Consider the following 72,089-nt stretch of genomic DNA (forward strand, 5'->3'; position numbering starts at 1 on the left):
TTATCATCTAAAAATCATAGCAATTGAAATCATGATAACTAATAAAGGTGTAACACTAATCAGAAATCAAAGGGCTATCTTGATCGAGATGGGAGGACTTCGAATGATGGGACAGCCGTCAAACAAAAGAGAGAAGAGGAGAGCTAGGGTTTTACGTGTGTTGTGTGATTTGCAAATAATGAGAAGTGTATAACCTCCTCATGAGGTTATGCGTATGAGAGGTGGGCCGAACCCATAATGGGCTGCCCTTGGGATTCAAATGCGGATGTGGGCCGAGAGAGATGTGACGAGAAGAGGTGCATGGCCCAACTTGGGCTTGTGCGATTGGGTTAGGTTGTGTGACTAGGTTTGCATATTCACATTTTAATATAACAAAACATAAACACATAACATAACATTCGATTAAATCAATGCATCACATAATCGCGTAGCGTTCAAACATGTTACACTAAGCACAAGGATGGGTTCTGAAATACGAGTTGTCACATTAGATTGGTATCAGAGCCATTGGTTATAGCGAACTTGGTTTTAAAAAGGGGGAAAAGCTTTTTGATAAAACCAGACTATAACCTGTACAGTGCTCAACGATCCACAAAGACGCTTCGCTCCACGTGCAAGACTCAACATTCTAGGAGATATGGTTTATGATTATATTACCTACTTGTTAGATTCATAGTGCATTGTTCATGGTATGCTTTTGTTAACGTAGCAACTATTGTTAGACACTCATTGTGTGCTTACCCTCTTCTGTCACTCCACACTTACGTATTGTCACGACACTTTTCTCACCCATGCTTTCTTTATTGTGAAGATCATGAGTGGACGTATCAACCTAACTCAAGCCCAGCTAATGGCTTTGATCAATGAACAAGTTGTTGCGGCACTTGCAGCCGCTCAGGCAGGAGGTCAACCTGCACAACCTCCTGTGTGCACTTTCAAAACTTTCATGGACTGTCGACCTAGTACCTTCAGTGGTACGGAAGGAGCTGTGGGCCTCCTTCACTGGTTCGAGAAACTCGAATCTGTTTTCGAGATGTGTGAATGCCATGAAGCCCGTAGGGTAAAGTATGCTACTGGTACTCTCGAAGGTGTAGTGCTCACGTGGTGGAACGCTCAGGTCCAAATGCTGGGAATGGTTGCTGCTAATGCCACCCCATGGAACGACTTCAAAGATTTGATCAAGGAAGAGTATTGTAGCCGTGACGACATTCATAAGCTTGAGGTGGAATTTTACAACCTGAAGATGACAGGGTCAGAGATTGAGGCGTACACGAAGCGATCAAATGTGTTGGCCGTGTTGTGTCCTACTATGGTGGACCCTCCTATCAAGCGTATCAAGTTGTACCTCAAGGGTTTAGTGCCAGAAATTCAAAGCCATGTGACTTCAGCTAACCTCGCCACTATCCAGCAAGTGGTTCGTTGGGCTCATCGTCTTACTGATCAGGCAGTCGAGCAGAACAGGCTGCCCAAGTGCATTGGTACTACTATTATTATCTCTGATGCCCCCAGCGATAGCAAGCGCAAATGGGATGGAGTCTCAAGCAAGGGTTCAACTTCAGTTCAGTCTCAGTCTCAGCAACGAAGGACTGATGACTACAAGAGCCCTAGTCAATCATCTGGTAACCAAAGTCAAGGTGGGTACAAGGGAATCCACCCCAAATGCAATCGCTGTAACCTACACCACAGCGGGCCATGCACCAGGGGTAACTGTCATCGGTGCAACAAGTCAGACCATGCCGCAAAGGATTGCAGGATTTTACGCCCTGCAAATCAGAATCATCAGCAACAACAAGCTCCATCGAATCAACGCCAGCAGCAGCAACAGCAAGGTAACAACAAGGGATGCTTTCAGTGTGGTGCTGAAGGCCACTTCAAGAGAGACTGTCCCCAATTGAACCAGAATTAGAACAACAACAACCAAGGGAATGGAAACAACGGAGGTAACAACAACGGCAATGTTGCCAGGGGACGTGCCTTCGTGATTGGTCAGGGTGATGCAAGGAACGATCCCAACGTCATGACGGGTAAGTTCCTACTAGACGACTTTTATGTTTCTGTTTTATTTGATTCGGGAGCCGATACTAGTTATGTGTCCTTAAAAGTTAGTCAGATGCTTAAGCGTGCCCCAATCTCCTTAAACACCAAGCACATTGTAGAACTAGCAAATGGTAAAGGTCTCGAGGCCACACACATAGTTAAGGGTTGTAATCTCGTTTTATCTGGTCAGACCTTCTCTATCGACCTCATTCCTATCGTTCTGGGTAGTTTCGACGTTGTTATTGGGATGGATTGGTTATCGCATCATCAAGCAGAAATCTTTTGCAATGAGAAGATTGTCTGTATCCCTTGTTATAGAGAAGAACCTCTTATTATTCGTGGCGACAAGAGTGGTATTGTCGTGAGCATCATCTCTTTCCTCAAGGCCCAGAAGTGTTTACGTAAAGGCCACGCAGCTATCTTTGTGACACCTGTGCCTCTGCGACCATCAAACAAAAACCAAATCAATGAAATATTGGGTTTCATACTTGGGATTTGTGTAAACATGTGTATCGTTTGCACATGTCAATTCTTGTTCGATTTCGAGCCTTAAATCGCTTTCTGGAAGGTTATACGCGATCTGATGCGTAAATATAACCAGTTTAATGCAATAAACACTCCGGAATAGTGACATAGGCTTAACATACCTTAAATAACCTTTACATAACTTAGAAATAAGTTTTGGATGGTTTGGTATGACGAAATCAAGTTTGTTCGCTTACAGGGACTAAAATTGACAAACTGCGAAAGTATGCCGATTTGAACTGTAACGAACAATCCGGAACTTGATCATAAGTTAAATATGCCCTAAATATCCTTTACATGGCTTAGAAATAGCCTTTGAGGTGTTTTATGCGCAAAAATAAACTTTATGTTCATTCAGGGACTAAAAGCGTCAAAAAGTGCATAAGTTTGCATTTTCGCGCATATCTTACGTTCTGAATACATCCGGACATCCAAAAATTTATGTAAGCATTAAAATATTTTATTTTAGTGTTTGGCATAAGAAAATTCCATTCGTCGCTTGATTTGGATCGTTTTTGCGTTCGTTACGACTTCCGTCGTAATTAACCGAACAACGCAACCGTACGACCAAACGAACCGACATCGGACATATTTTTGAACATGTTTTGAGTTCCCTATACATTAACTTCATTTAAGAGCCTTGAAATGAGGTTAACGGGGCTTAAACGTGTAAAAAATGAGCTGAAATGCAAGATTCTGAAGTTCAGGGAGCAAAATTGACATTCTGCCATAGTTATCTTAGGAAGGGACCAAAATGAAAAATCTAATTTCTAGCTTGTTCCAGATGTTCCCCTCATTTGCACACGGTTTTAATGAAACTATGGGCTCCCATGGTTTCACAAAACCATGGGCACATATGTACGGATGAGATCGAAGCTCGTTTTACGATGAACGATCCTAACGGTTCTAGATTTCCTATATATACCCACATCCTTTCACTTGCAAAACCCACAATAATCTGATTTTGGCTCTCTAAGTTGAAGTTTATGCTTCATACCTGAGAGTAAATCGGATCATAGCTTGCGGGGACCTTTTGTAAGTATTCTTTCGTTCTTTTCATTTGTTTTTATCGTTAAAGTCAAACTGCGTTTGACTTTCTACTTTGACCAGTTTATGGTCAACGGGAAGTTCATTTGAACTTCATATCGTGAGCATAATCACGATGGTTATGGTCCCTAGTGATTATACCTACTGATTACCACGTTGTCTAGGCTCAGTGACGAGTCGTAGTTTCGGCTAAAATGCGTTTTCTCGCGTATTTTGTAACCAAGCTACTTATAGGTATCAAAACTGTTTGTTTTGATACTAAACCTGTTTTCCAACTTAACTAAACATGTTTTAGCATGTTTAGCTCGTCACTTTTTAGTTTAGTGCTTGTGTAGAGTCGTAAGCCAAGCGGACTAAACACCCGCTTAGACTTTCGAACACGACCCGTTTGGTCGATCATTAGGATCCGACCAAACATGTTTAGTGACCATAGTAGCATAGGGAATAACCTTCCGAGTTTATACCTTATGGTCACCTAGGTTTAATTAATCGTATGATAGGTAGTTTATATGCCTTAGGAAAATTACCAAAATACCCTTTTTACGCATAAATTCATTTTAAGCATATGTAACCTAAATTTTGACATCTAAACTGATTAGACAATAATATTAGACATGTTAAGGCATATATTACTTGTCATAGGACTAGTTAGGCATTCCGAACGCGCTTTACGCGAACGGCGCGTTAAAGTAGCGTAAGCTACCTAAACGGGTCATATCGGGTTGTAAGCACTTAGGTTAGGTTTCATTTTAGTATGTAGGCTTTGTTAGACCATATCATATGAGTTCCAATACTCATTTGGTTTACGAAACCTCATACTATCCGATCTTCCGAGTTAGGTCCGGTTATTAATGTAGTTACCTATATTAGGTGCCGTTTGATTTCCGTGATCCCTCTAGCTTTGCTTGGTTGTTGTTCAAGACTTCTAAGCACCCTCAAGTGAGTACATAGACCCCTCTTTTACTTTTTTTCAAACGTTTTGGGGTGAAACACATGTGCCTACTTGTTACTTTCATGTTTTCATGTTTTTATATCATATACTTGCTATGTTAATTAGTACACTATTAGTACATGATTTCATTATGTTTTTATGCTATGTATGTCCATTGTGTGCATACTTAGTACATTGTTTTACATTACATTTTGTTGCATATGCTAATCCAGCATATGGACACACTGAATTACATTTTGAACCGTTCTAACTATTTGACTATGTAAACCGTTGTAACCATTTGATTATGTGAATCGTTTGTAACCATTGAATTATGTGAACCGTTTGTAGCTGTTGAACTGTGTGAACCATTTGTATCTGTTGATTGACATGAACTGACATGAATCGTTTGAAATCTGTTTGAACCGTTGGGTTAGGGAAGTGATTAGGTAACGGGGCGGGTGTAATGTGCTAAAAGCATGGTGGATACGCCGCTGGTACTTCCTATATATAAGTGCTTTTAACACATTATATATCGTTGCATTATCTGGATCACTTGGGCAAGGTTATCAAAAACAAAGTTATACTACAAGGTTTTTCTAACAATATATATATATATATATATACTATTCGAGTTTTTATTTCAAAAATGATTTCCAATCTGGGTTTAATTAAACAAATGTTTTTGGAGTTAAGAAGCATGGCTACGAGATTTTATAAATTATAATCAACTTGATTTGAGTTGGTTAATTATGTCGCAATGCTATACTTTTCAAAATAAGGTTTTTAAATAAGCATTGCAACATGTAAAATGAGCCATGAATCTGACACACACATAAAACCTATGTACTCGCCGGCATTTTTATGCTGACGTATTTTCACATGTGTTTCAGGTACAATAGTTGATGATATTTAATGATGATATTGGTGTATGCTCACATAGGAATGGACGAGGCCTTAGTGACTTAATAACAACGAAAGACTATTTGTTTATGTTTTGTTTCAATTTCTAATGAAATGTAATACATTTAATTTAATAAAACGAAACTATTTATTCCATGGTTGTGAAACAATGATTCTGTTACAACACTCCCCGACATTTCCGCCACGTTTGTTGATTTACGTGGTCGGGGTGTGACAGAAAAGTTGGTATCAGAGCCAATGGTTATAGGGAATTAGGTTATTAGTAATGCTTTGACCTAGACTATAACCTTCCTAGGACCCTAACGCGAATTTACTTGCGTTTAGTCATAAAACAATACCGTTGCCTATTTTAGGCAACAACCACAATAAGAACACATAATTCGAATCTGCTTTGAAAACTAATCATCTGTTCTACGATGATTTATTATAAGGTTTTGAACCTTCAAAATTTTCAACATCCCGTCAAAGTTTGGGTCTCATTAATGTGAACACGTGCAAACTGGAAGGGTGGGTGCCTGTACCCTGGGTTTTCTGTCTAAGGCTAGAGTGTTCGTACAAATCCGCAGTATCGGACCAGTCACTCTTACCTGGGAACTCTTGGGGTGAGTGTCCACTTACAGGCGAGCATGTCTTCGCGATACATTATGAGGACCTATTTACTTTGATTCAGCCTTTGAGTGTCGTTTGTTTGCTTCGTGGTTCAAACAAATGACCATCACCCATGCTTTTGGTCGGTAATTGTAACATCCTATTCTTACCCAATGCCATTTCACGTGTTTCCTCTCTTGTTTCCCCTTTTAGAATGCCTCCACGACGCGAAAATCAGATACCTATTGAAGATCTGGCAGCTGTCATTACGCAGCAAATGACTGCTGCAATACCGAACATCGTTGCTCAATGTAACCAAGCTCTCAACAACAACAATGCCCCCTGCAACTTCAAGACGTTCAACTCAGCTAAGCCTTCAAAGTTTTCTAGATCTCAAGGAGCGACTGCACTTCTACAGTGGTTCAAGAGTCTAGAGAGCACCTTCAGACATGTTCAATGCCCAAATGAGCGAAAGGTAGACTTCACTTCTAATGTCTTTGAGAAGCGAGCTTTGACGTGGTGGAACGGTGTGATGAGAGATAGGGGTGCCGATGTGGCACTGGCCCAAATGTGGGAAGAGCTTCGAGCTCTGATGATGAAGGAATTCTATCCTCGTCACGAGATCAGGGCCTTGGAAAGGGAATTTGATGATCTTAAGCAAGATAGCGGTGAGCATCGAGCCTACACGGATCGTTATGAGGAGTTAAGTCTGTTATGCCCAAACATGGTCACGCCTATGGATAAGGCAATCGAAAAGTATATTGATGGCATCCCTGACTCGGTACAAGACATTGTGACTGGTAGTAATCCCACTACAGTTAGACAGGCCATTGAGCTATCCGCTACCTTGACTGAATCTCAGATCAGGAAAGGTAAACTTTTTCGAAAAAGTGACAAGAAACCGATCGAGGAATCGAAACCCAAGGAGGAACAGACGGGATCCCCTAAGAAGTCAAAGAAGCGAATGGCTTCTCAGAACTTCGCCGTGGTCACTCACAATGATCAAGCCATTCCCAACCAACCAGCTTAACCCCCTGCTAGAAAGCCCTACTACAGAACTGCACCCTTGTGCAACCAATGTAGCCTCCATCATCATGCCAATGTAAAGTGCCGCAAATGCCAAACTTGTGGACTCATAGGCCATACAGCAAGAGTTTGCCCAGCTGCAGCTGCACCAAATCAAGCTGGCAACAATCCCACTCAAGGTCGTTTTCCACCAGGTTCTTGCTTCCATTGTGGCGAGATGGGCCATTTCCGAAGAAATTGCCCAAATCTTGCTAATGCGAATCCAGCGCAGGGATGAGCATCTGACTAATTGGAAGACAACACTGTTTGGAAATAATCAAGCCTTATGTATTATTTTCTTTTGTGGTCATGGTCCATGAAATAGTTGTAATTGTTGTTTATAAATAGATCTTTTATTTTACATCGCAATATATATATTGATGTGGTTGCATGTATAAACAACATATCCCCTACAATACCGACAATCAAGGAATCGTATTCCTTGAAGAACAGACTACCCCCCAAAAAAAAAATTCTCCCACCTTATGATCTCTTGCTTTTTCCACGAAAATCATAAGTACCTGTTTCCTCCAAGGAAAAGAAGTACAAGGCGCAAGTTACAACTCTGGACGAATACCCAATCCTTGATAGGATACCTAAGGGTATTTCCGTAAGTCCTAAATTGTTGTATACCTTAATTCGAATTTTATGATTCCTTGTAATCAAAAAATCGAATTTTGGAAGATTATCCTATCTTTCAGATAGATGCTTGAGGACGTTAAAGTCCATCGACTGGGTTCCTGGTATACCTCGAATACCCATGTTCAAATCGTTATCAAGTTAATACCAATCAATGACAAGACAATAACAAGTTAAAGGTCAAGTTAAACAATTATGTGATTATGTGCTTATGTATGTTTTTGTGTGGTCCAAATTTTTGTTATCCAAATCCTCGTAGAATCTTCCATATCTTCATATAAGGAAATGCATAGTAGGATACCCAAAGACACTACCTTAAATCCTTAATGGGCTTCTACGTTGTAGTTAAGTCCCTTGGATTATAAAGTACTATTCCATAATTAGAACCCTTGAGTGGTCTAGTTAAACAGATTGATCCAAAAATCTGGTTAGGAATATCATGTGATGATATAGCTGAAAGGACTCCAAAGGTGGTCTAATTAAAGAGATCATTTATCGATCTAATTAAAAGGACCCTATGGTGGTTTAGTCACACTCATCACAGGTTTGATTTTATTCCCCTACACATTATGAAACGCACTGTGCGGACTATGCAAGGAATCATGTAATTATGGACGCGTACATAATTGTGGAATTTAGTGCACATAAACCACAACAAGTTTTGTCATGTGTCTAGAGTTAACCCTATTCATTTCCATTTCTGATAAAGCAACCAATTGCAAATGACTCCGTCCGTTCATTTCGTTTCTGAAGATTGTCCGTTGAGGAAATGAATATCCGTTTGTTTATCCTTTTCATTTCCGTTTCTGAGGAAGCAACCATTGAAAATGACTCCGTCCGTTCATTTTCGTTTCTGAAGATTGTCCGTTGAGGAAATGAATATCCGTTTGTTTATTCCTTCATTTCCGTTTCTGAGGAAACAACCGTTGAAAATGACTTCGTCCGTTCATATTCGTTTCTGAAGATTGTCCGTTGAGGAAATGAATATCTGTTTGTTTATTCCTTTATTTCTGTTTCTAAGGAAGCAACCGTTGAAAATGACTCCATCCGTTCATTTTCGTTTCTGAAGATTGTCCGTTGAGGAAATGAATATCCGTCTGTTTATCCTTTTCATTTTCGTTTCTGAGGAAGCAACCGTTGAAAATGACTTCGTCCGTTCATTTTCGTTTCTGAAGATTGTCCGTTGAGGAAATGAATATCCATTTGTTTATTCCTTCATTTCCGTTTATGAGGAAGCAACCGTTGAAAATGACTCCGTCCGTTCATTTTCGTTTCTGAAGATTGTCCGTCGAGGAAATGAATATCCATTTGTTTATTCCTTCATTTCCATTTCTGAGGAAGCAACCGTTGAAAATGACCCCATCCGTTCATTTTCGTTTCAGAAGTTTGTCCGTTAAGGAAATGAATATCCGTTTGTTCATCCTTTTCATTTCCGTTTCTGATGAAGCACCCGTTGAAAATGACTCCGTCTGTTCATTTTCGTTTCTGAAGATTGTCCGTTGAGGAAATGAATCTCTGTTTGTTTATTCCTTCATTTCCACTTCTGAAGAATACTCGTTGAGGAAAATGACCCCGTCCGTTCATTTTCGTTTCTGAAGAATGTCTGTTAAGGAAATGACAGGATTATGCCTTCACATCTCTGGTGGTTATTTAACACAAAGTCACAGACAGACTCCTACGAATAAATTTTGGGACGAAATTTCCTAAAGTAGGGGAGGCTGTGACACCTGTGCCTCTGCGACCATCAAACAAAAACCAAATCAATGAAATATTGGGTTTCATACTTGGGATTTGTGTAAACATGTGTATCGTTTGCATATGTCAATTCTTGTTCGATGCGTAAATATAACCAGTTTAATGCAACAAACACTCCGGAATAGTGACATAGGCTTAACATACCTTAAATAACCTTTACATAACTTAGAAATAAGTTTTGGATGGTTTGGTATGCCGAAATCAAGTTTGTTCGCTAACAGGGACTAAAATTGACAAACTGCGAAAGTTTGCCGATTTGAACTGTAACGAACAATTCAGAACTTGATCATAAGTTAAATATTCCCTAAATATCCTTTACATAGCTTAGAAATAGGCTTTGAGGTGTTTTGTGCGCAAAAATAAACTTTATGTTCATTCAGGGACTAAAAGCGTCAAAAATTGCATAAGTTTGCATTTTCGCGCATATCTTACGTTCTGAATATATCCGGACATCCAAAAATTTATGTAAGCATTAAAATATTTTATTTTAGTGTTTGGCGTAAGAAAATTCCATTCGTCGCTTGATTTGGATCATTTTTGCGTTCGTTACGACTTCCGTCGTAATTAACCGAACAACGCAACCGTACGACCAAACGAACTGACATCCGACATATTTTTGAACATGTTTTGAGTTCCCTATACTTTAACTTCATTTTAGAGCCATGAAATGTGGTTAACGGGGCTTAAACGTGTCAAAAAACGAGCCGAAATGCAAGATTCTAAAGTTCAAGGACCAAAATTGACATTCTGCCATAGTTATCTTAGGAAGGGACCAAAATGAAAAATCTAATTTCCAGCTTGTTCCAGCTGTTCCTCTCATATGCACATGGTTTTAATGAAACTATGGGCTCCCATGGTTTCACAAAACCATGGGCACATGTGTACGGATGAGATCGAAGCTCGTTTTACGATGAACGATCCTAACGGTTCTAGATTTCCTATATATACCCACCTCCTTTCACCTGCAAAACCCACAATGATCTGATTTTGACTCTCTAATTTGAATTTTATGCTTCATACCTGAGAGTAAATCGGATCATAGCTTGCGGGGACCTTTTGTAAGTATTCTTTCGTTCTTTTCATTAGTTTTTATCGTTAAAGTCAAACTGCGTTTGACTTTCTGCTTTGACAAGTTTATGGTCAACGCGAAGTTCGTTTGAACTTCATAACGTGAGCGTAATCACGATGGTTATGGTCCCTAGTGACTATACCTACTGATTACCACGTTATCTAGGCTCAGTGACGAGTCGTAGTTTCGGCCAAAATGCCTTTTCTCGCGTATTTTGTAACCAAGCTACTTATAGGTATCAAAACTGTTTGTTTTGATACCAAACCTGTTTTCCAACTTAACTAAACATGTTTTAGCATGTTTAGCTCGTCACTTTTTAGTTTAGTGCTTGTGTAGAGTCGTAAGTCAAGCGGACTAAACACCCGCTTAGACTTTCGAACACGACCCGTTTGGTCGATCATTAGGATCTGACCAAACATGTTTAGTGACCATAGTAGCATAGGGAATAACCTTCCGAGGTTATACCTTATGGTCACCTAGGTTTAATTAATCGTATGATAGGTAGTTTATATGCCTTAGGAAAATTACCAAAATACCCTTTTTACGCATAAATTCATTTTAGGCATATGTAACCTAACTTTTGACATCTAAACTAATTAGAGAATAATATTAGACATGTTAAGGCATATATTACTTGTCATAGGACTAGTTAGGCGTTCCGAATGCGTTTTACGCGAACGACGCGTTAAAGTAGCGTAAGCTACCTAAACGGGTCATATCGGGTCATAAGCACTTAGGTTTGGTTTCATTTTAGTATGTAGGCTTTGTTAGACCATATAATATGAGTTCCAATACTCATTTGGTTTACGAAACCTCATACTATCCGATCTTCCGAGTTAGGTCCGGTTATTAATGTAGTTACCTATATTAGGTACCGTCTGATTTCTGTGATCCCTTTAGCTTTGCTTGGTTGTTGTTCAAGAATTCTAAGCACCCTCAAGTGAGTGCATAGACCCCTCTTTTACTGTGTTTCAAACGTTTTGGGGTGAAACACATGTGCCTACTTGTTACTTTCATGTTTTCATGTTTTTATATCATATACTTGCTATGTTAATTAGTACACTATTAGTACATGATTTCATTATGTTTTTATGCTATGTATGTCCATTGTGTACATACTTAGTACATTGTTTTACATTACATTTTACTGCATATGCTCATCCAGCATATGGACACATTGAATTACATTTTTAACCGTTGTAACTATTTGACTATGTGAACCGTTGTAACCATTTGATTATGTGAACCGTTTGTAACCATTGAATTATGTGAACCGTTTGTAACTGTTGAACCGTGTGAACCATTTGTATCTGTTGATTGACATGAACTGTTTGAAATCTGTTTGAACCGTTGGGTTAGGGAAGTGATTAGGTAACGGGGCGGGTGTAATGTGCTAAAAGCATGGTGGATACGCCGCTGGTACTTCCTATATATAAGTGCTTTTAACACATTATATATCGTTGCGTTATCTGGATCACTTGGGCAAGGTTATCAAAAACAAAGTTATACTACAAGGTTTTTCTAACAATATATATATACTATTCGAGTTTTTATTTCAAAAATGATTTCCAATCTGGGTTTAATTAAACAAATGTTTTTGGAGTTAAGAAGCATGGCTACGAGATTTTATAAATTATAATCAACTTGATTTGGGTTGGTTAATTATGTCGCAATGCTATACTTTTCAAAATAAGGTTTTTAAATAAGCATTGCAACATGTAAAACGAGCCGGTATTTTTATGCTGACGTATTTTCACATGTGTTTCAGGTACAATAGTTGATGATATTTGATGATGATATTGGTGTATGCTCACATAGGAATGGACGAGGCCTTGGTGACTTAATAACAACGAAAGACTATTTGTTTATGTTTTGTTTTGTTTCAATTTCTAATGTAATGTAATACATTTGATTTAATAAAACGAAACTATTTATTCCATGGTTGTGAAACAATGATTCTGTTACAACACTCCCCGACGTTTCCGCTACGTTTGTTGTTTTACGTGGTCGGGGTGTGACAATCTTAGCCCTCGTTACGGATGCATCAACAAAAGAGAAGAGAATAGAAGACATTCCTATTGTACGCGACTTTCCAGAGGTATTTCCTGAGGAGTTACCTGGTCTTCCGCTTCATCGTCAGGTGGAATTTCAAATCGAGCTAGCTCCTGGAGCAGCGCCTATAGCTCGTGCACCGTATCGTTTAGCTCCATCAGAATTGGAAGAACTATCTACGCAACTACAAGAACTCTTGGATAAGGGTTTCATTCATCCTAGCTCTTCGCCCTGAGGAGCTTCAGTTCTGTTTGTAAAGAAGAAGGACGGTACTTTCCAAATGTGTATAGACTATTGCGAACTCAACAAAGTGACCGTAAAGAACCACTATCCTCTTCCACGCATTGATGACTTATTTGACCAGCCGCAAGGGTCGAGCTACTACTCGAAGATTGACTTGAGGTCAGGCTACCACCAGCTGAGAGTCCGAGATGAGGACGTCTCCAAAACAGCATTTAGAACTCTTTATGGACACTATGAGTTTTTGGTCATGCCTTTCGTGACAAACGCACCTGCAGTCTTCATTATGAACCGAGTGTGCAAACCTTACCTGGACAAGTTCGTCATTGTTTTCATAGACGACATCCTGATCTATTCCAAGAGTCAGGATGAGCACGAGCAACATCTGCAACTTATTTTGAAACTTCTTCGAGTAGAGCAGCTTTATGCCAAGTTTTCAAAATGTGACTTTTGGCTTCGTGAAGTCTATTTCCTAGGCCATGTGGTAAACAAGGATGGGATTCATGTTGATCCATCCAAGGTAGACTCGATCAAGAACTGGCCTGCACCCCGTACACCAACAGAAATTCGCCAATTCTTGGGTTTGGCGGGTTACCACAAAAGGTTCATCAAGGATTTGTCCAAGATGGCGCAAACTCTCACTTCTTTAACTCAGAAAGGGTGTCACCTATCGTTGGGGTGTGCACAGGAATCTGCATTTCAGCACTTGAAGGATAGGCTCTGTAGCGCACCTATCCTCTCGTTGCCCGAGGGCACAGACGATTTCGTGGTTTATTGTGACGCGTCAATTCAAGGTCTTGGTTGTGTGTTGATGCAACGTGAAAAGGTCATTGCTTATGCATCACGACAACTTAAAGTTCACGAAAGGAACTACACTACTCACAATCTGGAGCTGGGAGCTGTTGTTTTCGCACTTAAGATATGGAGACATTACCTGTACGATACCAAGTGCACCATTTACACCGATCACAGGAGTCTCGAGCTTATCTTCAAGCAAAAGGAGTTAAACATGCGACAACGTCGATGGGTCGAGCTCTTGAATGATTACGAATGGGCAATCAAGTACCATCCGGGCAAAGCCAATGTTGTGGCCGACGCCCTCAGTCGAAAGGATACTACCCCTAAACGAGTGCGCGCATTACAACTTACCATCCAATCTAGTCTTCCTACGCAAATACGAGATGCTCAGGTTGAAGCATTGAAAGCAGAGAATGTCAGGGCCGAGTCCCTGCGAGGATCGAGGAAACGGTTAGAACAAAAGGAAGACGGCGCCTACTACGTAACAGGGCGTATCTGGGTCCCACTTTATGGAAACTTACGCGAGCTTGTGATGGATGAAGCGCATAAGTCTCGCTACTCAGTACATCCTGGTTCGGATAATATGTACCACGACTTAAAAACTACATACTGGTGGCTTAGCATGAAAGCCCACATAGCAACCTATGTTGGTAAATGTTTGACTTGTGCGAGAGTCAAAACCGAATATCAGAAACCATCAGGCCTACTTCAACAACTAGAGATACCAAAATGGAAATGGGAGCAAATTTCCATGGATTTCGTAACTGGCCTGCCTAGATCCCAGCGCGAAAATGACACTATTTGGGTGATAGTGGATCGGTTAACCAAGTCTGCACACTTTTTGGCTATCAAAGAAACAGACAAGTTCTCCACTTTAGCAGACGTTTATTTAAAGGCAGTAGTTTTGAGGCAAGGGGTGCCAACCTCTATCATTTCTGATCGTGACACACGTTTCACTTCTGAACTATGGCAAGCAATGCACAAGTCCTTTGGCTCACGCATAGACATGAGCACAGCATATCACTCGCAAATGGATGGGCAGTCTGAACGCACCATCCAAACCCTTGAAGACATGCTTAGGGCATGTGTAATCGACTTTGGTAACGGCTGGGAAAAGCATCTCCCGTTAGTGGAGTTTTCGTATAATAACAGTTACCACACCAGTATCCAGGCCGCTCCATTTGAGGCATTGTACGGACGTAAATGCCGATCACCCCTTTGTTGGGCAGAAGTTGGCGACAGCCAGATTACTGGCCCAGAACTTGTGGTAGACACAACTGAGAAGATTGCTCAGATACGACAACGAATGGCGGCAGCTCGTGACCGTCAGAAAAGCTACGTTGATATGCGCAGGAAACCACTCGAGTTCCAGGTTGGGGATCGAGTGCTACTCAAAGTCTCACCCTGGAAGGGTGTTGTTCGTTTTGGCAAACGAGGCAAACTCAACCCGCGATACATTGGACCTTTCGAAATCATAGAGAAAATAGGCAAAGTGGCCTACAAACTGAACCTACCCGCAGAACTCATTGGAGTTCACAACGTATTTCACGTGTCAAATCTGAAGAAGTGTCTGTCAGATGAGACCGTCATAGTTCCTTTGAAGGAGCTCACCATCGACGATCAGCTGCGATTCGTCGAGGAACCAGTAGAGATTACTGACCGAGATGTGAAGATTATCAAACGTACCAGAATACCTCTTGTTCGAGTTCGTTGGAACTCCCGTCGTGGCCCATAGTTCACCTGGGAACGCGAAGATCAAATGAAACACAGGTATCCCCAGTTGTTCGTGAACAGTGAAACCACTACTGAGGCTGAAGCTACTGCGGAATTTCAGGACGAAATTCCAAACCAATGGGGGAAGGATATGACACCCAAGGAGAACCAGGAAAACCATGCAACTTAACTAGCTTCCTCAGTGAGTATGTGCTAAATTTCGGGACGGAATTTCTTTCAACTTGGGGATAATGTGACAACTCGTATTTCAGAACCCATCCTTGTGCTTAGGGTAACATGTTTGAACGCTACACGATTATGTGATGCATTGATTTAATCGAATGTTATGTTATGTGTTTATGTTTTGTTATATTAAAATGTGAATATGCAAACCTGGTCACACAACCCAACCCAATCGCACAAGCCCAAGTTGGGCCATGCACCTCTTCTCGTCACATCTCTCTTGGCCCACATCCGCATTTGAATCCCAAGGGCAGCCCATGATGGGTTCGGCCCACCTATCATATGCATAACCTCATGAGGAGGTTATACACTTCTCATTATTTGCAAATCACACAACACACGTAAAACCCTAGTTCTCCTCTTCTCTCTTTTGTTCGAAGGCTGTCCCATCATTCGATGTCCTCCCATCTCGATCAAGATAGCCCTTTGATTTCTGGTTAGTGTTACACCTTTATTAGTTATCATGATTTCGATTGCTATGATTTTTAGATGATAACTAGGATTCATGTTAGTAGTAATATTGATAGTTATTGAGATCATGAAGTTGAAATATGTGTTCAATTTATATATGTAAGTGATGATGGGAACTGTTTTTGGTTGATGGATCAAATGATGATATATGTTAACCTAGAGCCGATTGCATGTAAAAGGATTTGATTTTGATTGGGTGTTAATTGATTAACTTGATTAGGGCATGAGAAATTGTATGGTGAATTAGGTTGCATATTGGTACTCGAATTCTATAATCTGATAATCTGATTATATTCCTTGCATGATGATTTAGTGTTCATGATTTGGATGTATTAGGGTTTATAAGAATTAATGGACAAATGTTTAATTTGATCAAGATATGTATGTTTGAAACTGTTAGTGTTGTTAATTGATAAATTTCATAATTGGAAACCATTGAATGATTGTAACTGAATCGAATAATGGAAACAATGTAACTGATTAGCATAATATTCGGATAATAAAACGAAACGCACAAGTCACACGAAACATGATTCACACAAGTTTGCATGAACCATACGAAACCTGTTTCGTGTAAAGGATTGATCGCACAAGGTACATCGCACAAGATAGGGTACAACTGTTCAAAGCACATTGTACAACCTAGGATTGCATGATCGCACAAGACTTGTGGATCGCACAAGATAGTGCCGATCTCACAAGGCTTGGGCCACACACATCTGTTGAACATTACTATGTTGTTGGGCCTCAAAGCCCAAACCCAGTCGCACAAGAACTTTCAACCGCACAAGTCCATCCGGACCGCACAAGACCAATATTTGTTATTATTTAGGCCGTGTATATGTTTGGGACTTTTATTGTTTGGGCCGGGTTATGCTGATCGCACAACCCATTGTGGATCGCACAAGTTGTGTTGATCGCATAATAGGTTGGGCCGGCTATTCATATTGGGCTTTTTCATAAACTTGTCTGATATTGCTCAACGTGTATGTCGTGTATACTATGTGTTCGTAACCTGCTAGTTCTATGTAAACATACGTGCACTACTTGAACCTAGACCTGACTTGTATGGTAACCATGTTAGGACGTGGTTAGCCTCAACCAGCTCGATTGACCTTCTGTTTATCTGCCGAGCTAACCTAAGGTGAGTTCACACTTTCTACAAAGCATGGTAATTCCCGGTGGGTTTGGGAATGGGTTAAGGAATATGGGTTCTTGGTCCTTCTTGGGTAGGACAGTACGGGTTAAGGAATGTAATTCCTCGTCCTCGTCCTCTTGGACAGTTTAAAATTCACTAGACCAAAACTCTATCACGAAGTCCCTCCTTTTATATCGACTTAATCGCCAGGCCAATGGCGAGCGGGTCATTAGTTAGATAGCGCTATTTAGGTCTGATAAGCCTCACACCGTGCCGCAGAGGACGAGCGTGAACTAATGAATCTGGGCACGTCAATGATGATAGACATTGACGCAAAAGGGCACATAAACATGACTAACGTCAGTGGTCGATATGGTAACGAGTCTAGTAGTATAAAAACGGGGTAGACCCCATGGCTGGATTGCCAGAGTAAATGGGATAAACAAATCATGTTTTCAACTACGGGGTAACCCCCACGGCAAGGACGCCAGTTAAAGGAAACTATGTTTTTGGAATAACTTAACAAACACCCAACTGTGAACTCGCTCAACTTTGTTGTTGACTCGTTACTACATGCTTTGCAGGTCACTAGGTTTTGAAGGAGCTTGCATGGGGAATAGTCGTTGTGGAGCACGGACATTGAGTGTTCATGATGAACATAAACACTTTTAATTTATGATTTGGGTTTTGAACTAATTGCTTCCGCTGAACTTAGATTTGTTAAACCATTATTGGACACCAATTGTATTGTGTTGTTGAACTTTTAATTACTTTACTATGTTGTTCAATATGATTGGTGGCTTGATCCTAGACATGCCACGCCTCCATGCGGTGATACTCCGCGAGTGGATTTTGGGGGTGTGACAGTGATCTCTAGTTTGATCCTTGAACTGAGCGGGTTTTACCTCACCTCCTCGTCGTGCCTTCGGGTGAGTGTTCACATGCGAAAATGGTTTGGGTTATTTATTGTAACATGCGATTTGGGTTATTTATCAACATGCGATTTATATAAATGTTTGACCATGCGAACTTCTGAGTTTATCAACATATGATTTCTTGTTATAACGTGCGACTTGCCATAACGTACGCAATGTACGTTAAGGCATATTGTACGATATATATATATATATATATATATATATATATATATATATATAGAGAGAGAGAGAGAGAGAGAGAAATGATGGGATCTGTTAGGAACCACTATTTCTTGTGAGAACCACGGGAACCAATGTGAATAAAAACAAAACTACTTAAAAAAGCTTAAAAAACACACATTTTTTTGGAGCTTTTGGATATAAATACATGTAGAAGCCTTTCTAATTAACAAAATAAAAAACTAAAAAAAATCTTATAAAATAGCAAGGTTGGAGAACTCGCTAGTCGCTAGTCGGCCGGTGAGGTGGGGACCAACGACTACTCGGAATTAATCAGATCTGGTTTTTTATATGTGTTTTTCAGTTTTATATATACATATACGTATTTTTATAGGTACATATTTTAATTAGATAGGTTTTAACTCTTACTCAACTCATTTTTTTAAGTATACAAGATTAATTGTTGGAAATCACATTGTTTGGTTGGAAAATTGCCGGAATTTAGAGGTTTTGGCTGGAATCTACAGGTTTTTTGCCGGAATCGTCGATTTTTGGTTGGCCGATTAGGACCGATTATGCCCGACTAGCGATTAATAGATTGATTAACGAAAAATTACTCGGTTACTGTCCGACTAGCGATTAATCGCCGACTAGTCACCGCCTAATCGCGATTTTTACAACACTAAAACAGTAATACATGTAAAACAAATTATAAAAATCATTTTTCATTGGAAAAGCTTTTAGAGATCTTTATATATAAAAGCACCGAAAACAATTTGAAAAAAGTAGCTAAATAATATATGTTATATTATTTACAAACTTATAATTTTTTTTGAACAACAAATTTGGATCACTAACAGAACACTGAAGTATCATCATATCACTAGCGGAACCACCCGATCATATCTATCTCTACTAGGCATAATGCCTAATTTTAAATACAAGTACATAAAATTTTAAATACAAATACTTATAATTTTAAATGTATATAAAAAATACAAATACATAAAAATTAATTAACAAATAATAATTGAGCTTAACTAAAGGTTAGGCTCGGCTGATTTACACCCCTATCTAAATAAATATTATCGGATCATGTTAATTGAAAACTTTATCATAAACACGTCTACAATGAAACGCCAAGGGATAAACGCTTGTCCACAATGAATTGTCATGCTAAATGGCGTTATAATTTTTCAAGTCAAAGTTATTCTCTACCCTTTTGATGTTCTAAAATGCTCCAATCTCGTGACAAGTATACTATCCACAATACTAGCATCTTTCAAATTCTTTGTGTTACACAAGTTATAATTGTTCTATGGTACATTCTACTTCATTATGCTTTTTGTGAATAACATGTTTTGCTGCAATTCATTATTACCTCCTTTAACAAATTGTCAAACCATAGGGACTAAGAGTGTAATTTTGAAACATTGGGTACTAAAGGTGAAATTTCACCAAACCACAGGGACTATCCGTGCATTGTACTCTGAAAAAAAAAATTAGGTATATACTTTTAGGTTCGGTGCTTTCCGACCCCAGTGAAAATTTTCAAGCTTCGCCACTAGGAGTACACTAATTACTTTAACCCCTAGGCTTTCATTCAGAGCATCCACAATATAGACATATTTTTTGGTGTTTTTAAAGATAGAGAAAGTGAGGTGGAGGAGAGAGTATGTGAGGTGGAGGAGAGAGAGTTATGTATGTAGGGAAAATGAGAAAAAATGGAGGAAATAAAGTTATGTGAGTGTGATGTAGGAGAGAGGAGAGAGAAGAGAGAAATAGTGTTTTTGTTGTATGTGAGTGGGTCAAGAGAGAGAAATGCTCTCATTGGTTGGGCAGGTGCCACATTAGCACCAAAAAATACCACCAAGAATCACCTCTATTGGTGATGCTCTGAGGAGAGTATAAGTGTTTTTTATCAACTTGCCTTGTGCTCCTTGTAATAGAAGTGTCATTAGAAATCTTAAACTCTCTGTGTGTGTATCTAAAATGGCTCTAACAGAAGCAGAAGCCAAGGACCTGCGCACTAGTTCCGAACTATATGAAGCTTTGATAAATGGGGAAGATGATAAAGTTATAGAGACATGTCTAGGGATTCCAGAAGGTCCTTTGCATACACCAACAATACATGAAGACACCGTCCTTGCTCTGGCTACGAACCTGAAGAAAAACGACCTTGTGTTAGAGCTCCTTGATATGGTGCCTATGCATGAATCTCACAAACTCACTTGCCAAAACATAGGTGGAAATACAATCCTTCACGAGGCTAGCTATAATAACAAGACAGTTGAGGCGGCTACAGTGATGCTAGCCAGGGCTCCTATGCTGCTTGGCATGACCAACAGGCTTGGAGAAACTGCTTTATTCACTGCAGCTGCAAGTGGCAAGACCGAAATCTTCAAGTTACTTCATCGGGAAGTCTGTAGAACAATACACGGTCCGGCTTTGAAAAGCTTTCTTCAAAGGGACCATGATAAATCTACCATACTCCACAAAGCAATTCTCAGTAGAAACTACTGTAAGCATATCGAATTTTTCGCTCAGTAGTGTTATATATGTAGCCTCGTATAGAAATTTTTGGGTACATAACAGAGATTGTTTTTGCAGGGCTAGCGCATGAGATAGCAGTGAAGCACCCGCATTTAATAAATGAGAACGACGTTGATGAGATGACACCTCTTCAACTTCTTTCTTGCAGCCCCCCGGTGTTTGGTCCGAAAAGTTTCCTCATGCGCATGATATACAAGCGTATGTATGATGATGCTAACAATATATATCTACTTCACTGCTCTTGATTAGTTTAACAAGTTTTGCTCCATTAAACATTCAGGCAACAAATAAAACTTTACATATGAAAGTCTGGTTTAAGATTCAGCTTACTACTTTTATGCAATTTTTTTTTTGGATTTTGAACTTACAGGCAGTTCAATTCACTGTTCCTGCCGACTAATTCATGCAAGTTTTGAAAAAGAATTTTATTTACAATGTTGTGGCTAATGAACTCAGCAAGTTCACTTGGGTGACAAGAAAACTTCAGAGGTTTCTCACCAAACTTAACCCCTCGCTTACAGTTTTTGACCAAACTATATCGAGTTGGCTTGCATAGAAGAAAAAAAAATCCTAGAAATACATAGCTGAATCCTAAACCACCTACTAATCCAAAAAATTCTAACATATAGCCACTCTCACATGACTTGTAAGCATGGTTGTAAAGCAAGGTTTCCAAGGCCGAGTATTCCCTGAGTAATCGCTACAAGGTAAACTGCCGAGGCGACTTTCTTCAACTCCGCCTAATTACTCGAAATCGATCAAACGCGATCAACCTCAGCCAAAATCGGATCTAGTAAGTCAACTCGGGGCGTGTTTGACTTAAAAAAGTAATAAAACATAATTTCTATGCCTATCAAATTAAAGAATTAATATAATTTTCACGTATTTTGTTATAAATATTAGTAAATTTATTTTATTTGACATATATTTAAATTCTGAAAACTAATTTCTTTATAAGTAATCCTGCATGTTTTGAGGTACTCTCAACTCCCCGATCGATCGACTAGGGAGTGCCTAGCGAATTTTGCAACCATGCTTGTAAGTAATCCTGCATGTTTTGATGGTTGACACTAGTAGTTTAATTATATAGAGATTACAAAATTTTCTACCTTTTGGTCTCAGTAATTGATGCTGATATTGAAGATGCCAACACAATGTTTCCCTGGTTAAGGAAGATAAAAAAAGAAAAGTATCAATGTGAGTGGGCAATGAAGCTTGTTAAGGTGTTGGTGAAAGCTGACACGTCATGGCGAATGACTGAATCATATATAAAGAAAGGTAGATCTAAGGTTCACTTATATGGTAAGAGTCAATCCATTGATATAGCTGAACAGGACTTAAAGCCCCTCACTCCATTGTTATTAGCAACCATAAACGGTTGCATAGAGATTGTTGAGGAAATCCTTAGAGTTTATCCTCAGGCAATTGATCATATTGATCATGATGGGCGCAACATTTTAAGTTTGGCTATCTTGCATCGGCGTATTGAGATTATTGATCTTGTGGACAAGTTGAAGACTCAAAAGCTGAGAGTGAGAAGAAAGATTGATAATTATGGAAACACATTGCTCCATTTAGTTGCTGAAAGAGAAGATGAAGTTACTGAGGATCTTAAAGGTCCTGCTCTTGTACTACAAGAGGATACGCTTCTTTTTAAGGTAAGTTTTCAACACCTACCCATCTCATTTGTGTTATTGTATATGTCATTCCCCGTTCTCTATATATCATATCGCCTGGCCCAATCTTCACAATTGATATTGATAAACAAAGAAACAGAGGAAAGTTCCTGTACAAATAAAGTTAACGTACTAAACGTACGAATAGCATGAAAAAGCAAAAAGCACACAGTGGCATTTTTGTAATTACACACAAAGGTGACCGTCGAAGATGGTCGTGTAGTTATTATATACTAAATGTCATTAGTTTCTATAAGTGTAGCTTCGACTTGTAAATTTGTCCGTAGTTACCGATGGACTTAAGTGGCTACTAACGAGCCTTGTAATTCTTATTAGGCGCTGTAGCATCTCAATTGGGCATTGATTGGGCTTACTTGGGTTGTTTTTGTTACACAAATAGGTCAAAACAAGTTATTTTTTTTATTTAACACATCTTGGTATAACAACAAAATGGTGATTGTAATATGTTAAGGAGCTATTTGTTTACAGAAAGCCATAATAAAAAGTAAAAACAAGAAACCAGATATATTAAACTCAGGCCATATTTCGTTAACTGATATGGTAAATCACCATTACAATTATTTAGATTTTCGTATGGGTTTTTTTGCAGAGAATAAAAGAGATGTGCAAACCTGTTGACGCCATGAAGTTGAACTCCAAAGGGAAGACTGCAGAACAATTATTTTTCGACAATAATAATAAACTTCGCTCGGATGCTAAAGAATGGATGAGTGAGAATGCAAAAAACTGCTCCATTGTTGCTGTGCTCATAGCTACCGTTGCCTTTGCTGCAGCATACACTGTGCCAGGAGGTCCAGATTCAAAAACGGGTTACCCAGTTCTCAAAAACAAACCTTTGTTTCTCATATTTACCATAGCTGATGCAATCTCACTCTCCTCAAGTTTAACTTCAGTTATCATATTCCTCAATATTGTCACATCATCGTTCCGGTTTAAGGATTTCGAGACATCTATGTTTCAAAAGTTACATTTAGGACTCACCTTGTTGATTGTAGCGGTGACAATGATGATGGTGGCGTTTGCTGCAACACTTATACTAACCATCAGTAGCGGGAGGAAATGGACCGACATCACTTTGTACACTGTTTCATTCTTCCCTGTGCTCATTTTTGTGTTCACATATATTCGATTTTACAAGCAACTTGGTGGAGCTATTTACCGGGCATTCAAGCAGATGATAGATGAAGCACTCGAGCATTACCGTAGTCCCAAACCTATAGTATGGCAGTATAATCGTCATTCTAGACATCAAACCGTTGATGGTTCTCGGATCCTTGTTTAGTTGGTATTTGGTAACTCGCCTATAGGTACTATTTATTATTGTGTGATCTACATGTTGCCCAGAATCTTCTTAACGAACAATGAATATCACAATGAACGAAATAAACACAAACTAACCTTTATTTCTGAATGAATACAAATCTTGAATGTATTTACAAGTGAATGAATAAGAGAGTGTAAGTTACAAATGAATCAATCTATTCTATTTATAGTTTCCTACGGGTACAAGTGAATAGACGTGTCTCTTCGTGAAAAGTCATGTCTCTTGGATGTGTGGTTGTGATTGGAACTTGAAAAGGTGTGTTGATTCTCGTCCGCATGATCAACAGTCGCGTCCTTTCCTTGTTGCCTTGATACTGGTTCGAAAATGGTGTGTGTAGGAGACACACCCATTCGGTTATTGAGGGAAGTTTCAAACTTCCATCTTGTCAACTTTGGTCCTTCAACTTTGTAACCGCCACTTACTAATAAATCTAAACTATCTATCTAACTATTAACTAATTACATAATAAACCCTAATACTTATAGGATGTGAAGAGATTATGATTTCATTCACCCCCCTAATCTCGAACATCCTTAAGTTGCACCTTGATCTTTCTCCATGTCTTGCTTGCCATCCTGCACTTCTCCATTTTTATCATGAGCATGTTGTAGTAGATCGCTGCAGTCTTCTTTGATTGCCATTAGGAGAGTTGGTTCATCGTCTTCCTGCACCAGATTTGTTTCTTCTTCTCTTTGATTTGATTCAGGACAATCTGAGGCATAATGACCAAACTTTTGGCAATTGTAGCATTTAATCTTGCTTAAATCCTTCCCAAACTTCCTTTGGTTGCTTCTACCCTTGTAAGCATCATGTGATGAGTCTTCATCATCATCTTCTTGTTTGAACTTTCCATCACGCCATTTGTCTTGCGATGAGTTGAACCTTCCTTGTCCATTCTTCCCAAAACGCCTTCCACGACCATAGTTCTTGTCACGTCGCGTATACATAAGTTTCTCTTGATTATATACCGGGTCTTCATCCACCAAACCGGTCCTTTCTTCATAGGCTTTCAACCTTCCAATTGTCTCGTCTAGCGTCGTTGTTTCTAAATCAGCGAATTGTTCAATGGTTGCAACAATTTGAACGAACCTTTTTGGTACAGAACTCAGAAGTTTCCGTACTAAAGTCGGTTGATCAAAAGTTGATCCAAGACCACTTGCCCTCGTGACAATACTATTTAGTCTTGCAGTGAACGAATCGATAGTGTCTTCCTCCTTCATCTTTAACATCTCAAACTCTGTTTTGAGCGTTTGAAGACGTGCCTTTTGCACTCGATCTGCACCGACGTGTCTAGTCTTTAATGCATCCCAAATTTCTTTTGCACTCTTGCAACTTGCAACTTGTATTATCATATCTTCCGGTAGTGCTTGAAATAAATAAGCGGTCGCCATCATATCCTTCTTTTCATCCGCTTGCGTATTTTCTTTTGGTTCTATCATTTCCCATAATCCGTTTGCCCTCAAAATGGTTTTTATACGGATTGCCCATACCGTATAATTTGTAGACTTTAAAATAGGACACTGAAACTGGGAGAACGAACTACCCTCTCTAATTACTACCGCGTTTGACGGAGAGGCTCCTCCTGAATCCGCCATAATTTCTTTTCCAACAATTTTCACTTTCTATACTTTGGTTTTCTCCTAAAACCGAAGTCTATGATTCCAAAAAAAATTCACACTAACTTTCTAACGGAATCAAACCAATTTCTAAATCTTATATAAATTCCAGAAAAAATAGAACGTAGAACCTGGAATTTGCGAACCGACCGACTTCTCTTATCGTGATTCACCGCACGTTTTCTGACTTTTCTTAACAACCCTCTTGGCTGCGTTTTTTTTTCTTCTTCCTTCTTGATTCGCGACTCTCTAAATACAAACCAAAAATCAGCCCCAAACCCGCTTGATTTGCGACTAACCTTCTCAACCGAACACCCTCTTGATGCTTTGATATCACAAAACTTCTCAGATTTTGTGTCTTTTGCAAATTTCAAACAACCCAAACTTCTCAGATTTGCGATTGCTTCTTCAAACCTTAAACCGGAATACAAACTTCTCAGATTTGCTTCCGTCTTCTTAACCCGAATCGTGGCCTCTTGCCGTGATTTGAATTAAAAAAAAAACCCAGAATCTGAACACCCTCAGTGATGATCAGATAAAAATCGAACACCCTCCTGATGAACGATTAATGAACGAACAACAATCGTACCCGCTTGATGCGATTGGTGTTAAAACTTAACAAAAAAACAACCTAATCGACGCCTCCTTGCGTGATCAGAATTGTTAGAAAAATTCAACCACCCGCCTGATGATTGTTTTTCGAAACGAAATTTGAGCCCTAGGCTCTGATACCACTGTTGCCCAGAATCTTCTTAACGAACAATGAATATCACAATGAACGAAATAAACACAAACTAACCTTTATTTCTGAATGAATACAAATCTTGAATGTATTTACAAGTGAATGAATAAGAGAGTGTAAGTTACAAATGAATCAATCTATTCTATTTATAGTTTCCTACGGGTACAAGTGAATAGACGTGTCTCTTCGTGAAAAGTCATGTCTCTTGGATGTGTGGTTGTGATTGGAACTTGAAAAGGTGTGTTGATTCTCGTCCGCATGATCAACAGTCGCGTCCTTTCCTTGTTGCCTTGATACTGGTTCGAAAGTGGTGTGTGTAGGAGACACACCCATTCGGTTATTGAGGGAAGTTTCAAACTTCCATCTTGTCAACTTTGGTCCTTCAACTTTGTAACCGCCACTTACTAATAAATCTAAACTATCTATCTAACTATTAACTAATTACATAATAAACCCTAATACTTATAGGATGTGAAGAGATTATGATTTCACTACATATTGGTTTATAAATACGCATAGGTTGGTTTGTGTGAATAATTTGCCAACGATCAAAGGCAAAACGTGTTTGTATTGTGTGATAAACACATTCTATTCTGAATATTGGTATAGTTAATGTAAGATGTTTGGAAATGAACATTTTCCATTATATTTCTAATATATCCATACAAATGTTTATGACTAGATTGACATAAGCTACTAAAATCGAAGTTATGTATCTAAGATAATCATATCCCACTTGTTCTTCATACCGCTAAATTTGTTTCACATGTGATATTGGAGAGAATACCAACAACCTGATAATCATTTGGCACGCAGGTCAGTTCCCGAGTTTATATCTGATAGGGTAAATAGTAGTTGGTTGTCCGTAAGGGGACATCTCGAGCGTTAAGTGGTGTGCTCCTTAACCAAAAGGTTAAATCAGAATCGTAAATTATGATTTGCTGAAGAACGAAGAACTACATTTTTTAGGCAACCCACCGAGAGAAAAGAAAGGACAACATCAAACTGCATTTTTTTGCTAGCCGTAATCTAAGAAATCAGTTTCGATTTAATCAAAAGGTAAAACTGGTTCAGAATCAAATCAATTCAGAACCAAAATACAACCCACATAAGATGTTGTTTCATAACAAACGCACGCAAAATTGCTGCGTATATACCCAAATATATATCGCATTCAAAAGCTGCAAAAGATAAGTTTTTTTTTTTTTTTTGAATAGCCACTTCAATAAAAACCAGTGCGACGCTGAAAGGGGACAAGTACAGCAAGAAAAAGAACAAAACAGAACAACAACTTAAGCAAAAACAAGACTTTGGGCTGGTGATCCAAGTGTCCCAGCAAAGATCTTTGTATCTGGATCTGTTGGCTATCCAGCAAAATAGTTGCGCCTTCATGTCTTCAACTAAAGTCTCAATAGTGCATCTCCGTTTATTAAAAGCCAAATCATTCCGCGCTTTCCATAAGAACCAACAAGTTGAGTACAAAACCGCTTTACCCAACTTAGATCTGTCAACTTCAAATAATCCGTTAACATCCGAAGCTGAGTGGCTCTCCTGATCAGATTTGCACAAACCGGAATTTTGTGTAACTGCAGCCTCCAGCTAAAACACTGCACTTTAATTGGGACCCAATTCATCCAAAGAAAATCTTTGGTTAGCTGAACTGCAGATTGATGAGAATGCAACGTTTTCCTAACTCGCCCCACAACAAAAGGCTCATTTGGCTCAGGTCTCCATCTCCATGTATCACTCTTGTTGAGAAAAACCTAACAATCCACCATCTCCTGCAGATCCAAGATATCCAACTCCGCATCTGAACCAATATTTCTCCTATTCCAACTCCACGAATACGTTTTGCAGCCATTGATGTCTAATGAAACCCAGTTCGACACTAGGCAGTTTTTATTCACTTCTAAGTTGAACGATCGAGGGAATTGAACAGGTCTTAGAAGCAAACTCTACCAAGCCAGAAATCTTTCCAAAAGAGCGTACCATTGCCGTCTCCCACTCCTTTAGAGAATAAGTCCCAGATGGAGACCCCAAAATCTGCAAAGCCTTGCCCAATTCTGGAGATGTTGGCCCACGGACCCGAAAACGAGTATCTGGCTAACCTGTTAGGAGCAGGATTGATGATGTTGTGAATAGTATTTATACCCCTCGCCCATAATGCATGTTCTTCCTTGAAAAGCCTCCACCACCACTTTGAAAGAAGGGCAAGGTTTTGCACCCTCAGATTACAAACCCCAAGACCTCCCAACTGTTTCGGTTTTACTAACAATCTCCCAAGAAGTCCAACTATAATTTTTTGGTTCGTATCATTGCCGCCCCATAAGAACCTTCACCGAATCTTATCCAAGCTTTTCACCACCGCCCGGTGACCTTGAACATAGAAAGGTAGTATAACGGAAGACTACTTAAAACCGAATTCACCAAGGTGAGTCTTCCACCGAATGATAAGTGATTTGCTTTCCACGAACTGAGTTTAGCATTGAATTTCTCTAGAATTGGGCTCCAAGACCTGCATCGATTCATATTTTCTCCAAGTGGTAGACCAAGATGTGTTACAGGAAGCGAACCACTTTCACAAGTCATCACATTTGCCATTCTTACGACTTCCCTTTCATCTACACCGACACCAAAACGTCGGCTTTTGTGAAAGTTAACTTTAAGGCCCGAAATTAAGTGGAAGCATCTTAGGATACGTTTAAGACCAAAAAGGTTGTTTAAGGACCACTCTCCCAAGAACACAACGTCGTCGGCGTACATCACATGAGACAATCTTGGGCCATCATTCGGAAGCGCAACCCCATTAAAAATCTTATTAGAACAGGTTGATTTCATGAGGGCGTTGGGGCCTTCCATAGCAATTATAAAAATAAATGGAGAGATGGGATCACCTTGTCTCACTCCTTCTTTTATAGGAAAATCCAAGGTAGGAGAGTCATTCACCAATACCGAGGCTTTACCCGATTTAAAGAAACTAGAAAACCACTTAGTCCATTTTGCGCCAAATCCCATAATTAACAATAAATAATTCCAGTTTATGGAATCCAATACCTTGTCAAAATCAACTTTGAACACAAGGCATTTTTTTTTTTTTTTGATCTTTTCAACCACGCCAACGTTTCGTTTACCACTAAGTGACCATCAAGGATATTCCTTCCCGGGACATAGGTAGATTGTTCCACTCTAACCTGTTAGAACTATTAAACTTTGTTATGTTTATATTTATTTGGATTTATAAGTAGTTAATATATGTATGATATGAACTCCAATGGTAGACGATAATTTTATGTATTTACCGGTGTGATAAGCGGGTGAACAATTCAAATAACTGCCGGAGGCAGTTACCCGCCAAATTCAACCGCCAAAACCTTTATGTATTTATTTTGATTGCCGGCAATATGGTCGGATATCAAGACATTCTTATTTCTACAAGAATTGTCCACTACCCTTTGTTCTCGATATTCTTTGTTTCATTTATCATCCTGTATCATGCAAATCCAATTCGGTTCACTCACTAACAATAACCCAAACTCAAATCTTAATTCCGCTGCATATGCTTCTTCTGATCCCCAACATAGTGGTATCAGAGCGGCAACGGGGAAGAAGAAGAGTGGAATTAAATCCACTTCCACTTTGTTGCCTTGTCAACACTGCACGGATGAGATGAATGGCAAGAACAAGAGGATTCATCGAGAGAAGACATGTTTCTACTATCACCAACCAGGGCACCAAATTTATTCGTGTCAAAAGAAAGAAACAAATGAGGCAACCCAATTAATTCGGCAAGCGGTGAATATGGGAATACAGAAACAAGAAGGAGAAATCAGTAATCATCAGGAGATGATTGTCGTCGGTACCGAAGAGGGCTATGGAGCGATATTGGTACGTTAGTTCTGTATTTAAACATCACATGGCCAGAAATTTAAATGTGTTTAAACATATAAAACATGTTGTTGGGGTTGATACACAGTCTGGGGGAAACAACTTCTTGTTTACACGGGGGGTTGGATCGGTTGAAATAAAAACATCCTTTATAATATCCCAGTAATGTTTAAAAAATTCCATGATGAAGATTAACAATAATGCGTCCTGATTTCCTCAGCTGGGAAGGGCCTAACCAAGTGAGAATAATCATAGCTAGTTAATACTAGAAGGAATTCAAACCTGAAGCTCGACCTCTTTTCAACAACTTCATCAAATTTATTCTTGAAGAAACAGAAAATCTCCTCCTTTAGCAGGGTAGGATCCGTCTTCCACACCCCATTTATAGATACGCCATTGATTCTATTCACCTTCCTGTTAATAATAATGGTGTTGTGAAAAAACTGAGTATTTTCATCCCCTTCTATTCCCCATTTAATCTTTGCCCGTTGTTTCAGGTTGTCAGACCCCGACCGCGTTAAAACAACAAAACTGCGGCGAAAACGTCGGGGAGTGTCGTAACAGAATCATTGTTTCACAACACATGGATTGAAGTTTCATTTTATTGAATTAAGTTTATTACATTGTCTCGAAAATTAAATACAAAACATGAACATATTGTCCTTCATTGTTATTAAGTCACTAAGGCCTCGTCCATTTCTATGTGAGCATGCATCATAACCATCGTCAAACATCATCAATTATGGTACCTGAAACATATGTGAAAGTACGTCAGCATAAAAATGTCGGCGAGTACATAGGTTTTGTGAGTGTGTTAGATTCATGGCCTTGAGTTCATATTGCAATACCTCGTCCAACTACGAGAGTTGTCGAGTGTATACCTTGAAAAGAAAAGAGTTTGATATTGCAGTATGTTTCTATCAACTTTTACAAGTTGATATGTGTATAAACAAAACCATTGTAGCCATAAATCTTAACTGAAAACATTTGTCTTTGTAAACCAAGTTGTAAATCGTTCTTGTATTAAAAACTCGTATGGTTTATATCGTTAGGAAAACCTTGTATTGTAACTTCGTTTTGAAAACATTCGTCCAAGTGATCTAGATAACGCAACGACATGTAATGTGTTAAAAAGCACTTATATATAGGAAGTACCAGCGGCGTATCCACCATGCCTTATCACATTACACCCGCCCCGTTACCTAATCAGTTACCATAACCCAATCGTTCAATAGTTCAAATAGTTCTAATCGTTCAAATAGTTCAATAGATCAAATAGTTCCAATGGTTCAATAGTTCAAATAGTTCACATAGTTCAGGTAGTTCCAGTGGTTCAAATAGTTCAACTAGTTCACATGGTTCAAATAGTTCCATTGGTTCAAATAGTTCAACTAGTTCACATAGTTCAAATAGTTCCAGTGGTTCAAATAGTTCAACTAGTTCACATAGTTCCAGTGGTTCGGGTCTAAATTGTGAAAACTAACTTTTGGTCGTTTTATTGAATACATTCAAACCTGTGTGACTCGTCCTACTCTTTTAACTCGTATTAACAAACCATCAAAGGGTAAGTTAACAATCATCAGGTTCTGTCGTTACCCACATTACCCCCATAACCATGGTGAAAGTCCGATAACGGGATTTGTCAGACCCTATGGTATCATAATATCCTATGGTACCATAACGTACTACTGGTCGGCTTAAATAGTTAATGAATGTCATTCAATTGTCTTTCGACCAACGCCCCAACAAGTTTGTTCATATAATTGAAGTCGTTGTGTTCAATATAAACCATAGTACATGTTTTAGAAAACTCGAAATCGTTTAGCACATATGAATCACCCAAAAACAATTGAAAGCGGTAAAAGAGGGGAACTATGTACTCACATTGAATTGCAAGTATCCTCGATCTAATGAACTTAACAAAGCTCGGGCAAATCAATGAAATCAAGTGGTACCTAGTAATCGGCTTGCTAAGTTAATAAATCGACACCTAAATCAGAAGATCGGATAGAATGAGGTTTTGTAAACCAAATGAGTATTGGAACTCATGTGATATGGTTTAACAAAGCCCACATTCTAAATCGGAACCTATCCTAAGTGCTTACGACCCGTTACGGCCCATTAAGGTAGCTTATGCTACTTTAACGCGTCGTTCGCGCAAAAGCGCGTTCGAGATGCCTAACTAGTCCTAGGACAAGTATTATATGCCCTAACATGTTTAAATATGTTGCATAATCAGTTTAAGTGACAAAAATTAAGTTACATATGCTTAAAATCCAATTATGCATGAAAAGGGCATTTTGGTCATTTACCTAAGGCATATTGTGACCTAAATTTGAAATTATCCAATTATGCATGAAAAGGACATTTTGACGTCCTAAGCAAGATATAAACTACCTATCATAACAACTAATTAAACTAAGTAACCATAAGTTATAACCTTGGACGGTTATTCCCTATACAACTATGGTCACAAAACATGCTTGGTCGGATCCTAACGATCGACCAAACGGGTCGGGTTCGAAAGTCTAAGTGGTTGTTTAGACCGCTTATCTTACGACCCTATATAAGCACTAGATTAAAAGTGACGAGTTAAACATGTTAAAACATGTTTAACTAAGTTAGAAAACAAGTTTGATATCAAAACAAAGTGTTTTGATACCCAAAAATTGCTTCGTCTCAAAATACGCATAAACACGTATTTTGACTGAAACTTTGACTCGTCACTTCGACTAATCGACGTGGTAATCAGTAGGTATAGTCACATGGGACTATAACCATCGTGATTACACTCACGTTGCAAAGTTCAAACGAACTTTGTGTTGACCAAAACGTGGTCAAAGCAGAAAGTCAAACATTGTTTGACTTTCATGTTTGAATAGCATAAAAAGACATGAAAGAAATTTACAAAAGGTCCAAGCAATGAAGATTTGAACTCAAATTACTCAGGTATGAAGCTTCACAAAGGAGAGCTTCAACTTAGAGCAGAAATGAGATCAAGTGTGAGGAATGATTGAAAATCAAGTGGGTATTTATAGATTTTCAAGAACCGTTAAGATCGTTTCTCGTAATTTGAGCTTCAATTTGAACCATCGAAGTGTTACTCACTGATTTACAATACTAGGGGTGTCCAAAACCAGCTCAAGGTTTGATTAAACCATGTCCAAAAACCAGAAAACCAGCTATTGTTGCTGAAAAACTGTTTTGCTGATCTGGGCATCAGTCGCGCCCCGCGTAGACAGGCTCTTCAGCCTATGTGGCCCGCGAGGGACGAGTTTGGCAAAATGGCAGAAATGGTCCCTGTATGTTAAAAACTCAGTTTTTGACACGTTTAAGCCCCGTTAACCCCATTTCAAGGCTCCACAATGAAGTTAAAGCATAGGGAACAAGATATATGCTCAAAAACATCTCGGATGTCGGTTCGTTTGGTCATACAGTTGCGTTATTCGGTTAATTGCAACGAAAACTCGAACGGATGCAAAAACGAACCAAATTTCACGACGGATGGTATTTTTGCATTCCAATCATTAAAATAAAATATTTTAATGATTACAAAAATTTTTGGATGTCCGGATATGTTCAGAACGTAAGATATGCGCGTAAATGCAAACTTATGCACTTTTTGACGCTTTTAGTCCCTGTTTGATCAAATAAGCATATTTTTGCATAACGAACCCCTCAAAGCCTATTTCTAAGCTATGTGAAGGATATTTAGGGTATGTTTAGCTTATGATCAAGTTTCAGAATGTTCGTTACTATATGAATCGGTATACTTTCATAGTTTGACACAAATAGTCCCTGTGATCGAATAAACTTGTTTTCGACACACCAAACCCTCCGAAACTTATTTCTAAGTTATGTAAAGGTTATTTAAGGTATGTTAAGCCTATGTCATTGTTCCGGAGTGTTTTTTGCGTTAAACTGATTACGTTTACGCATCAGTTCGCGTATAACTTTCTAGAAAGCGATTTAAAGCTCGAAATTGAACAAGAATTGATATGTGCAAATGATACACATATTTATACAAATCCCAAGTATGAAACACAAGATTTCATTGGTTTTGTATGCGTATGATGGTCGTAGAGGCACAGATGTCACACAAGTCAGCCTTATAAAGAGCTTCAGCGTCATGAAGTTTCTTTTTTAAGTCCCGTCTGAGGTCAATTTCAGCATCAGAGAGGGTTCTACATTCAACCACCTGTTCGAGCAAAGAAATAACAGACTTTAATTCTTCCTGACCACCGAATTTCAAGATTTTCCTGTCTTTGTTCTAGTTAATGATGTCTCGTTTTAATCTTTTTAGTTTCTAAGCAAGGTTTTTATCCGCCGGGCCCCTCCTCGTTTTTCTTTGTTATGATTTTGGTTTAAAGTTAAAATGAGTATTAACTTCTGATTAGGCTTATCGAATGTTTATGAAAAATGATTAATCGGCCAAATGAGAGAATGTAAGAATACATATAAGGGGAAAGTGAGTATGGGGCTGTTTCACATCTAAGGTTAGATGTAAAACCATCCAAAACTACGTAGTTTTGATAAAAAAAATAAATAAATCCCCACTTTATGCTTTTTAAACAAGAAAAAAAAAACCAAACTCCTCATCTTCTCATAGAACCAAACAAAACCTCCTCTTCTTCTCACAGATCCAAACCCATGGCTTCTCCCGATTGGGATATCTCCATCTACACTGCTAACCTCGCCGAGCAAACTGAATGTTATGATGGTAAGTCAAACTTCTTCACTACCTATCGATGTCGTTCTTTTTCCTTCGATTTCTCCGATCATCGTACTCGGAGCAACAACTTTTTCATATAACTTTTGCGTTTTAAGTGGTTTTCTTTAATTCTAGTTGGTATACTTAAATTTATTAACATTTACATCACAAAAGCTTGATCTTGTCAATTGTTACCTCCTAATTGTTGCGTAATTTGGTTGATTAGCTAATAGTGTTAGTCGATTCCGAGTTTTAACTGAATAATCTAGATTCCTACTTGTTGTAGATTCTTATCTTATTTGAGGAGTTTGATTAACATTTTTTTTTGTTTTTTTTCTAGAGACAAATGACCATAACAGCTTCCATGTATGTTGAAAAGTGAAGAGTTATATTTGTAATTGACCCGGTAAGGTTCTTACATATATTAAACTTAAAAGATAGAAAAAAAAAAGATTAATGTTTCTTTCCAAATTGTCTGAAATGGTCTAGATCTTCTAAACTTTTTTTTGCAGATCCTTATATGGCATTATCAGATCCATAACCACCACAAGTGGCCTAGTGGTGGAGTGACTTGGGTTCTCCAATGGAGACCCAAGTTCAATTCCCATTAGTGCCACTTTGGTGGCCACCGACACCCGCTTTAAAGCCGGACCGAGGACACTCGAGGTCTCGGGTTCGAAACATGTTTCTTACCCCTCTTTGATGGCTATGGGTATTTTCCGCCAGGGATCCTTGTCGGGTGGTGAACTGGGAAGGGAGATCCCTTCCGCGGTCAGGGGTACCGTGCAACTACCCTTTTTTATATGGCATTATCAGAAGGCAGCACTTGCTGTTCAGAACTGTTTGAATGGGCTCCCCTATAGTGAATTTTTTTGCCCAGTATTCTAGTGCCTCTTGAGTATGAATATTTTCAATTAGATGGGGAAAAAATTTAGACGCAGCTCTGGACTATATATCAACATACACCTATTGTAGGGCTGCTGATATGAATGGTTGCTCACTTTTCAAGATAATATACCTTGTGTACTTAATTTAGTTAGGTGATTTTCATGTAATTAGTATCGTTGACCAATGTAGATAGTAATTTGTAATGTGATAAGGCTATTTAATATAAATTTATTCATGACATTGCAGTTTCACTAAATTTTTTGTCTAATAATTGTTCCTGTTGTGATCTAGCAGAGCCGACCTTCCTCTCGATATTTGGCGTGTTTGAGTCGTTTTATTTTACCTTTCTATATTTTGACCCGTTTAACTTCAATTCACCACTTATTGGCACTTTTGACCGGTGTCATTTTATATGAGAATTATAATGACCAAAAAAAACAAAGTCTTTGTATCTACTCAACTTTTAATGAAACCAAAATCTTAGTATATGCTATTCTACTGGACTTCAAGCTGATGCACACCTCATCCTTCTTTCTAGTTTAGACTCTGCTGCACTAATCATCATTCTCTCTCTAGTTTAGACTCAAGTTCCTGAAGAAAAAAAGGTAAATATGAGAATTATAATGACCAAAAAGATGGTCATCGTATATTAATAAATACAAATCTTACCTTCTTTTCTGGACATCCGTTGATGTAATGACCAACTTTTTTGCAGAAAGAACAACTTCTCTTTTTTGGTGCTTCTAGGGAAGATTTGATTCTGCTTGCACTTTTGGGACGACCTTTAGTATTCGTATGAACTAGTGGATCACGAATAGAAATTTGAGGAATCATGTTTACTTTCGAACTTCCCACGTTAGCATCTTGTGAAGCAATCTCAAACGGTTTTGATTTTGTTCGAATACTTTGCTCTTCTAAAAATTTCAACAAGATTGTATCTAGTCTCTTTATCTCAGATGGAGAGTCTCTTGCTTGTTCGATCGCTTTACTAAAATTAGATTGAACACACCATAATCTTAACGCACTAACTTCATTTCCTTTATATATGTCTTCGAGCCCAATAGTGCAATTATCCGATTTATACCTAACATCAAGTGTCCACCTAGGTAAAATATAATGATCAGGAAGAGTTTCAACATGTCTCTTCTTCAAGACATATAAGATATGCTTGCATAACATCCCATATGTTTCAAACTTTGCACATGAGCATGTGACATCTATCTTATCGGAAATACGAAAGTTAACATTTCTCTGATATATTTTATCAATACCCAATTGTCCAACCTTATATTTGATTTCTTCTAAAGTCTTGCTGATGGTCTCATGAGTTAAATTGAAGGTAGCCTCTGTCCATTCTTTTTTGAATTCATCAAAGAGATTTCTAGTGTAACGTGAACCTGCTTTTGCCTCTATCATATTAACAGAAGAAAGAACTGGCTTGGAATTCTTGGTCTTGAAGTCTTCATCTTCTTCGGCATCCCTTCGAGCCGCAACAACTTTATCATATTGTATTACAAACTCATTTAACATGGTCTTTGATTTTACATATCCGTCAAAAGAAGAATGAATACTCTCGCTTCTTCCGCTTGATGTCATGCCAGCAAAAAAAAACAATCTTTCAATAAGGCTCATTTGTTGTCTTATTTTTAAATGCCGAAGAAATACGTATTCCGAATCCATGTAAAAATGCATAGCGATTGTAAAAGTCATATGCATCACTGGGGGTATCAAAAACCTTTCCTATTACATCATTAGCTGCTTCTTTCTCCAACTCAAAATCCATGTCTTCATCATTTCTTTTCTCTAATTCTGTATCATTTATTTGCTCTGTTTCTACATAATTACTTGACTCTGTTCCTGCATCATTTACTTTCTCTTTCTCAGCACAATTTCTTTTCTCTATTGTTGCATCATTTATTTTATCTTATTCTGATTCAATTCTCTCCTCTATTTCAACATCTGAGCCACTATTGTTGACCAAATATCCGTTTGCATCAATTCCTCAATTAAATGTGTTTTGAAATCCATTGGGTTAAACGATTCCTGTATGAAAAGAATTAAAACTCAATATTTCAAATCAACCAGTTGAATTGCAAGCGACTAGAAAATATGAATAAGAACAATTTGTTTAGAGATTCAAGTAATACCTCCATGATTGACCAATCAGATGAAGAATTTAAAACTAATGGGTTCGTATTAAAATACTCAATGGATATTAGTTTTAGGTCGACTGGATTTGGGGGAGAAGAACGAACGAACAGATGAATTTGCTAGAGATGAAGATAGCATTCCAAATATAAAAGATTTTAGAATATTTCATGTATATATTTTTTAAGAATAAGTGGGGATTTATTTTTTTTATCAAAACTACATAGTTTTGGATGGTTTTACATCTAACCTTAGATGTGAAACAGCCCCATACTCACTTTCCCTTATTATATATTAGTTGTTAATTGTTAATGGACTATATTACCCTTATTAACTAATAAAGGGCTTCCCTTTAATTGTAAATAAGAAGATAATTATAAAGATTAAAATGGTACACAACATTATATCAGAATAATAATTTTGTCTCCATCTCTCTCCACATTCACGAGTTCATCAAAGAACTCATAACAAATCATCGTTAACTATACACACTAAACGTGAACTCGACCAATCTGGCAATCATGTCGACTACTTCTCTCTCTATTGCGCTTGTCCTCTAATAGCATAGCAGATAGCTTCCATGCCCACCTGTCAAGAGTATTCTCACTGAACTCCGCTCTTCAAGCTCAGCTTCGGCAACAGCAACTCAAGAAAGCTATTGAGAAAGCCAACAATTCTATCCAGATCTTGATTCCGAATATCTTAGATCGAACATCACAAGCCTTATCACCAGAATTCACAACTCACTCTCGACCGAGAAGAGGCCAATCCAAAATATAGCCTTGGTTTTGCCCTGTCCCGATAGTACATTTATGCTCCTAAAGCACTGAATTCAAACTCTCTATCGGATGAAAGGAGCGAGCGAGTGTAGGTTACTCCTAGAATGTTGGGTCTTAGAGCCAGTAGAGCGCAGTACAATCGAATGGAGTGGAATCTACCATTAAAGAAATCTATTTGCTTAACACAGGCCTTCAGATCGCACACTTAAAGATGTTTCCCATTACATACATACAAAATTGATTACAATTTCATATATGAAGCTACAATTCATTTATAATCAAATTATTGTGAGTGTATAAACAAGAAACATTAAAAAATAAATACATTTTTAAGTAGCATAAAGATGAAAATGATGAATGAGATCTCATAAAGATAATTTTAAAACTATAATTTCTAAGTAAACCATATAGTAAAAAAGACGGGGGATACTCTAAGCCAGTTCGCCTCAAAGCATCCCATGTTGAATCCACACCCGACAATCTAAAGTGGATTTAGTAGTTAATATGTATAATAATTTACCTTTCAATTTGGACACCCGATAATCTAAAGTGGATTTAGTAGTACTAAGGGCATGTTTGGCTAAGCTTTTTGAAACAACTTACTTTTTGGAAAGTCATAAGCTTCAAAATGATGTTTGGCAATGAGGGTGTATGTGAGGAGAAAAAGCCAATAAGTCAATAAGTCATTCCATAGTGACTTTTCGAAAAAGCCAATAAGTCAATAAGTCGTTTAAAAAACTTAGCCAAACATGCCCTAAGGCTATGCGGTATAGGGATCGACCTATGGCCGGCAGGCTTACGTGGACGTCTACATGGCGAATCATTCTTTATGGTTTTTTTCATATTTTCAATCTCTTTCTTTCGTACTAGTGAAGGACACATATAAGTAGTAAAGAGATGTGTATTTAGATGAAGCCTTAAAGGGTTATGCTATTCACACACCCAAACCTTATTTCCACACCCTTTCAAAGCGCCCCGCTTTGGCCAAAGCGGGGCGTTTTGGCCTAAACGGTGATGTGATGGTGTACGATGTCAGTTTCGCTTTGGCCAAAGCGGGGCGTTTCGACCCTGATTTTTGGAAGTTGGTGTCTTCTGTCGAATGCGAACCTGAGAAACGGAATGGAATTCGAGCAGTTGGTCGATGACATGATAGATAAAGATCTTGACACGATCATATCCATTTTCAAGTATTAGACTAGATAGTCCAAGATGAAATATATTAAAACCATTCAAGCCCACCAATCTACGATGTGGAACATAGTCCTAGATTGTCTAAAGAAGCGCTTTTATCATGTGTCATGTGGTAACAACTATAAAGGGGATATTCAGATCTCTATTCGGTCATCTTTCCGAGCTTTTACATGAAAGAGATCGAAGATTTGGGTACATCTTCAAGTCACGAAGATCACTCTACAGTAGTTGATCATGACGACCGTAATAAAACGGAACATACTCCCAGATTGTCTTGAGAAGCGCTTTTATCATGTGTCATATGTTGGATGATGTGCGTGTAGTGTAATATATTTTTGGTGTATATTTTAAGCCCTTTTACACTTTTTAGCCAAGTTTTAAATTTATAAAACACGATATTTACTAACACTAAACACACATATGGGCAAGTGCACCATCGTGGGCGTAGTATAGTGTTGGTAAGATACCGAGGTCATCCAAGGACACAAGAGCTTTTAGTACCGGTTTATCCTCAACGTCTAATCAAATCAAAAGTTAGAAAAAGGTTTTTAACTAGAAAAATAAAACTAACTAAGATGCTGAAAAATAAAATAAAAGTAAAAACAGATAGACAAGATGAATCACTTGGATCCGACTCATGTGTAGTGTAACCTTTGATTCTTTCCGCACTTTTCCACTTTTTAAGAGATTATCTTAGTTATTGTAATAGGCCCCTCTTTTGAAAGTGGCGTAACCCTCAACCCAGTAGTTTGAGTCAGCAAGGATACAATCCTAAAGGGTCGGATTATTGAAAGATAATTAATTAAGTTATTAATGCATAATGTAGTAGGCCCCTCTTTTGAAGGTGACGTTACCCTCGGCTAAGTAGTCTGAGTCAGCAGGGATACAGTCCTAAGTAGTCGGGTTAAAGTTTTAATAGTAGCTTACATATGAGGGAATCAAAGAGTTTGGACCCCCGCCATCCAATACCGGTGGGTATTGAAGAAGGTCCTACTAAATTTGACCCAGGTCCTTGCAGGATCTATACACTGAATAAGGCAAAACTCTTACCAAACTGTTCCCTTAACCCCCGACCAGGTAGCCAACATATCTCCATATAGACCGTGGAAATATGAATGGTGAAAATCTTTTATTTTATATAGACAGTAAAATAATGCCAAGAGACCACGGACAAACGATAAGGAAGAATCACCTTCAACATAAGAAACTAGTTATTAAAGTCATTAATACATAATCAAATAAAAAGTATTACACTAAACACTTGTCTTCACCAAGTGATGTAAGAGACTTAGGCAAACATAGCCTTTGATTGTCAAGAACTCTTACGATCAATCTTGGATCCCGAGACGACTCACACACTCTATGATGGATGATGGATGATGGTGGTGGTGGGTGGGTGAAGTGAGAGAGGTGGTGTGCCAAGGGATACCTTTGAAGTGAACCAAGCTCCCCTATTTATAGCCTGCACTGAAGCCTGGACACGGCCCTGTGTCCACCCTTTTTCTCTTTCTTCATTAATTACAATTTGTCTTTATTAGCTCCACACGTCCCCGTGTGCAGAAGCGTATCTGTACTATCAAGATTTGTAAGATTCTGCGAATCTTGGCGTTGACCACGGCCCCGTGTTGAGCTGGGCACGCCCCCGTGTCGGGAATAGAAGCTTCTATAGCTTTGTCTTTTCTGCAGAAGCCTGGACACGCCCCGTGTCCGCTGGACACGGCCCCGTGGCCACTGGGCACGCCCCGTGTTCAGCTGGGCACAGCCCCATGCTCAGCTTTCTTCTTTTTTTTTTGCTTTGAGAGATGTTGTCGAGGGGTCGGGCATGCCACGTTTCTTCCTTTTCTTTGTATTTATGTTGGTTTTGGCTGTATATTTGTTCCTTTTGTTCGTTTAAGCTCATTAGACCCTGTAAATTCAAAAGGAAGACAAAAACACACTTTTTCCAACATTAGTACTAAAAAAGGGTTAGTTTTATGCCTTATTTGATGTAATTTATATGTTGCATTTTACACACATCAAATACCCCCACACTTGAATCTTTGCTTGTCCTCAAGCAAAACTCTTTATTATGTGGCTTACACACCCAAATAGAATGGGTAGAAGAGAAGGTTTGGGCTTGTCTTGAGTGTCGGGAATCCAAGATCTTTATTGGGTTTTATTTTATATTATTTACAATCCTATTCGTCATGATTTATTTAGAACATTACATAAGAGAAATTATTTATTTGGGCATAACATGCCTTTTTAAAATTCCATTTATATACAAATTCACATACCTCACGGGAGATCACTCAACACTCGGCCGAAGATGTATTTTTGTGAAATACTCGAGAGCGGCATGGAACTTACTTCTACCATATGTTTGCCAAGCAATCAATCCACCTCCTTTTTAACTATAAACCTTTGTAAATATCAAGAGGACTTGGGGAAGGGTTAGGCTTGGGTTAAAGGTAGGTGGTTTTGGGTTAGTGGTTAGTAAAAAGGGCTAAAAGCGTAAAAACCGTCGGTTGTCGTGAATTTTTTTTTTTTTTTGACATTTATTCAAAGTAAGCATATTCAAACAAGATTTTGAGGGACTTGTTTGGTTATTGCAAAATTCGCTCTCTCTCTCTCTCTCTCTCTCTCTCTCTTTTTTGCACAAGATAACCGAGCTTTTTACTAAAACAAAAGGGGTTTGAAAAGAAAAAGGTTTTGGTGGGTAAAAGGTATTTGTTTTGTGGGTTTTGAAACAAAAAGGTTTAGGCTCAAAGGGGTTAACTAGGGGGATTTGGGTAGGTGATAAAGAAAATGAAAAATAATGGTATTGAAAGGAAAATGGGTTAGTCCTAATGCCTCCATCATTTACTTACTTGGGTTTAAGTTGGTAAGGACCGGGAATGTATCGTCATGGCAAGTTCTAGAGTCGTAAAAACCAAGCGGTTATTCACACAAGAAATGAAAAATGAGCATTTAGTTTAAAGATATATGCTTGTATGCTCAATAAAGGCTCAAAACTCATTTGTTGTGTGAATGGGTTTATAATGTGATCAAGTATATATAATCAAATTTTAATTAGATTTGTCATGTCTTTTCATAATCTTCTTATTTGGTTCTTTTTATCACGACGCTATCCGTTGTAAATTTATAAAAAATATAACTTTTTAAGAACTTGTTATTCCCAAATTAAACCTAGACAAGTAAAAAAATGAAAATTTTTGAAAAAATTTGGGGTGATTAGCGGTTCCAATAGAGTTTTGTGTAAGGCTTGTAATTAGGACTTGCAAGATTCAAGGATTTAGCATCCCCCCACACTTAAATTACACATTGTCCTCAATGTGTCCCAAAAATAAGTTTTTCGGTTGATTGAATGTGTAAAAAGGTGTGAAAAAGCAAAAATTTATGTTACTGGGCGTCTGGACACGGCCCCGTGGTGTCCGGGCACGGCCCCGTGTTCAGATCGCCAGTAACAGAAATTGGTAAAAAGAAACAGAAGCCTGGGCACGGGGGCGTGTTCAGTGAGCACGCCCCGTGTCTAGTTACCTGAACTGGGCATTTTCTGCAGATGGTTGGGCACGGGGCGTGTTGGGTGAGCACGACCCCTTGCTGAAATTGCTGTAATGAAGAAAAATTGTCGGGAGGCTCTGTTTTTGTGCATGGGGTGTGGGTTCAAGTTTCCCTTAGTAACCTCCACCATTTCGAGTGTGTTTTATTCCTGAAAAGTAAAACTAAACTAGAAAACATAAAAGTTAATCTAAACTAAAACTAAGGATAGTTCCGCGGAATGCCTCCGTGGTGCGCCACGTTTATAAGGGTCCTTGGCTAGACCCTCCTTATCGGGTGGTTCTGGCTCATCTTCAATTAGGGGGTCGTCATTGACGATTGGATATTTCATTGATCGTTCAAGATCGACACACCTTTTGAAGGCCCCTAATTGAATGGGTAAGTTGTTTTTCTTTCGATTAATCAAAGCTTTGTGGGTTTTCTGTCACACCCTGGCTTTGCGGAAGCGTGGTTAATTTGGTGTGACTTCTTAATACCGTAGCTTAACCATAACAAAGCTATATGAATAAAAACCATGCAAGATCATCCATTTAGTTAAGTTTTAAAAACCAAATACAACAACATGGTTTCAACAGGAACACACCCTAACGACATAAACATTGTTCAACAAACATAAACATCAACATAACACAAACACAGTTTAAGGACTATGACTTGTCCAGGAAAGAGTCACATTCCCTAAACCCGGATGACATCGTACTAGTGCAGCGCGAAAACGTGCCATACCGTGCCAGATCCTTTAATTCCCTGAAATACATGTAAGTTGAAAAAAAATCAACAATAATGTTGAGCGAGTTCATGTGTAGTGAGTAAGTAAAACCTTTGTAATATGTCTGTATGTATGAAAATTCCTGGTATGTAGCAATAAGGAAAAAGAGATCAATTAATGTGTAGCTAATACATTAATAAGTGAAATGGCCTAGGAAGCACTCAAACCTGTAACGCGTATTTCATACCGGTCCTTCCGGCGGAACGACATAGTCACCACATGCAGCCACATGCTGGCTCATGTGTGGGGCTCGCAACACCCGATAGATCTATCACTCATGCCTCTCGGTCCTTATACAAGGATTAATGGTCTTACGAAAATAGCCTACCCATTCACACGATCTAGGTAATAACCCTCCTTACGCTAAACATACCATGTATAAAAGTACTTGTAATCATAGTAACATGTATTTCACCCCCGCAGTTTAGAAAACTGAAAACAGTTAAGAGAAAAGGGGGACATGAACTCACAGTGGTGCGTCTCTACCAAGTAATACTCCAAGTCAAGCAGCTGTGCAACGACCTACATGTGCTAACTCTATTAGATGGACGGTCGTGCCTTAACTTTATGGTTTAAGTTTTTGGGAAATAGTTAGACAACTATTTCGTGTTTACATTCTGCGCATACTTGGTAATTATTCTCCTTCCCAAGGATGGGGGAATTTAATACATGTGCGTTCGTAATATATCATTAAGTCTCACTTAATATATATTTATTTCTAACTCCAAAATATAAATATTTTTCTCAAAAATATTATATTTTTATTTCACAAAATTCTCCCAAAATAATACTTTAACAAAAATACGCGTTCATAATTATTTCCGTAAAATGCGTAAGTTACGTTTTAACGATCGAGTGGTAATAATAATTACCGGTGTAACTTATATATTTATCGTGAAAGCGTTCGTATTATTTTGGATCCGTTAACGTTCGATAATATTATTTTTACCCTAAAAATAATATTATATACTTCACAAAATAATTAACAAGTAGCGTTGTGAAAAATATATTTACTAAATATATATTTATCACGTTTAATTTTGTGAAAATCCCACCTCCGATATTTTGTAAATAAAATCGTGGCGAAACTTATATTTTGGCAAGATGTCGAAAAGTATTTCTAACACTTGTAGTGAAAATAATTCTAAGTGTTAGGTTTTTGGAAAAATTTCGCCAGAGTTTCCTCTGTAACAGAGTTTCCTCTGTAACAGAGTTTCCTCTGTAACTGAGTTTCCTCTGTAACTGGAGATGGCCACGCCTTCAAGCGTATCATTTTCTTTTACAAATCAATCCAACAATTTTCTTATTTAATCAAAACAATATTCAATATATCAACAAACTTAGTTAAGAAACATATAATTCGCAAAAGTTTCATGAACTTGTAGTTTTTCCAAAACTATGTAGTAACCTCATTACTTTTAGCGGATCTTTATATAAATCAATCTGATTTCGTAAAAACCCCGTTTTTATAGAAAGTCCGTCTTTACATCTTCTTGTAAATTTTACAATAAAAATAGTTATTTTGTCGGATCTTTGTGTTACACAAGTGTTTACACACTTGTGGTTTCTAAAAATCATACTTGTTAGTGTAAGATCCGTTTTTAGAAAACATGATTTTCTTGACGCTCGGTCCTTTGAAAATACCACTTGTAGATAAGTAGATCTGCTAGTTTTAAACACTATTTCACAAGTAAAAATGCTTTTACACAAGTTCATGATTCTTGTGTGGTAGAGTTTCACCCCTTTAACCCTTGTTACATTCAAAACACCCTTATGTCATGATCCATGATCATGACCAACCCGGGTTAAATGATGATCCGAGCTACCACAACATAGATCGGGTCCGAATAACCACACAATTTAATTACTACAACATTTACACGTCATATGAGCTTTTAACCATCTTTTTAAGTGTTTTTAATAGACTTTAATGCGTCAACTTGTAAGATTTCGAGTTTTAACCGTTACACATCATATTAACCACTTCAAAATAGTTCGAGTAGGTGATTTAAGCAACATACCACTAGCTCGAGGCTAGGGAAGAATCTAGACGCAAATAGGGTGGATAAAAGCAAGAGAATGAGGTCCTTCGCCTTCCGATTGCACCAAGCCTCCTTATACGTGATCCTTGATACTTGTATGGACTTGGAATGTGAAGATCAAAGTCGAAAAAGACTATGGATGGTTAGGGGTGCTTGGCCGTGAGTTTGTAGTGAGGAGAGGGAGAGAGTTGTTGTGAGTTGGGTGTTGGATGATTATGTTGTGCCATAACTTGTTCTTATAGACAATTACCAAGTCCTTTAACCATTGGATGCAATGCACTCTAGATACTAGACAAGAGGAAATAAAATATTTAAGAAGGACAAGGTATGTACCCCCTCTAGGGGACGGTTGGTTAAAGGGGGGGGGGGTGTCTCGGTTCATTTCCAACTAATCATTAGATAATAGTTAGGTTAAGTTAGTTAGTTTAGGGATTAACCCCGTTACTAGTGTGTAGTGCATTACAGTGGGTGTTAGGGTGTTCAGGGACCCTATCTGGCTTAGAAAAAAAAGACTAATAATGTTAATGGCAATATTTTCATGTTCCGGATAAGTCCGGTTGTTCGGTTGGATAGTAATCCGTTAAAGTGCTTGACAAAGCTTTAAGGTGTCGTTATAATTATTTTTAGTGACACAACTTATTCTCGACACTTTGGAAAGTGTCTAGTAATATTTTTCTCATGTTTTGGCACTTTATTAGCTAGCTAAAAGCTGAATTGTTAATTAAAGTGTTGAGTTTTGTGCTCAGTGTATGTCCTAGGCACATCCTGTCATTGTATCTTATTCCTAGAGACGCAGTTCTACAACCCTTGTATCCCTACACTCACTATGGGTGTAGTAAAATCTTTCTGGCTCATACAGACCTTAGAGGCAATATCTGCCTGATGCTGGCTTATCAGCATGTTCAATAGGTTATCCGTTTATAGTGCTACTGTGCTTTTGTGCATCATGTTTGTCACTAAGGTTCAGCATGTAAATAATGTAGTGACGGTATGTAAAGTATGATGCAAGAATATGCATGTATCAGAAATCAAGTAGCAGTTCATTAGTAATTTCAAGTAAGCACAGTAATCAAGCAGTAATCAGTCATTAATTAAGTCGTACGGATACCTGGTTTAGTGAGGGTTGTCACATTCTCCCCCCGTTAGAAAAATTTCGTCCCGAAATTTTAAGTTCTGTTTCTAGTCGCAGGGTTCTTGGGAAATAAGTGGGGGTATTTCTCTTTCATCCGGTCCTCACGCTCCCAGGTGTATTCAGGACCATGTCTGGCATTCCAACGAACTTTGACGAGCTTGACACGGCTCCGGCGGGTCTTGTTCACTTTCCAATCCGTAACCTCAACAGGTTCTTCAACGAAGTGGAGCGTGTCGTCAACATGAATTTCGTCGGTAGGAATGACAACGGTATCTTGAGTTGGACTCTTCCTCAAATTTGATACGTGGAACGTATTGTGAACATTATTCAGTTCGGCAGGTAGATCCAACTTGTACGCTACGGACCCAATTCTTTCCAGAATTCTGAACGGGCCAATATACCGCGGATTCAACTTCCCACGCTTCCCGAAGCGTGCCACACCCTTCCAGGGTGATACCTTCAACAAAACCATATCTCCTACCTCAGAGGTTTCCTTTTCCGATCCGCGTGGGCTTTCTGCCGGTCACGAGCCGCACTGATGCGATCTCGGATCTGTGCAATCTTATCTGTGGTTTCCTGGACCACATCAGGACCAACCAACTGTCTATCACCTGCGTCAGACCAACAGAGCGGTGATCTGCACTTGCGGCCATATAAAGCTTCGAATGGCGCGGCACCAATACTGGCGTGATAGCTGTTGTTGTATGAAAATTCAACCAAAGGCAAATGCTTATCCCAGCTACCGCCCAAATCCATCACACATGCTCTCAGCATGTCTTCCAAAGTCTGTATCGTTCGTTCGCTTTGCCCGTCGGTCTGCGGGTGAAACGTTGTGCTCATATTCATTTGCGAGCCAAAAGCTTCTTGGAAGGATTGCCAAATCCTTGATACGAACCTTCCGTCTCTATCAGAGATGATTGAGAGAGGTACCCCATGGCGTGTAACAATCTCTTTCATGTAAATTTCGGCCAACTTGCTCGTATTATCCTTCTCTCTGATAGGTAAAAAAGTGTGCAGATTTCGTTAATCGATCCACTATCACCCAAATAGTGTCATGGCCTTTTGGCGTTCTTGGCAACTTCGTAACAAAATCCATGGAGATTTGTTCCCACTTCCACTTGGGAATTTCCTGGTTGTTGCAGAAGTCCCGAGGGCTTCTGGTATTCCGCTTTCACTTTAGCGCATGTTAAACACTTGCTCACATAAACAGCAACATCGCCTTTCATCCTAGTCCACCAGTAGTAATCTTTAAGGTCCTGGTACATCTTATCCGCTCCAGGGTGGATAGAGTACCGAGATTTGTGAGCTTCGTCGAAAATAACCTTCCTTAAACCTCCAAACAAAGGAACCCAAATCCTTTTCTCAAAACATAACGTTCCTTCCTTGTTTGGTACCAATAGCTTCTCCATCCCACGGAGATATTCTTCTTCAAGGTTTCTTTCCTTGAGAGCTTCTTTCTGCGCGGCACGAATGCGCAAGGAAAGATCGGTCTGAATAATCATTTCCAAAGCCCTAACCCTTATGGGCTTGATCATCTCCTTTCTACTTAGGGCATCGGCGACCACATTCGCCATCCCTGGATGATACTTTATCTCGCAGTCGTAATCATTCAACAGCTCAACCCATCGTCTTTGTCTCATATTCAACACCTTCTGGTTGAATATGTGCTGGAGGCTTTTGTGATCTGTGAAGATTGTACACTTTGTACCATAAAGGTAGTGTCTCCAGATCTTTAAAGCAAAAATTACTACGCCGAGTTCTAAATCGTGAGTGGTATAGTTCTTTTTGTGCACTTTCAGCTGTCGTGACGCGTAAGCAATAACCTTTTGGCGTTGCATCAACACGCAACCCAATCCTTGACGTGAGGCGTCACAGTATACCACAAAATCTTCTGTACCTTCCGGTAGTGCTAAGATTGGCGCGTTGCAGAGCTTTTCCTTCAATATCTGGAATGCTTCTTCCTGTTTGATTCCCCAATCAAACTTCTTATCTTTCTGCGTGAGGATCGTCAATGGTTGAGCGATCTTTGAAAAACCCTCAATAAATCTTCGATAATAGCCAGCCAAACCCAAGAATTGTCGAATCTCGGTTGGCGTCTTTGGCGTTTCCCAATTCTTGATCGCTTCGATCTTGGTTGGATCCACGTGGATTCCATTTCCATTTACCACGTGTCCAAGGAATTGCACTTCGCGTAGCCAAAACTCGCACTTAGGGAACTTGGCATACAACTGTTCCTTCTTCAGCAACTCCAGAATGGCTCTTAAATGTTGTTCATGCTCACTGCAGATCGAAGATCTATTCATCAAATCCATGAACACTGCAGGTGCGTTTGTCAACCCAAACGGCACAACTAGGAACTCGTAGTGCCCATAACGAGTTCTGAAGGCTGTCTTTGGGATACTCTCCTCTTGTATCCTTAACTGATGGTATCCAGATCGAAGATCGATCTTTGAATAAAAGCTCGAACCTTGCAGTTGGTCAAACAGATCATCAATCCTTGGCAGAGGGTATCTATTCTTGATCGTCAGCTTATTCAACTCCCGGTAGTCGATACACATTCGAAGACTACCGTCCTTCTTCTTGCCAAACAAAACTGGAGCTCCCCAAGGCGAGAAGCTTGGTCGGATAAATCCCTTGTCTAACAACTCTTGAAGTTGTGTCGACAGTTCCTGCATCTCAGACGGAGCAAGTCTATAGGGTGCCTTAGCCACAGGTGCGGCGCCTGGAACTAAATCGATGCGAAACTCTACTTGCCTCAGAGGCGGCAGTCCGGGCAAGTCTTCTGGGAAGACTTCCGGGTATTCCCTCACGACAGGGATGTCTTCGATCTTCGGTTCTTCAGCTTTCTTGTCTACAATGTGTGCCAGAAAGGCAGCGCATCCCTTCTGCAAACACTTTCGCGCTTTCAAGCAACTGATAATTCTTAACGGCGTATCGCGCTTCTCTCCGTGAACCACAATGGTCTCACCATCATCGGTTGGGATACGAACTACCTTTTCGTGACAAACTATCTCAGCCTTGTTGCCTGATAACCAATCCATTCCTACCACCACGTCGAAGCCTCCCAACTGGACTGGTAGTAGATCCAGAGCAAACTCACGCTCTCCCAATTCGATCACACAACCTCTGATAACTTCGTTGGCTTCTACTATCTTTCCATTAGCCAATTCAATTGAGTACGGAATATCTAACTTACTAGCGGCTAACCCAAGCATATTCTTAAACTCTAATGATACGAAGCTATAATCGGCGCCAGTATCAAATAAAACGGATGCATAGCGTTGAGTAATATGGGACGTATCGATATCCATGCTTGGATTCCTAGCGTGCTTCCTTAGCCCGGTGTTAGACATCTTTCCCATAATTTTGTCTAATCTCCTTTGGGCAATCTTTCCTATAGTGCCTCATATCCCCGCAGTTGTAGCATCCCTTATCTTTTCCTTTTCCTTTCTTTCCACGCTTCGTCTCATGCCAACACGTTTCCCTTTTGTGTCCCACTTTGCCACAGTTGTTACACTTCCCATTTTTACATCGCCCGGTATGATGACGTCGGCACCTGTCGCATTTAGGTAGCTTACCCATGTACTCTTTTCTCTTTTTGGCCTTGTTGTTGCTACTCGACTGGGTACCCTGTTTGAAATTCGCCAACTTTCTCTTGTTGTCCCCAGAAGACTCTACATGAGTCTCCTTCTTCTCCTCAGAGGTTGAAAATTTGTTCATCCTGATTGCCTCTTCAGTCAAGGCTACACTTAGATTGATGGCCTCAGTGATCGTTGCAGGCTTTGATGTCGTCACCATGCTCATGATTTGGGGTGCCAATCCCCAAATGAAACGCTCAATCCTCTTAAACTCCAGATCTACCATGTAAGGAACAATACGCGACAGAACTTGGAACTTCTCCACATACTCAGCTATCTTTGGACCTTCCATCTTCAAGTTCCAGAACTCAGTCTCCACCTTCTGGCTTTCTGTTCTCGAACAGTACTTTTTATACATTAGCTCTTTTAGCTCGTCCCATGATAAAGCATACGCAACAGCCTCGCCCATTGTCGGAACCTGTAGTTTCCACCATGGCAGAGCCCCATCTCGGAACAGCCCGGAAATGTACGTGACCTGATCCTCTGGGGCGCATTTGCTCGCACGCAAAACAGTGTCCATCTTCTCAACCCAGCGCACGAAGGCTACGGCACCCCCAGTGCCGTCGAAATGTAGGGGCTGGCAGCCTAAGAACTGCTTGTAGGTGCAGCCGTTGGGTGGTTTGTTTCCGGGGCGAAAGGCCTCGTACTGTGCGATGAACTGTAAGAGGCGTTCTTGAAATTCCGCCTCTGTCATCGGCAAAGGGTTGTTGGTATCGGTGTTCCCTCGAGTCGATATCTTCCTAGAAGGAAGTCGGTTAGGTCGCGTCTTAGTAAGGACACGAGCACATAAGTCTCTGTTTAACAAATAAGACCTCAGAGGTATATTACATTTACGTAAATACGTAGTTGTTTAACAATTAATCACATATCATCACGGTTATAGCACAGCTTGCAAATAGGAACGTAGCAAGTAAACATGTGGTATTATAGTTATAGCACAAATATGTAAATCATCAACGTGCTTAGTGAGAGCATAGCGACAATATTTTTCGTCAGTTATTAGTCATAAGTATTGTCACATGTTTAAAGATGATCGGGCTTTCATTATCCTCCGGCCACAATCACTATGTCTTACCAAAATGCATCACATCAGAAGGGACATAGGGTCACCCTACCCTTGTCCAACAAGTATATCGGTGCATCACAATTACGTGGTCAGAAGTGATCCTCAAAAGTCTCTGAAATTCCCGCTTATCATTAGCATCTTTTCCCAAGAGTAATGCAATCCGCTTAATCCAGAAAGCAACTATACTGGTGACTGAGGTGGGGGAGGAAAGAAAAGTATACTGTTAACGTGCGTGAGTCATTTGCTCTATCGCTTGTTAGTTTAGACATGAACATCAGAATCCCGGGAATGGTGAAAGAACAAAGGTCAAGAGCACAAAGGAGTCTTGATGTATGCGGCGGATCAAAGCATGCTGGTGGAGGACGTGGTGTTTTACTTAAAGTGTTCAGACAATATGCTGTCTTGTGATGTAGACACTTAACTCATGTCTTCGGTTATGTAATGTTTTGTATTTGAAGTTGCCCTTTGTGGTGTCAGCTCAAGCTTCAACGTTCCGCGACTCATATCCTCATCTGCAGTTGATGTTATAGGAGCAACTTATCCTGTGTGTGTTCTTCATAATGCGAGGAATGGTAAGGGTTTATAGCTAGCATAGTGCGTTTATAGGGACCATCAAATCGGCTTATCGAGAGTTGTAGAGAAGAATGTAGCAAGCGGTGCGGTCAGTTGGGGGGGGGGGGTTATTTCCAGTAGTGCCATCGCTGTGCTTAGAGCGGAGTGCTTCATATCATGCAATTGCCTGTGAGTTGCGTTTTCGCAGCTCGGCTTCTTTCCTTGGTAACATACTGGTGTTTGTGTCACGCCTGGGTGGCATTCTCTTCTGCCGAAATGGCATGAAGTGGGTTAGACAACTTTCCAATGGTCTATGAGATACATAGCACCATAAGCCATCATGTACTCACCTAATTTTACACGTAAATATACTCAATGTATGGGTGGGGAAATAAATTTCTGAGCCTTCACATAGGCTTGCCAATTTGGCTTGTTGCTTGAAATAGAATGAACTCGAGGCTTCATCGCCTTGGTCATTCATGTTCGAGTTATTTCCTGCCACATTGGTTTTCATTAGCTTGACCCGCAGAGTCCACCAGGATTTCTGTGCACTACAAGTCGTTATTACGTGGGCCCCCATAATAATAAATTGTCTTGCACAGTTACCCCAAATTTTCTCTCGTCCAAGTAGATGATCAATCAAGGAGCAACAGCAGGTGCATTGGCATGAACAGGGTCATGCTCCAATGCGGTGTTAGGAGTAACGCCTGGCTCAGGGGCCACGGCTGGCTCCGGATCAACAAACTCCATCTCAAAATCAGCTGGATCAACCATCACAGGGGGTTACAGGATCCTCCAAGGGCTGGTCTAAGTGTATGAACTCAAGGTCATGGTCTGGATCAAAACCAGATGGAAGAACAGGATCACCCTCAATACTATGATCAAACTCAAAGCTGTGTGCGGGAACCGGTGCAGCCGATGATGCCGTATCAGGGTCGGCGTTGTGTGAATGGTGCTGCACTCCCAGTATATGCGAAAATGCGGATGTCAGAAACTCAAATGAGTCTGGGACAGGGGAATGGGCATGAGTTTCCCCTGCAGGAGCGTCCGCAAGCAGTAGGCTAATACCAGCAGCAATAGGGCCTCGCCCTCGAATGGGTCCTCCTCTAGTAGATCGTTATCGTTGTCAGAGGCCACGTCGGGGGGGGGGGGCATATCAACAACAGGATAAGCGGCAAGGGGCACAGGAGCAGGGATCACCGCGAGTGACAAATTCCCTACAAGATGGCCATCAGTAGGCTCTGCTACGACTTCAGGCAGCGCAAAAGGGCTGAAAGTCGTCATTGTCTGTGCCGGTAGTATCGGAAATGTACACCTCGTGCTTCGAGAAAACTATGTCATCTGATACTATGGCCATGGGATTCGTAGTGTCCATCTTTCTAGTACATGATGAAAGCATGACGTTTGTAACACAAACACATATACGTATAACAATCAATCATATAATCATATAAACATGTTAGTCAACAATAAACAATCAAACAATTCTCCTAGTCCCACTAGCCTCCCAGTCTCCTAGACTGACATTCCTAGTCCCACTAGCCAAATTCCTCCCAGTCTCTAAGACTGCTCTATCATCCACCTCGACCTCTTAGATCGAGCCTCGGCCTCCAAGACCGAGCCTCAGCCTCCAAGACTGAGCCTATTCTCCCTAGTCTCACTAGCCATCTACCTCGATCTCTTAGATCAAGCCTCGGCCTCCAAGACCGAGCCTCAGCCTCCAAGACTGAGCCTACTCTTCCTAGTCTCACTAGCTATCTACCTCGATTTCTTAGATCGAGCCTCGGCCTTCAAGACCGAGCCTCAGCCTCCAAGACTGAGCCTAAAAATAATAAATAAAATGAGCTCAACATTTGTTGTAAAAACGTTTGGATCTGGACTTAAGTGGTATGCAGTAAAAATGTTTTCGTGAGAGCCCTAGTGATCATAGTCTAGACTCGAGAAGGAATCCTAGTTCGCTATGATCAGAGCTCTGATACCAAGCTGTCACACCCTGGCTTTGCGGAAGCGTGGTTAATTTGGTGTGACTTCTTAATACCATAGCTTAACCATAACAAAGCTATATGAATAAAAACCATGCAAGATCATCCATTTAGTTAAGTTTTAAAAACTAAATACAACAACATGGTTTCAACAGGAACATACCCTAACGACATAAACATTGTTCAACAAACATAAACATCAACATAACACAAACACAGTTTAAGGACTGTGACTTGTCCAGGAAAGAGTCACATTCCCTAAACCCGGATGACATCGTACTAGTGCAGCGCGAAAACGTTCCATACCGTGCCAAATCCTTTAATTCCCTGAAATACATGTAAGTTGAAAAAAAAATCAACAATAATGTTGAGCGAGTTCATGTGTAGTGAGTAAGTAAAACCTTTGTAATATGTTTGTATGTATTAAAATTCCTGGTATGTAGCAATAAGGAAAAAGAGATCAATTAATGTGTAGCTAATACATTAATAAGTGAAATGGCCTAGGAAGCACTCAAACCTGTAACGCGTATTTCATACCGGTCCTTCCGGCGGAACGACATAGTCACCACATGCAGCCACACGCTGGCTAATGTGTGGGGCTCGCAACACCCGATAGATCTATCACTCATGCCTCTCGGTCCTTATACAAGGATTAATGGTCTTACGAAAATAGCCTACCCATTCACACGATCTAGGTAATAACCCTCCTTACGCTAAACATACCATGTATAAAAGTACTTGTAATCATAGTAACATGTATTTCACCCCCGCAGTTTAGAAAACTGAAAACAGTTAAGAGAAAAGGGGGACATGAACTCACAGCGGTGCGTCTCTACCAAGTAATACTCCAAGTCAAGCAGCTGTGCAACGACCTACATGTGCTAACTCTATTAGACGGACGGCCGTGCCTTAACTTTATGGTTTAAGTTTTTGGGAAATAGTTAGACAACTATTTCGTGTTTACATTCTGCGCATACTTGGTAATTATTCTCCTTCCCAAGGATGGGGGAATTTAATACATGTGCGTTCGTAATATATCATTAAGTCTCACTTAATATATATTTATTTCTAACTCCAAAATATAAATATTTTTCTCAAAAATATTATATTTTTATTTCACAAAATTCTCCCAAAATAATACTTTAACAAAAATACGCGTTCATAATTATTTCCGTAAAATGCGTAAGTTACGTTTTAACGATCGAGTGGTAATAATAATTACCGGTGTAACTTATATATTTATCGTGAAAGCGTTCGTATTATTTTGGATCCGTTAACGTTCGATAGTATTATTTTTACCCTAAAAATAATATTATATACTTCACAAAATAATTAACAAGTAGCGTTGTGAAAAATATATTTACTAAATATATATTTATCACGTTTAATTTTGTGAAAATCCCACCTCCGATATTTTGTAAATAAAATCGTGGCGAAACTTATATTTTGGCAACATGTCGAAAAGTATTTCTAACACTTGTAGTGAAAATAATTCTAAGTGTTAGGTTTTTGGAAAAATTTCGCCAGAGTTTCCTCTGTAACTGGAGGTGGCCACGCCTTCAAGCGTATCATTTTCTTTTACAAATCAATCCAACAATTTTCTTATTTAATCAAAACAATATTCAATATATCAACAAACTTAGTTAAGAAACATATAATTCGCAAAAGTTTCATGAACTTGTAGTTTTTCCAAAACTATGTAGTAACCTCATTACTTTTAGCGGATCTTTATACAAATCAATCCGATTTCGTAAGAACCCCGTTTTTATAGAAAGTTCGTCTTTACATCTTCTTGTAAATTTTACAATAAAAATAGTTATTTTGTCGGATCTTTGTGTTACACAAGTGTTTACACACTTGTGGTTTCTAAAAATCATACTTGTTAGTGTAAGATCCGTTTTTAGAAAACATGATTTTCTTGACACTCGGTCCTTTGAAAATACCACTTGTAGATACGTAGATCTGCTAGTTTTAAACACTATTTCACAAGTAAAAATGCTTTTACACAAGTTCATGATTCTTGTGTGGTAGAGTTTCACCCCTTTAACCCTTGTTACATTCAAAACACCCTTATGTCATGATCCATGATCATGACCAACCCGGGTTAAATGATGATCCGAGCTACCACAACATAGATCGGGTCCGAATAACCACACAATTTAATTACTACAACATTTACACATCATATGAGCTTTTAACCATCTTTTTAAGTGTTTTTAATAGACTTTAATGCGTCAACTTGTAAGATTTCGAGTTTTAACCGTTACACATCATATTAACCACTTCAAAATAGTTCGAGTAGGTGATTTAAGCAACATACCACTAGCTCGAGGCTAGGGAAGAATCTAGACGCAAATAGGGTGGATAAAAGCAAGAGAATGAGGTCCTTCGCCTTCCGATTGCACCAAGCCTCCTTATACGTGATCCTTGATACTTGTATGGACTTGGAATGTGAAGATCAAAGTCGAAAAAGATGATGGATGGTTAGGGGTGCTTGGCCGTGAGTTTGTAGAGAGGAGAGGGAGAGAGTTGTTGTGAGTTGGGTGTTGGATGATTATGTTGTGCCATAACTTGTTCTTATAGACAATTACCAAGTCCTTTAACCATTGGATGCAATGCACTCTAGATACTAGACAAGAGGAAATAAAATATTTAAGAAGGACAAGGTATGTCCCCCCTCTAGGGGACGGTTGGTTAAAGTGGGGGGGGGGGTGTCTCGGTTCATTTCCAACTAATCATTAGATAATAGTTAGGTTAAGTTAGTTAGTTTAGGGATTAACCCCGTTACTAGTGTGTAGTGCATTACAGTGGGTGTTAGGGTGTTCAGGGACCCTATCTGGCTCAGAAAAAAAGACTAATAATGTTAATGGCAATATTTTCATGTTCCGGATAAAGTCCGGTTGTTCGGTTGGATAGTAATCCGTTAAAGTGCTTGACAAAGCTTTAAGGTGTCGTTATAATTATTTTTAGTGACACAACTTATTCTCGACACTTTGGAAAGTGTCTAGTAATATTTTTCTCATGTTTTGGCACTTTATTAGCTAGCTAAAAGCTGAATTGTTAATTAAAGTGCTGAGTTTTGTGCTTAGTGTATGTCCTAGGCACATCCTGTCATTGTATCTTATTCCTAGAGACGCAGTTCTACAACCCTTGTATCCCTACACTCACTATGGGTGTAGTAAAATCTTTCTGGCTCATACAGACCTTAGAGGCAATATCTGCCTGATGCTGGCTTATCAGCATGTTCAATAGGTTATCCGTTTATAGTGCTACTGTGCTTTTGTGCATCATGTTTGTCACTAAGGTTCAGCATGTAAATAATGTAGTGACGGTATGTAAAGTATGATGCAGGAATATGCATGTATCAGAAATCAAGTAGCAGTTCATTAGTAATTTCAAGTAAGCACAGTAATCAAGCAGTAATCAGTCATTAATTAAGTCATACGGATACCTGGTTTAGTGAGGGTTGTCACATTTTCACAAAAGGTTGTCCCAACACTAGTGGAGCGTCATCAAGGATGACGAAGTAGGTTGGGATTACCAATTTATTGGACTGGACCAACACATCCTCAACTATCCCTATTGATTTATTGTTTTTCGATTAGATAGAAAAATGGGTATTTGAAGTGGAGAAAAATCACTAATACTTAATTTTTCGAAAATGTAGTTTGGCATTATATTAACACAAAGATCTTTATCATTGTAATATTACTAATAAAGGAATTTTGAAAGAAACATGGAACCGGTGTAATGTTAATTTCAAATGGATCTTCTTTTATTAGCGTAGTTTGGTCATTTGTTAACTTAATGCTTACTGTTTCGTCAATTTTAGTGTTAGTGTTTAACTCTTTTAAAAACTTAGCATGAGTGGGTACTAAACAATGATTTTCGAAAGAAGGCGACCAGAGATTAATTTCTTCAAAATTAGACTCTTCTTGAATTTTAACGTTAACGGACTCACCTTTTTTGTTGTTTAACTCATGTGTCGGCTTTTCACTTATTTGTTCTTCCATTTTTACCTCTTCAACTATCTCTTCTTAATTACAAGTTAATTATTCTCTTGCGCGAGACTCCTCTTCCCTTGCGCGAGATTCTTTTATGTGGCGCTCGATAGTTTTAAAGTGTTCTAATATCCTCTCGGTCACGTCGGCGATAGAGTAAGGATCGGGATTCTCAAAGCTTGAATCCGGATGTTCGATCCTTGGTTCCTCATAGTGTTCATATGAAGTAGATGGTTCATACCATTGTTCTTCATTGTAAGTATATGATGGATAAGGGTCGTAATTTTGTTCTTCATAATACTCATATGAGGTGGGTTGTTCACGCCATGGTTGCTCATAATAAGCATATGAAGGTGGTGGCTCATATCTTGGTTCCTCAAAGTATGAGTATGAAGGCTCATACCTTGGTTCATCAAAATATGAGTATGAGGGAGAAGGTTCATACCTTTGGTCTTCATAGGATATGTATGAAGTCGATGGCTCGTACCTGGGCTCCTCATAGTAGGTGTATGAAGTGGATGGTTGAAATGAGTCATAATATTGTACCGAGTGCGGGTTACCACAATTAGTACAATAGTCTTCCCTATAATCATCCTCCTCATAGGTATAGTTGTAGCCTCCTGAGTATTGATCCATAAGAATCACTCAGCAGACCACAACAGAGTCTGGAGACCAGAAAACAAAAATAAAAACGGAAACAGAGGCTGGACATGGCCCCGTGTTCAGTGAGCACGGCCCGTGTTCAGGGTCTGTATCTGGGCGTTTGAATTAAAGTTACTGGTTTTATGCAGAACGGGGGCGTGTTCAGTGAGCACGACCCCGTGTTCAGACTGGGTGTTTTTATGAAAAATATGCAGCACGGCCCCGTGTTCAGTGTGCACGGCCCGTGTTCAACCTACTGTAAATGCAAAACTATCTAAAATGCAGAAAAATGTGCGCGGGTTTTAAAAAGGTTTTGAAAAACTGATTAGGCCGTCGATTTTAAGCTTTCTTAAAATCCTTGTATCCCCGGCAGCGACGCCAAAAACTTGATGTGCGTGTAGTGTAATATATTTTTGGTGTATATTTTAAACCCTTTTACACTTTTTAGCCAAGTTTTAAATTTATAAAACATGATATTTACTAACACTAAACACACATATGGGTAAGTGCACCCATCGTGGGCGTAGTATAGTATTGGTAAGATATCGAGGTCGTCCAAGGACACAAGAGCTTTTAGTACCGGTTTATCCTCAACGTCTAATCAAATCAAAAGTTAGAAAAAGGTTTTTAAACTAGAAAAATAAAACTAACTAAAATGCTGAAAAATAAAATAAAAGTAAAAACAGATAGACAAGATGAATCACTTGGATCCGACTCGTGTGTAGTGTAACCTTTGATTATTTCTGCACTTTTGCACTTTTTAAGAGATTATCTTAGTTATTGTAGTAGGTCCCTCTTTTGAAGGTGACGTTACCTTCAACCCAGTAGTTTGAGTCAGCAAGGATACAATCCTAAAGGGTCGGATTATTGAAAGATAAATAATTAAGTTATTAATGCATAATGTGGTAGGCCCCTCTTTTGAAGGTGACGTTACCCTCGGCTAAGTAGTCTGAGTCAGCAAGGATACAGTCCTAAGTAATTGGGTTAAAGTTTTAATAGTAGCTTACATATGAGGGGATCAAAGAGTTTGGACCCCCGCCATCCAATACCGGTGGGTATTGAAGGAGGTTCTACTAAATTTGACCCAGGTCCTTGCAGGATCTATACATTGAACAAGGCAAGACTCTTACCAAACCGTTCCCTTAACCCCCGACCAGGTAGCCAACATATCTCCATATAGATCGTGGAGATATGAATGGTGAAAATCTTTTATTTTATATAGACAGTAAAATAATGCCAAGACACCACGGACAAACGATAAGGAAGAATCACCTTCAACATAAGAAACTAGTTATTAAAGTCATTAATACATAACCAAATAAAAAGTTCAAAAAGATTATAAATAAAAAGTATGTTGGTGCATGCATCTGTCGACTTCTTCTTGTATCGAGTCTTAGATTGCATTGTATAGATTAGGGCACGTTTTACGAGTAAATAGGATAGTATATGTGTCTTGGTTGCTGATTTCGCTCATAGGGTTTTAGCTAGGGGTTTCGCTCATATGGACACCAACTTATTTCACTCATGTGTCATATGTACATTGGGGCGAAATCACAACCCTATATATAGGGTCTCTTGAGCGAAATCACAAAACAGTTGTACGAATTCCATACCGAAGTGCTGCCGGTGTGAAGACTGCTTGTAATTGTGTTCAAATCAATACAAACAGTAGTTATAGTGAAGAATCAGTTGTTTCTAGCTTTGTTTCTTGTTATTCCGCACCTGAAACAGAGTAGAACACCTCTGAATGACTCATTCGGGTCAGATCACGATCCTACAAGTGGTATCAGAGCTCAGGAGGAGGAGTTCTGCAGAGATTAGCTGGAATTCATCTTGTTTTCTTACTTCTACACCTTCTTTCATCATTTCAGAGAGATTTACCGGTCGAAATTCGCTCAAAATTTCACAGATTGTGTATAATTGGACATTAACAAATCCCTGAAAGTTTAACACTAAAATTCGCAGTAAAAATGGACCAAATTACCCTCCGAGTTGATTTCGCTGATATGAACATCTGGTGATTTCGCTCATAGTACACATCAGATTTCGCTTTTGTGACACATTTACCTGCTGATTTCGCTTTTTGGAACATCTGATTTCGCTCTTAAGTCCATTCAGAACCTTAATTTCGCTCATAAGGTCCATACAGAACCCTGATTTCGCTCATAAGGTCCATACAGAACCCTGATTTCGCTCAAAAGGACACCCAGAACCCCTGATTTCGCTTATAAGTCACTGATTTTGAAAAACGTGATTAGTCATTATGGATACCGAGTTCTATAACGCGTTTGCAACACCGACTGGTCCAGCTGCCATTGTTCAAGCTATGAGTTTGGAAAATGAGACGGGAACTCAAAAGCCCCCGAAACTGATGAGTATCGAAGAATACTACGGGTGGAAAGACAGATTCGAGAACTGGGTTCAGGCAAACCATCTTAGGTCGTGGGAATGTATCTTGAAGAAATATGTGTTGCCTCGAACAGATTTGCAAGTTCTTAAAGAGCTATCTGAGTTTACTGATCAAGAACGTGTTATGTACAAAGCCGAAAAGATGATGATCAGTTTTCTTCAACAAGCAATCAAAGAAGACATCTTCATATTGCTTCAGCACGACAAAACTGCAAAATCGATCTGGGATGCACTTAAAGTCAAATTTGAGGATAGTGAGAATATGATAAATAGCAAGAAGGCACTGCTAAAGAAAAAGTTTGATTTGTTCAGCAGTTTACCGGGAGAGGACACAAAGAAGCTGATCGAACGCTACTGCCACTTAGTGCGATCCATGTCAATGTTAAGTATTACAAAAGATCGTGAAGAGTGGGTAGACAAGTTAGCCGATGCATTACCGCAGAAAGAGTGGGGAACGTATTTGATGATTCTGAAGAATACGGGTGTTTATGATGGGCTAACGATTTCTCATTTTATTGAAAAGATCGAGAGTCAGGATCTGGAATAGCAGAAGATCGCTAGGATGAACAGTCCAAGTGGTCAACAGGATGTAAAGATGTACTATAAAGGTAGTGTTCCGGTTCCAGAAGCTGAGAGAAGTCCGAAAATCCAGACTGCGTTTAGTGCTGGGGATTCAACAAAAAAGGTTGATCAGGGTTCAAACAAAAGCAGCAGTGGATTCTCATCATTCAAAGTGTCAATCCTAAAGATTCAAATACAAGCTTTCAGTCTCAGAGCACAAAGAAAGGAAATGGTTACGTGATTCAGTGCAACATCGCTGTAAATCTTCCAGAAGGTCAAAGTTTTTCGGAAGAAACTGCTAAAGACCACATGGCTTTACTTGGTTCTGTGTTGTTATCTTATGAGGGTCTAGTGGCTGGTCGGATCGGGAATCCTATGCTCACTAAAGAGGATTACGATCAAATAGACGCCAAAGAAATGGAATTAATGGATATCAAATGGTGTCTAGCTAGTGTTCTTAGGCGTGCTGAAAAGTTCAAGACAATTACCGGGAGAAATGACTTTCTTGATGCACATGTTTCTACTTTAGGTTTTGATAAATCTAAAGTTACTTGTTTTCGATGCAGGGAAAAGGTCATTTCAAACGGGAGTGCAAGAACAGGGAAGCTAGTGGTGCTCAGAATCCATTTGGAAAAGATGATTACTACCGGAAAGCCATTTATCAACAGGTTGGTCAACAGCAAGAATCACAGACGACTCATGGTAGAAAGATTGTGGATTCCAAGAGAGCGTGTTTGGTAGATTTCAAGTGGAACAACTACATATCACCTGAAAGTAAAGCATGTATAGTTGATCAAGATGATGAAAGACTACCTGAAGGCTTCAGCTGGGATATGTTCGTTGATGAAAAGGGAGAATTCAAAGCTTTCATCGCTAAAATTGCCAGAGAACCAGACATGTTTGCCACCTGGATGAAGTCTATTGGTGAGACAGTGAAGAGCGTGGGTGAAAAGTCTGTTGCTTCTGATGAAAATTCAGAAAGTGCTGATGAAAGCACACAGAGTTCAGAAGAAAGTGTACAAAATGATGTTAGCTCAGAAAAGGAAGTTGTATTTGATCAAACACCGTCAAATTCTGATGTATCAGATGCTAGTTCTGAAAAATCTGCATAGTTTGATCAGTCACCTCCAGATGATAGCAGTAATGATGATGAGGAGGAAAAGCATATTAACATTGCAAAATCTCATCTTTCTCCTGAAAGTTTTCATTTCTATTTTGCAGATCGCATGGAGAAACTGAAGGAGAAACGAGCTGCTAAAAAATACAACAAATGAATACTGAAGATGTTGTTCAGAATATGAACGTTGAAAGTGTTGCTGAGGAGATAGTTGAGATTGAGCATGTGAAGTTAGAAGAAAAGGTGGATGAAGTGGTGAAGACAATCGAAGTTGAAAAGATTGTTGAAGTTGTCAAGCCTTGCACAAAGTGTTTGGAAGCATGCAAGGAATATGCAGCAAAAGATGAGATAATAGCTGATTATGAGAAGAAGAAAGAGCAGTTGCTGTTCAACCTCAATTATGTGAAAGAATCTTATGATGTCTTGAACAAAACAGTAACTGGTCTCCAAAAGACAAATTCAGAAAGAGAACAAGCACTAACGATGATGAATGCAGTCATGATGACAAAGCAGAAAGCTATAAATTTCTACATCGAAGAAAGTGCTAAGTGGAAGCAAGAGTTGGAGACAGAGAAGATTGAGAATGAGAGAATTAGACGTTTATTGCAAAGTTATTCTAGTTCTGATTATCTCATTGATCGTATTTACCCAACTGTTGCAGGTATGGAAGCTTTTCAAGATGACAAGCCGAAGAAGAAGAATACTGGTAAGAAACCGACTGTAGTTATAACAAGTGTCCGCCTCCGATTTGGGAAGGGTATTCTCCTAGAAAACCAAACGAGGAGCAACTTGCAAAAGTAGTCAATATAAAGCTAAAAACCGACACAACTGATGAATTACCAGAAAACATTGACGTCATGTTTACCTCGTCTGACACTGATCATGAGTCTGAGTTAATCAAAAAAGGTGGTCGATCAGGTGTTGGATACTGATGAGGAGTCCGAGTCAAAGTCTAAGTCTGGAGGGTCAAATTCGTCAGTCAACAGTTCAAACTCGTCGGTTAAACGGTCTTACAGTAAAGAGTTTTTATTATCAAAGGCAAATTTGGATGATGAAACATTTGAAGTCGCATACACTTTAAATGATTTAGACAAATCATATTCTGACAAAGAATTTCCAATAAGAAGTGTTTGTTTTGACATGATCAAAAAGGTTTTCAAAATGACAGAAATTAACATTTCTGAAATAAAAGATTTAAATCTTACTGGAAAACCTAAAAAATACACTTCAAGAGTTCAATAACGTTTAAACAAGAAAAAAGGGTTACAATTCTGGTTTTGGTTTTCAAAAGAAACCTAACCAAAATCGTAGCTACAAAAAGAAAGGTCTTGGTTTTATTCCACCAGAAAATCATAAAAATGTGAAAAATTCTAAAACAAAAACAGAATTTGTTTCAGGTGGAAGTGCAGAAGAGGAACAGAAGAAACCGTTCTGGAGACAGTCAAACCAGGAGTTTCTTGCTGAGAAGAGAAAGAATGGAACTGAAGTGTCAAATCCAAGAGAAACTCGAACTTGTTACAGATGCAATGAAGTTGGTCACATTGCATGGAACTGTCAGAAAAACGCTAAAACAAAACAGGGAGTTTCTCAGAAATTGAAAGAAAAGGTTGTTGATGTTGAACCACCAACCGACAGACTTAAAATTTTTGAAAACTCAACTTACGAGGTTGGTGAGTGTTCTAAAAAGAATTTTTATAAAAAGAAAGAAAAAGACAACCAAGTGTGGGTTGTTAAACAGGTAGATGTGAATGTCGGCGATGAATCTGGTTCCACAAAGCCAGAGGAACCACAAGGTGAGGTGAAAATTTCAGTAAATGATGATGAGTTTCCATCACTGAAATTTGAAGAGATTAAACAGAAGGTTAGCAAGGTTGACATCTCGAATCAGTTTTACACAGAGAAAAATAAGTTTGATGTCAAGAAAACATTCAATGGGAATGTAAAGAAAATTTTTGGGAAAATGCTGAATGGGAAAGCAAAGGGGGTTAAAGATTTTTATGCGACTAAAAAGGCAACATACAACCCCACTACGCAAGAACTGAAAGCCATCAAGTCTGAGAAGACTTGGATGGAAGTTTGTTTTCCTTAAATAGTCTAAGGGCTACGCCGGAGATCCCAAGTTTATATCGTGGATCAGGAATCGGCATCATTCATGTTTATGAAGTTGAACGAATTTGAAAAATGTTTGAATTTTTACAGGTGAAAGGATTACGCTGGAGCTTCCAGATTGGTAAGTGCGAAGCAGGAATCGGCATCCTGATTGGTAAAGTGATTAATGTAGACGTAACATTCCTACAGTTGGTAATTGTTTGGTTATACCTACAATTGGTATAGAGGTTGCTTGATTGAAAAACGGTAAATCAGGGACATTAATTTGTACTTGATTTACTACACATGGTAAAAATAGACAAGATGATGAACCATATCCCCGTACTTAACAAGTGATAAAAACAAACTCATTTTCCGGAAAAATCATTTTGATTAAAACAAACTTAAGTGTTTTGAAATCTAAATGAGAAAATGGTTTGTGAAAGGGGGAGTTCTGATTGTTTATGCATTAGTGGATGGCGTATTGATGCAATTCGATGTCAGTTGTCTAGTTTCTGTATAGTTTTGTGTTCAAGTGGGTCAAGAGCTTAGATGTTTTCAATTTTTCTTTAATGTGTTTGCATTTTAGGGGGAGTAGAAATTTTTCAGAAAATCCAAAAACATTAGAAAATTTGAAAAGCCAAAAACATGATAAAATCAAAAACGAGTTTTGTTGTGAAAAGAGGAAATGATAGTATATCGGTGGACTGTCACAACATGCTAAAGAAATGTAAAGATAAAATGTGATAAACAATCTCACTACGGATGTGTCAGTAGATTTTTATACACTTAGTAAATTGTAACGAGATATAAACCTAAAATTTCAAACTTGCTTGTTCTGTGGGTTAACAACTTCTTGGATATATAGGTAACCCCTGAAATCTTGTTTGAAAGGTCCCTTATTCTGAGATACTAGGTCTTTATGCTCAGTGATATCTGGGGTATTATCCCGGGACTCCTGCTGTATGGAAGTACTGACCTAGTCCCCGGATAATGCTTTCCGCAAAAGCTTGAAACATAGCTTCGCCCTCAGCAAGCTGATGAAACAATAAAATTGATAGTCGCTGCTATTGTAAACAAAAGATCCTCTAAAGGGGACACACCAAAAAGTCGAACCGTTATCTCTCTGCTGAACGGAAGTTCTGACCTGAGCTCTCACGGTTTCGCACCTAACCCCTGAACAGATATCATCTGTGGTATACTCACCTGTAAGACTGAATATTGGGATCTGGATACAGGAGTATATTCAAGTAGTAGGACACACGAATAAGTTCAAGTGTTTAAAACATTAACATCGTATCTCGAATCAATTGAAGTTTGGGTGAAAATTTAAGTGGACAAACATACTGACAATCTAGGTGAACTGTTTAGAACTTAAAATGTAATGCAGCTTAACGGTGTTAGTGACATGTCTCATAAATTGATCTGATCCTCTTACGCAAACTCACAAAAATATTGTATGTAAATATTTCATTTCTGTATTCTATTGAGTTTACAAGTGGTGTCATTTACTTTCTTTCAGAAAATCCAAAAAGATTTTGTGTGTGTTTTAGCATAAACTTTTGAAAAGATCAACAAGATTTTCGACAACTAATGTTGGAAAGCAGATTTTCAAAATTCCGAGTGCTAAACATGATGACATTGTTGTGAGGGGGAGTGTGTCTTAACTGTCAAAATATGTTTTTAAATCAATAAGTGGTTCATCATGTGTTTGTGATCTGAGGGAGAGTGATTGTTGGTGCATATGTTTATGAGAGGAAGTCGTCTGATTATATCAGCGTGTTGGTACATTCATTTATATTCAAATTGTTAAATTTAGAAAACTTACTTTGAGAGATGAGCCAGGTTATTCGATCCTGAGGTCTAATCTATATGAGAGCCAGGTTACGATACGTGAGGACTCTGATTGAAGAAAGCCAGGTTTCGATTCTGTGAAAGCCAGGAAACGATCTTGGAACATGAAGAGCCAGGCTGATTGATCCTGAGAAGATGTTAAATGGAATGCCAGACAACGATCCTGATACAGATGCTGCTGAAGAACAAAGAAATACCAGCACATTGTTAAAGGGGAGTCTGTTAAAGAAGATAGAAAGAGAGAAGCCCAGAGACTGATCAAGACTGAAGAAGTGAAGACATGGCATTGTCATGACTCGATAGTCGACTCGTCAACATCTGAGGGGGAGTCTGTTGGTGCATGCATCTGTCGACTTCGTCTTGTATCGAGTCTTAGATTGCATTGTATAGATTAGGGCACGTTTTACGAGTAAATAGGATAGTATATGTGTCTTGGTTGCTGATTTCCCTCATAGGGTTTTAGCTAGGGATTTCGCTCATATGGACACCAGCTGATTTCGCTCATGTGTCATATGTACATTGGGGCGAAATCACAACCCTATATATAGGGTCTCTTGAGCGAAATCACAAAACAGTTGTACGAATTCCATACCGAAGTGCTGCCGGTGTGAAGACTGCTTGTAATTGTGTTCAAATCAATACAAACAGTAGTTATAGTGAAGAATCAGCTGTTTCTAGCTTTGTTTCTTGTTATTCCGCACCTGAAACAGAGTAGAACACCTCTGAACGACTCATTCGGGTCAGATCACGATCCTACAAAGTATTACACTAAACACTTGTCTTCACCAAGTGATGTAAGAGACTTAGGCAAACATGGCCTTTGATTGTCAAGAACTCTTACAATCAATCTTGGATCCCGAGACAACTCACACACTCTATGATGGATGATGGATGATGGTGGTGGATGATGGTGTTGTGATGGTGGTGGTGGGTGGGTGAAGTGTGAGAGAGGTGGTGTGCCTAGGGATGCCTTTGAAGTGAACCAAGCTCCCCTATTTATAGCCTGCACAGAAGCCTGGACACGGCCCCGTGTCCACCCTTTTTCTCTTTCTTCATTAATTACAATTTGTCTTTATTAGCTCCACACGCCCCCGTGTCCGCTGGGCACGGCCCCGTGTGCAGAAGCGTATCTGTACTATCAAGATTTGCAAGATTCTGTGAATCTTGGCGTTGACCAGAGCCCCGTGTTGAGCTGGGCACGCCCCCGTGTCGGGAATAGAAGCTTCTATAGCTTTGTCTTTTCTACAGAAGCCTAGACACGGCCCCGTGTCCGCTGGACACGGCCCCGTGTCCGCTGGGCACGCCCCGTGTTTAGTTGGGCACAGCCCCATGCTCAGCTTTCTTCTTGTTTTTTTTGCTTTGAGAGATGTTGTCGATGGGTCGGGCATGCTACGTTTCTTCCTTTTCTTTGTATTTATGTTGGTTTTGGCTGTGTATTTGTTCCTTTTGTTCGTTTAAGCTCATTAGACCCTGTAAATTCAAAAGGAAGACAAAAACACACTTTTTCCAACATTAGTACTAAAAAAGGGTTAGTTTTATGCCTTATTTGATGTAATTTATATGTTGCATTTTACACACATCATTGGACGTAATATATGGATGGAAAGCCCGCATAGATGGTAGCATTCCTTGTAAGTCCTTTAAATTCGCATAAACATATATTCGTTTCATAACCTCCTATAAATCAACCACAACTCACCACCCATAAAACATTATCCCTACCCCTTCACGAACCACAATATACTCAGACTCATACTACCCACCCTCCTCTGAGGAAAAGTTTTCCGGACGACTCAACCGGTCGTCATGATCAACTACTGCAGAGTGATCTTCGTGACCTGAAGTTGTATCCAAATATTGGATATCTTCCAAGATCAAATTTCTTCGTTTCCTATGGTTATGAAACTTCGTTTCGTGAGGTGGTCTTCTTTCTTGTTTCCCCGCGGCATCAAAATACAGAGCTTCATCATTATTTTTGTAAATCGCACAAACAAGCATGCCTTGAACGAGTCTAGAACACTCGTAATCCTCAACCGGCTTTGGCTTAACAATGATCGATTTGGATCGTGACTGCCTCATAGCCCATGGAGCGTCAGCTAGCCTTCACGAGCGTCTTTTCACTCTCGGTGAGTGCTCAGAGATGCATGTCTGCAGAAGGTGCAAGAGAATGGTGAGTGTCAGCTAACCTTCACCAGCCTTCCTTTAACATGATCCCTGCTGGTGCTAAACCTTTTCAAGCTTGTTTTCAACGGGGATATAATGCAATGATTCCTCTCAATTGAATAGGAAGACACTTGCTTCATATGACTCACTTGAATCGTCTCAGATGTAATAACAGTATGGTTAGTGGATGTAAATTGCAGAGCTCTTTTCTATGCATTATATGCACATTTATGTATCAGCCTGCGATTTCTTCTGGAGGGTTCACCTATGGTAGTGTTTTGGTTGTTTATGAGTTGATTTGATTGTGAAATAGATAAGAAGGATGAGATATCGGCAGTTAAGTCGAAGAAGTTTCTCTCGATTATTGATGAGGATTTGATTTGCACAAACTGTGGAGAACTTGTTTGCGTTATATGACACATGATAAAACCGCTTCTCTAGACAATGTGTTATGGTGAGATTTTTCAAGTTTGCACAGTGGGAGAAAATACCAGCACCTCCGTCAGTATTGTCATAATGCAATGAGACATAACTGAGATTTAAGCGGCGTGTTCCAATCAACGTTTATCGACATTGTTATAGGTGATGAAGAAACCCTAAAACGGAACATAGTCCCAGATTGTCTAAAGAAGCGCTTTTATCATGTGTCATGTTGTAACAACTACCAAGGGGATATTCAGATCTCTATTCGGTCATCTTTCCGAGCTTTTACACACGAATATGTGGTTCCCAATTTGTGGTAGTTGTATATTGATTCATTTAATTCATTTTGTCATCGATCAACTGCTCGAAATCCCTTTCATTTTATTACAGTCGTCATGATCAACTACTGCAGAGTCATCTTCGTGACTTGAAGTTGTATCCAAATCTTCGACACATTCCAATATCAAATTTCTTCGTTTCCCATGATTATGAAACCTCGTTTCGTGAGGTGGTCTTCTTTCATGTTTCCCCGCGGCATCAAAATACAGAGCTTCATCCTTATTTCTGTAAATCGCACAAACAAGCATGCCTTGAATGAGTCTAGAACACTCGTAATCCTCAACCGGCTTTGAAACCGGACGGAATCTATGAAGAAACTGTTCTATTTCACGGTGAATGGAGAAATAACCTTGCTTTTGCCCTGTCCTGATAGTACATTTATGCTCATAAATCACTGAATTCAAACTCTTTATCGGATGAAAGGGAGCGAGCGAGTGTAGGTTACTCCTAGAATGTTGGGTCTTAGAGCCAGTAGAGCGCAGTACAAGCGAATTACATTTATGCTCATAAATCACTGAATTCAAACTCTCTATCGGATGAAAAGGAGCGAGCGAGTGTAGGTTACTCCTAGAATGTTGGGTCTTAGAGCCAGTAGAGCGCAGTACAAGCGAATTACATTTATGCTCATAAATCACTGAATTCAAACTCTCTATCGGATGAAAGGGAGCGAGCGAGTGTAGGTTACTCCTAGAATGTTGGGTCTTAGAGCTAGTAGAGCGCAGTACAAGCGAATGGAGTAGAATCTACTATCAAAGAAATCTATTTGCTTAACACAAGCCTTCAGATCGCACACTTAAAGATGTTTCCCATTACATACATACAAAATTGATTATTGTTTCATATATGAAGCTACAATTCATTTATAATCAAATTATTGTGAGTGTATAAACAAGAAACATTAAAAAATAAATATATTTTTAAGTAACATAAAGATGAAAATGATGAATAAGATGTCATAAAGATAATTTTTAAAACTATAATTTCTAAATAAATCATATAGTAAAAAAAGACGGGGGATACTCTAAGCCAGTTCGCCTCGAAGCATCCCATGTTGAATCCACACCCGACAATGTAAAGTGGATTTAGTAGTTAATATGTATAATAATAATTTACCTTCCAATTTGGACACCCGACAATCTAAAGTGGATTTAGTAGTACTAAGGGCATGTTTGGCTAAGCTTTTTGAAACAACTTACTTTTTGGAAAGTCATAAGTTTCAAAATGATGTTTGACAATGAGGGTGTATATGAGGAGAAAAAGCCAATAAATCAATAAGTCACCCCATAGTGACTTTTCGGAAAAAACCAATAAGTCGTTTCAAAACCTTAGCCAAACATGCCCTAAGGCTATGCGGTATAGGGATCGACCTAGGGCCGGAAGGCTTACGGGGACGTCTACCTGACGAACCATTCTTTATGGTTTTTTCATATTTTCAATTGTTTCTTTCGTACTAGTGAAGGACACATATAAGTAGTAAAGAGATGTGTATTTAGATGAAGCCTTGAATTTTGATGGTGTAGAGAATGCCGCTGGGAAAATACTACTGCGACTACTGCGATAAGCAATTTCAAGACACTCCCTTTCACCGGAAACGTCATCTTCAGGGTCTTCATCACCAGAAAGCCAAAGCCCTTTGGTACGCCTCCGTACCACCAGGTGGGTCCTCTTCTCTGTCTCCCTATACAACATACATATTGTTTACCTAAAACTTATTTGCAGATCCCAATCAGGTTTCTGTACCGCCATCTACTACCGGTGTCTGCAATCGATTCATCCGGACGGTAATTGTTTTGTTCACTCCGTTGAAATATGCACACCACCTGTTTGATGTAATGACTCTGTGAAAATATGGCTTTTTGGACTTATGCACACCACCTGTTTGATGTAATGACTCTGTGAAAATAA

At 39.1% G+C, this 72,089-nt stretch overlaps 3 protein-coding genes and 1 long non-coding RNA gene across 4 annotated transcripts in view; 3 read left to right on the top strand and 1 right to left on the bottom strand.

The window, feature by feature from the left end:
* Positions 1–20,279: 20,279 nt before the first annotated feature.
* LOC110908435 (ankyrin repeat-containing protein At5g02620) lies at positions 20,280–24,073 on the top strand. Its single transcript, XM_022153374.2, has 4 exons — positions 20,280–20,853; positions 20,943–21,083; positions 22,008–22,543; positions 23,172–24,073. Exons 1-4 carry the CDS (start codon positions 20,325–20,327, stop codon positions 23,862–23,864), a joined length of 1,899 nt encoding a protein of 632 aa, XP_022009066.1. The 5' UTR covers positions 20,280–20,324; the 3' UTR covers positions 23,865–24,073.
* Positions 24,074–34,716: 10,643 nt separating this feature from the next.
* On the top strand, positions 34,717–36,570 carry LOC118479485. The gene is made up of 4 exons (XR_004859695.1): positions 34,717–34,869; positions 35,201–35,266; positions 35,373–36,353; positions 36,464–36,570. It is a non-coding gene; the product is annotated as an uncharacterized LOC118479485 (long non-coding RNA).
* Positions 36,204–38,030, bottom strand: LOC110905281 (protein FAR1-RELATED SEQUENCE 5-like). Its single transcript, XM_035974028.1, has 3 exons — positions 37,896–38,030; positions 36,418–37,791; positions 36,204–36,339 (listed from the first exon to the last, which is right to left on the bottom strand). Exons 2-3 carry the CDS (start codon positions 37,462–37,464, stop codon positions 36,310–36,312), a joined length of 1,077 nt encoding a protein of 358 aa, XP_035829921.1. The 5' UTR covers positions 37,465–37,791; positions 37,896–38,030; the 3' UTR covers positions 36,204–36,309.
* Positions 38,031–71,617: 33,587 nt separating this feature from the next.
* Positions 71,618–72,089, top strand: part of LOC110908434 (zinc finger CCCH domain-containing protein 3) — a 2,482-nt gene continuing 2,010 nt past the window's right edge. The window contains exons 1-2 of the mRNA XM_022153373.2: positions 71,618–71,840; positions 71,904–71,965. Of these exons, the coding sequence (XP_022009065.1) occupies positions 71,708–71,840; positions 71,904–71,965 (195 nt within the window). The 5' untranslated portion in view covers positions 71,618–71,707. The remainder of the gene's footprint in view (positions 71,841–71,903; positions 71,966–72,089) is intronic.

This window comes from Helianthus annuus, chromosome 6 (genome assembly GCF_002127325.2).
Source record: "Helianthus annuus cultivar XRQ/B chromosome 6, HanXRQr2.0-SUNRISE, whole genome shotgun sequence".
Lineage (NCBI taxonomy): Eukaryota > Viridiplantae > Streptophyta > Magnoliopsida > Asterales > Asteraceae > Helianthus > Helianthus annuus.

Coding starts and splice junctions, on each gene's coding strand:
- LOC110908435 (XM_022153374.2), top strand. CDS start 20,325: ATGGCTCTAACAGAAGCAGAAGCCAAGGACCTGCGCACTAGTTCCGAA. Junction 20,854..20,942: donor AATTCTCAGTAGAAACTACT/GTAAGCATATCG, acceptor TTGTTTTTGCAG/GGCTAGCGCATGAGATAGCA. Junction 21,084..22,007: donor CATGCGCATGATATACAAGC/GTATGTATGATG, acceptor TTTTGGTCTCAG/TAATTGATGCTGATATTGAA.
- LOC110905281 (XM_035974028.1), bottom strand. CDS start 37,464: ATGCATATGACTTTTACAATCGCTATGCATTTTTACATGGATTCGGAA. Junction 36,340..36,417: donor ACGGATGTCCAGAAAAGAAG/GTAAGATTTGTA, acceptor TTTTTTCTTCAG/GAACTTGAGTCTAAACTAGA.